Source organism: Ammospiza caudacuta, chromosome 3, assembly GCF_027887145.1.
Source record: "Ammospiza caudacuta isolate bAmmCau1 chromosome 3, bAmmCau1.pri, whole genome shotgun sequence".
Lineage (NCBI taxonomy): Eukaryota > Metazoa > Chordata > Aves > Passeriformes > Passerellidae > Ammospiza > Ammospiza caudacuta.
In genome coordinates this window covers 90874928-90947016 of record NC_080595.1, presented here as the reverse complement: position 1 = coordinate 90947016, position 72089 = coordinate 90874928, and the positions used below count along the sequence as shown (strand labels likewise).

The 72089-nt window shown below is 40.2% G+C and overlaps 1 protein-coding gene across 1 annotated transcript; it reads right to left on the bottom strand.

Annotated features, from left to right (window-relative positions):
• Positions 1 to 12298: 12298 nt before the first annotated feature.
• AGPAT5 (1-acylglycerol-3-phosphate O-acyltransferase 5) lies at positions 12299 to 65969 on the bottom strand. Its single transcript, XM_058800838.1, has 8 exons — positions 65538 to 65969; positions 50859 to 50928; positions 50535 to 50650; positions 45305 to 45394; positions 37845 to 37935; positions 30399 to 30560; positions 16466 to 16589; positions 12299 to 14808 (listed from the first exon to the last, which is right to left on the bottom strand). The coding sequence occupies exons 1-8, from the start codon at positions 65754 to 65756 to the stop codon at positions 14583 to 14585; spliced, it is 1098 nt and encodes a 365-aa protein (XP_058656821.1). The 5' UTR covers positions 65757 to 65969; the 3' UTR covers positions 12299 to 14582.
• Between the last annotated feature and the right edge of the window lie 6120 nt (positions 65970 to 72089).

Genomic DNA, 72089 nt, shown 5'->3' with positions numbered 1-72089 from the left:
TCTCCCAAATTGGATTATCCTCTTATCCATTCCAGTTCCCCTGAAATCAATGAAGTCAACATAGTATAAGTGGTGGTGAGATTGTACTAGAGATTAAAGAAATGCAACAGATTTTACATGAAAAATAAAGATCCACTCCAAGAAACAGCATGTAATTTTCAGGATACAAAAGAAACCAAAGGCAAAACATGGTGGAGAAAAGAGTACCTCAAAGTGAAGAGTGGTAAAAGACAGAGGGAAGGGCCAAGATAAAGTTGCAAACATACAAGAAAACAATACACAAAGAGATACATTGTGTGTTTGGCTGAGAGCAGTGCTCTATAAAGCACAAAGAAGGGAATAAAAAGAGGGAAGACAGCATGAAATAAGGATGATAGAAACAGGACAACTGAAGAGAGAAATAAAGTTGAAAGCTGAGAATGCGGAATGCTTTTCCATTTAAAAAACCCACAAGCACAGAGAAATGTAATGAAATTGTGTGCTGAATTCATCCTGTTCAGGCTCATTTTCCCAGCAGCAGTGATTACTGCAGCAACCAGAAATGGGAGAGCTCTCAAGGTCATCTCATCTGACTGCCTGCAGAGCAGAGCTTCTCAGAGCCAATAGTCTTTTATTTGATTCCCCTAGCTTTTAATAACAACTAAATATAACCCAAGCTCTTGGCAATGTGAGTTATGTTCTCTGTGAGCAGTAAAAGCATGTGCTTGATCTTGACCATGAGGGGTACATTGTGGAGGCGAGGGAAGCTGTAGGTTGCAGTGAGTATGTTGGCAAGGACAAAAGTTAGAATGATGGCCAGTTTAGAGAGAGGTGATGCTGGTTTGTCTGTCCTTCCACAGTTCACTCAAGAAGACAGGCCCCAAGGAGCTCTGCAAAGCTCTGCTCTCGTAGAGCCCAGTCCTCTGATGTGGGACAAGACCAATTCCTCCTTTTTCTGTTCCTTGGCTCTCATTGACTGTGGGCTGCACAGGCAGCTGCACATGGCATGTTTTTGAGCACACACCAGGATGCCTTGGACATTCTGGCTCTGCTGCAGGTATTTCATTACAGGAGTTTGAGAAACACTATTATAATGTAATAAAATACAGCCCTGCTTTAATCATGCATCATTCTGCACGGAGAGTTAAACAACAGGAATGCTTAGGAGATCATTAGCTCCACAGAGCAAGAGATCTTGCCTGAGAGGAGAAATAAAGCTTGTAACAGTCCAGTGACTATAATTCAAGTTTGTTGAAAACCAGATAGGAGTAATTTACTCTGAACCCAATGGGGATGTGTCACAGCTGAGCCCTGTGCAGAGCCCACAGCCCCAGCTGTCTCATTGTGCCATGCTTTCAGTGTGAATAATGGTGTTAAGCTTCAAGGTTTGTTTCTTATCATCCTCTAAGTGCACCACTGACTACCTTGAAATGCATTTTAGAAGTTTCTGAAGTAAGTTAGAAATAGATCTGCCCATGGCTTAGATTTTTCCTTCTAAAAGTAGGCACATAATTGCATTTTCTGGACTTCCTGTTTGCTTGAGCAATAGAAATTTCTGGATCAGAGTATGGCACTTAGCCATGTAGTTCACTAGATGCAGTACATCCAACATTGCCTAAAAAGACTGATCTTTTGTATGGGAACATTGCTAAATATAACTCGGCTTCTGTTGGTCTCCACAGGACAAAACAAGTAGCTCCATATCAGCTGGATATCAAGAAAACAAGGGGGCAGAGAAAGCAGACCTGACAAGACGGAAGATTCCTCCCGAGCCCATCCTCAAAAGGAGGGGGGTGGGATCCTCCATGAGAGGATCTCAAGACACACAAGCCAAACCACACACACCTTGCTTTGGCAGCTCAGTTTTTAACAATCCCTGGGAGGCTGGCACCCCACGCCACCCTCCGTGCCCCAGGCCAGGGGCAGAGGGTGGGAGGGGGTGACCCCTCTGCCCAGGGGTGGCTGCACTGCCTGCACTGGCTGCAGCCCTTCCCCCTGGGCTGCAGGTGCTGATGGAGGCAGAGGGACAGGGCCCAGCACCCACCTGGCTCAAGGCAGCCCACCTGCACCACGGGTTCTGTGCCTGAGCTGCTGGGGCTGGGCGTTCCACAGACACACAGTCAATATAATGAGTCAGGCTGGGCTGTCCTTACAGCCTGCAGACATATAATCAATATAATGATTCAGGCCAGGCTCTGTTTCATCTGGTCCTGGAATTGATGTCTAAAATTGTTCAGATGAAGGAAACACTGACATGCATTTGCTTCCCAAGTGATAGTATAGAGAAGTAAAAGGGTCTGGACTCCTCTGTCTCCTATAAGGCAGTCCAGATCTGCTCTAGCTGTGTATATCATGGATATCTCAAGTTATCTGAGACAAGTGTGATGCCAAATGCTTTGTCTGCACAGCTATAGCTTGGGGACCTGCTGATCACCACCCACAGATTTAAATCAAACCCTTTTTCTAGCTGGGACAGCCAAGAATTGACTAAAGGAATGTAGAGGGCTTGGCATGGGATCCAAAGACAAAACAGTCCACACTAGGGATCCCTCAAAAATGAGATGAGAAAGTCTTTTTTCTGGAGGAGGTGGAAGTTAAAGCACAGGGATCTCTCTTCTCTTTGGTTTTTGCAGCAAAGTAGGAGATATGGGGCATGGGGGGGAAGTATTTTGTTCTGTGAGATTGGCTCATTTGGTCAGAGCCAATTTGGTGCTAATATTTGGTGCTAATAATGACAAGGTTGTGGGTTCTGTTCCTGTGTGGGCCATCCTCTTAAGTGTTGGACTTGATGATTTTTGTGGATCCTTTCCAACTCAGAATGTCCTGGTTAGTCAGTGCATGGAACCTGAGGCCCAGCTCAAGAGGCTCTGCATGGGGACGCCACCTGTGACCCACCCCGTGTTTCCTGAGGCTGCTCAGTGAGCACCGCTGGGTTTGCCTGCCTTAGTCCTCAGCCCCCTTTGATCTGGCTCAGACTGCAGCTCGCTGACCACACACCACACACCTGAGGCCACTTCTGATTCATTGCAGACCAGAGAGAACCTCATATGTAGAAATTAGGCCATGGTGCATTTATGGAGTTTCCTACATAAAGCATGGGGCATTAAGGCTTGTTACTGTCACTGGTTACTAAAAGCAGCTAAACTGAAGCTCAGAACCGCTTCACATATTTTCAGTAGGAAATCATAAATCTTCTCCATCATTTTGGCATTCCTCTTCTGCCCTGCCATGAAATTCTGTTTTCTAAACTGATTTTCTTGGTTTCTGCTGTGAATCTGTCTTGCTACTGTCACTGGTTTCATTTATTTGACCATCCCACAGAAAAAGGAGCAGGCAGATCTTTTATTCCTCCCTGCAAACAGTATTTATGCCAGCATGGGAGGAGAAGCATCATCCTCTCAGAGCACCCCTCAGGACTGAGGGCTCTTTGGAAGGCAAGTTTCCAACTGAGGTTCGGGGGGCCTGCTGAGTGCAATGAGCTCAGGTCTGTCAGACAGAGCTTTTCGGGCTTGTCCTGGTTTGGGCACATATTGCACATCACCTGGGAATGATCTGTCCTGGGCTGGGCGCATCCCCTGGGAATGAACCCGCTGGGAATGAATCCGCTGCTGCTTTCCCTGGCTCTTGGTGCGCCCTGCTCAGTGAGCTCCCGGCCCCGCTCTGTGTGGGGGTCAGGGGGGCAGCACTGACTCTAAAATCCGAGGATCAGCTCCCTGCCCCTTCCCTTCGCTGTCGATGGTGAGAACGGCCCGGCGCTGGGATCTGCTGGTTCGCCACGAGATGGCGGAAGAGGCAAGCGCTGGGCTGGAGCTGCCGTCGAGCGCCCGCTTCCCTTCCCTTCCCTTCCCTTCCCTTCCCTTCCCTTCCCTTCCCTTCCCTTCCCTTCCCTTCCCTTCCCTTCCCTTCCCTTCCCTTCCCTTCCCTTCCCTTCCCTTCCCTTCCCTTCCCTTCCCTTCCCTTCCCTTCCCTTCCCTTCCCTTCCCTTCCCTTCCCTTCCCTTCCCTTCCCTTCCCTTCCCTTCCCTTCCCTTCCCTTCCCTTCCCTTCCCTTCCCTTCCCTTCCCTTCCCTTCCCTTCCCTTCCCTTCCCTTCCCTTCCCTTCCCTTCCCTTCCCTTCCCTTCCCTTCCCTTCCCTTCCCTTCCCTTCCCTTCCCTTCCCTTCCCTTCCCTTCCCTTCCCTTCCCTTCCCTTCCCTTCCCTTCCCTTCCCTTCCCTTCCCTTCCCTTCCCTTCCCTTCCCTTCCCTTCCCTTCCCTTCCCTTCCCTTCCCTTCCCTTCCCTTCCCTTCCCTTCCCTTCCCTTCCCTTCCCTTCCCTTCCCTTCCCTTCCCTTCCCTTCCCTTCCCTTCCCTTCCCTGGGCTCGTTTGGGCACAGCAGGATTTTCTGCCAAGGGCAGGAGGGAAGGGTCCGTCACAGCCCGGGCTCCCCAGCGCTCTGGCACAGGGCTCCCGAGGGAACATCTGTCCTACAGAAAGTGCCTTCTCGATATGCATTGGCTACCTTAGAGTAGCCGCTGTGTCACAAAAGCTGTGCATGCAGGGCACCTCAGGTTTGATGCTTCATTATAAACCACACAGAAAAATCTGGGATTGACTTCTTCGCTGCCGTGAAAACCAACGTGTCCCTTGTGTGTTTGCAGCTTAATGTGGGAAAACACTAGATAAGGGAAAGGAAAAGCTGCCAGTCCTCATGCCCCAGCACCCTGCATTCCCTGTGTGCCGGTGTGCTCGCAGTGTGGGCACAGTCCCGGAGTGTGCGTGGCATCAGCATGGGCGCGCTGCTGGATAATCCCTGCCCCCTGACAGCTCTAGCACCCTGGCTTACAAACTGTCATAGCTCTCTGGTCTTCCTGTGTAGCTCAATGTAAGAGCTTCTCCCGGGATAGGAATTAGGTGTGAAATGTTTCAAAAGGCTGAGCTAGCCCATGTCACTGTGGGGGCACTGGGGATGGGAAGTAGGATAAGATGGGGCATTCAGCCCCAGGCTCCTGCCTCCAACTGAGACTGAGCTTGCAGGGATGGAGTGTCACCCACTGTGACTGTGGCTTGCTGAGAGGACAGGTGAGTTTGAGTTCATTTGAGGTCATTTTCAGGGAAAAAAGTAGTTGGTACCCCAGTTCTCCAGTTTGGTGAGTGATGACAGCAGAAGTAAAAAAGGCAAAATACACAGAGGACAAAGCCTCACAGGACTGTGGTGGCCGAGTGCCTTGGAGTGGATATGAGCAAGGGGAGGCTCGTGTCAGCCAATGTGTAAGACAGCATCCACACTGCATGTGTCAGCTGGGCCCAAATTCTGGGGTTTAATCCAAGATGCTGGCTGAGCTGCTGCTGTTGTGAACAAATTATATCTTAACAAACACTGGACAAGCCCCTTGGCTCATACTTGCCTCTTCACCGAGATCTCTGCTGTTTGTCTGAAGCTGCTCCTTGGCTCTCTTCCTGTGCAAACTCAACAGAGTCACTGAGGTGGCAGGTGGTGTAAGAGGAACTCTTGGATCCAGAACAGAGAAGGATATGAGGCTTGGCAGAGTGCTAGGGTCTTACAGCTCTGCTTCTCACAACCAGCTCGCACAGCATGAGGATGCAAACTCCAGCTGCACTGGCAGGCCAGTGTGTCTGTAGGGCTAAGGAGGATACTGAAACTCCCCAGAATGAACCCCATGAGCCTGAACATCCAAGGCATGTGGCTATTGCTAACATGTAGTACTGGCATACTGTATGACTGAAGAGCTGTGTGCTGTCGGGTGCTCTTCATGACAGGAATCGCTTCTCTTTTCAATTAAAGCCTGCATTCTTTCCTTCAGCCTTAAGTCTCATGTTTCTAATGCACTTCATAATCAAATTGTCAAAATTCTTCGAGGCAGAAGTTAGTAATATCAGCCAGTTTGGTTACAGCAACACTGACCCCACCTGGGTGGCAGGACTGATTCCAAGCACTGGAGACTCATCAGTGCTAGATGATAAAGGTACACTCAGGAACAGTGTTAGAAACTGATACCCAGTGAATAAAACACAGTATTTGCTTACATGAGGAAACAAAACACTCAGATATTCTGCACATGACTTAGCTACTCTCTGCTTCAGCCCTTTGGTTTAGTTAAACCCTTGTAACCTCATTTTTATAGCCAATCTTCCTAGGCATATTACTGGGTTTGGCTCAAGTAGCCAAACTTCATTACATGGAAAGCAAATCTGAGATATGTGCAGCCATAAAATGGATTCACTGAAGACATCAAGTTAAAAACAAAGACTGATCCAAACCACAACCAATCCCACATCGATCCTTGAATCCAAATTTTCTCAGAGTTTGAGGCTGAGGGAGGGAAAGATGCAAGCTACATGGATGGCTGATAGTGCAACCCAAATTTTGGACTGCCCAATGCATCTTGCCTTTTCAATTCTGGGATTATTTATCATTTATATATATATTTATTATTTCTTACTTTTGCCCAATTAGCAAATATTTAGCCACACTTTGCTTGCCAGGTGTGTGTTGAAGGCTGGGTTTTTTCAAAGTTTCAGCCAAAATAGCTCATATTTCTGAAAGCACCTTTTTTTCTTAACCTAATCATGGCCAGATTGAAGCTAAGCAAAAAGTCACTTTCCCCTCCCAGTACTCTGGAAATCCTTGAAAAGCAGTGGTGCTTTTTTTCTTACTGGAAGAGGGACTTGGAACTGGACAAAATTTAACCTTGATGTTGAGATGGACTTTTTATACTCTCAGTGAAAATTTGGCCAATTCATAGTGCCTTGGATAAAAACCAAGCCAGCTGCAGTTCACATGTGCTTGCCAGAGGCCAGCCAGAGATTGCAGGCTTTGTTCTCTAGTGAGTTCATGAGCATGGGACATGCTCCAGGACTTGGAGTGGGACTTCCCTAAACTTGCAATTCCTAACTGCTTCAGGCCAAAGCAGCTTTAAATCCAGATCCTTGAAAGTACAGATTTTCAGGTTGTTTTTATTTTTTAACTGCTTGTTTCCAGTCTACATGAAGGACATCAGTTGAACTACATTCAGTGGAGGTAAGACATGCAAGAGGAGATAATTTGGAAAAGTAGACTTGGAACAGACAAAGGGAATTCTAGCAGAGAACTGGAGGAACCTGAAGTCTGTGAACACTGAGGTGGGAATCAGGGGATGGAGAGGAGACTAAAGCACAGCAAAGCATGGAGGCAACTGGAAAGTGGTGTGTGGGTAAAGGATGTGAAGGATTTCATTTTGGCCTCTTTGCATGTTATTCTGAGCTCATTTAAGAACACTTGAGCTCACTCAGGTGGTCTTCCCATCCATTACTGACTCCTTGGTAAATAAACCTGGCTATGAAGACAGAATCATGCATTTCTTTCTGATACTGTCATGATGAATATTATAAAAAAAGTGCCAAAACTTCACAAAATAAAGCATTTGTTGAACACCTTTAAAATGCAAGGAACAGCCCTGACATCATATTACAAACAGAAAACCAGAGTCTAGAAGTATTTCCTGATTATTCAATCCAAGAAGTATATTGTACCAGGTATAGTGATGTGTGCATGTTCATTATGTGTTGCCTTCTCCAGCAGCTGCAAATCCTAAATTCTTCTGCAAACTAGGCTTAATTTAGGTCAGGCACCTAAGGAATAAGGGAAGCTTATAACTGCATGTGGCAAGATTTGACCTGAGCTGAGAAATAAGAGAGGGATGAGAACTGCAGCCTGACAGACCTTTATTCAATTATTCTGCAGCATCATTTGATCCCAAAATTACTCCAAACTTGGAGGGTTCAGGAGTACTCCTTCCTTTCCAGGATGTCATATAATTTGGAAAGGACTTTTTTTTTTCTTAAACTTCAAATTTGTTCTACTATTAAAAAAGGAAAATGAAGTCTCTGTTTACTTCAGCTGAGCCTGGTGTGGCACGTGCAGTAAGGCCTGCGGTGCTGCCATGCCCACCCTTGTGCTGGGACTCGCTCTTCAAACGGGCACGTGCTTGTCTCACTGTGGCTGCAGCTCCGTGCTGGCCTGAGCTCCCATTCCTGGCTTCTGCAGGGCCAACTGATGGGCTGCCCAGGCTTTATTGCAGTGCCCCATCCTTGGTGATGGGACACGTCCCAGTTCACACCTCTGCTTTCATATGTGTTTGTGCTGCCAAGAAGGATTGTTAGTTTTAAACAGGCTCTGAAAGCAGGGGCCAGCATTCCAAAGGGAAACACAGGATGAGCTAGCGACAGCAGCCGCTTGGCATTTCCAACCCTGCAGTGCAAAAGGGGATGTGTTCTAAGCACTAAGACTTCTTGAATCTCTTGTGATTTTGTCAGGAATACAATTGAAAGTATCAGGATACGTACGCACAATCTCTCATTACTGTTTTAACTTAGAAAACAATACCATATCCTGTGCCAACAGAACTACTATGGGTTATGCAGAATTATTTGTCAGCTCTTTGGAATACCTTTCCTTTTCTGGACAATAAAATCACCATTTCTCCATCTTCCAGAGAACTTCTATTTCTTTGTCTTTAAACACTGTGTGGACAAGGTTATTCACCTATGACTACAACCAAGTCCTGCTACAAGTGTGGCATTCCCAAAAGAAGTATTTCTGCATTTTGATTTATCTCCCCTGGCTATAAAAACAGTGTGTGCTTTTAAAGTCTTTTTAACATCTCTCAGTATGTGACCATACTAATGCAATCCTTTGTGATAAACAGGAATTTATTAAAGCATCCTGATGTCAAACCAACTTTTTTTATACCTCGTGAGACAAAAAGTGAAGACTTCTTAGTTTATAGAAGCCAAAAAATACTCATAGATTATACAGATTAAGGTAAAATTTTTATAGCCTGTTTATCATGAAAGAGTTTAAAAGACTTGGGTGCAAACTAGCTTAAAGGCAATGCCATTTTCTGGACCTATAGTTTTTCTGCTAAAAGTGCAATAGGACACTGTAGGAGATGCAAATGCCTGCTAAACCGTGACAGCCTTAAGCAGTGACTGTAATGCATACAGCATGAAAAGCAATTTAACTTAATACCTCCAGTTCAGGTTTCAGCCTTGAGAAATCTGCATGTTCTATTTGTGCTTAATGATGTTGTACAGCATTCGATACTTTTTGGGATCATTACAGTGTCAACTCTCCCATCTTGGCCAACTGGAAATTAAATTCTGTTTTCTGATCCCAACTGGATGAAATAGTTGCCGAGCTGAATAAAGCCAGGGTCTGGTTATATCCAGAAATTCAAAACTGCTTTGACAATTTCAGCCTTTGTGAGTGCCCCTAAAGAAGACAGGGAAGGAGGGTCTTGGTGTGGAGTGTGGGACCCAACAAGTGTAGTGGTGACAAGATCTGCTGGTGCCCATGGTGTGCTGGACTTATTCCTAACATGGAAAGGCACTTCAAAAATATGGCACTTTAGGGTGGAACCCTTCTCCTGTTCCTTTCTCTGTAACCTCTGCCTGCAGACTGGTGTGAGACATGGGCCATCTCTGGCTCCACCTTGTTCCTAGGGCAGTTCAGAAATGTCCTAGGACTAAAGCTGAGTGCAGACATCCATGTACCCAGCCAATGCCTTTGGCATCAGGCAGTCATGCTGGTGCTATAAATCTTCAAATCTTTTCCAACCTAGCCAGGTGAAAAGCAGCACTGGGAACTCCTTGAGGGCATGGAATTGTGGGAAAAGTAAAATATCTCTGGTCTTTCTCAGGCCAGGAGTTGTTGAGGCTGTATCTCCTATTTCTCATCCCAGTGACTGGGCTTTGATGCCCTAAAGTAGGCATAACTCTGCAACTCGTTGCTCATCCATGCTTCAAAGCACCAATGAAGCCCAGCCCACCCTACAGGGAGAACACCACATCCTGGATACTTTGCCAACAAGCCAAGTGGGTTTTAGGACCTACCACTCTGAAACTGGTTGTACTGGCAGCCCATGGTGAGGCCTCTACGGGCTGTGATGGTGGGACTGGGATTTGAGGGGCCTATTTTCTGCAGAGGTTTTGTGGGGAGCCCAACAGTTCTGATCAGCAGCTCTGTCACTGCACAGACAGAAAACTGGCAGCAACTTCTGCCCCTGAACATCTGCATCCTCTCTAGATTCTCTGGGCCTGTCAGGCAAACAGGTTGAAATGGCTCTGGTTTGAATTAGTCACACAGGGAATACAAACAAAGACATCAAAATGTCCTTCGAAAACAGAGTTCCCACCGAAGATAAAAGGCTATGGAATAGTTTGTACAAGCCTAACTAATGGAGCTTTCACATCACAAATATGACCCAGGAACAAGTCACTGTTTTTCAGGGCATTGCCTGGCCTTTGCCTTTACTCAAAGCCATGCCAAGTGCCAGTCAGTGAAGGAGCAGGCTCTGGCACAGGCAGGAGGGAGGGAGATCCATCTCAGATGTCCAGTATAGACTTGACAGAGTAGTTTGGTTGGAAGGGACCTTAAAGACCATCTAGTCCCAAGCCACCTGTCACGGGCAGGGACATGTTCTACTAGCCCAAGCGGCTCAGAGCTCAACACGCCCTCTTTCAACAGCAACACCTCCTTCCAGCCCAACAGCAACAGACCCCTGCCTTTCCACTGGCCTCTGCCCACCACATGCCAGTCCTCTAAAGGAGAACATATTACAAGGACGTGGGTGGCAGTGGTCAGTCAGCAGTTTATCAGGCTGAAAACAAATAGGGGAATCCTTCAGTTCCAGAAGAATGAAGGAAACACAAGATTTGCATCAGTCTGAAAAGTATTGAAGGATTCATTAGAAAAAAGGGACTGCAGTCAGCCCAGAGTAAGGCTGCAGATCTGGGACTGAAACTGGACAGGTGGGAGAAATATTCACCATGCTAACAGGGAAACTGGTCCCCACACAGGAAACAAATTTTCCCTGGAATCACTCAGATGTGGTCATGCCTGACTAGAGCTGATATTTCTAATATTTGCTTCAGATTATTGTTCCTTTGCCTTCTCAGAATATGCTGTGTTTTGCTTGTGTGACTTTTGCTATTATATAAACTAAAGTAACAATTTCTTCTTTTGTCTTATGCCCAGCAAATTGGGCAGCACACTTCACTGGGACCACAGAGCTCCAAACTGATGAGACAGGCATGAAAATGACAAGAGAAACCCCACTGTGTTTGCTCCAAGCCCAGCCACCAGAGCCACTGTGCTAAAAAGTGACCTAGAATTGCAGGTTAGGACCAAACCCTGGTTCCCATATTTAGAATAGAAAAGCATTTATAAAGCAGGTGCCAAGATCTTGAACCTGTTAGCTGGTTTTCTATTGAATATTTGAAATTTCTGTCATTAAATGTTTTTTTTTTTATTTGGAGGTGGGTATGGGAAAAGTATCTTTTTCCACTTTTAACACTAAGCCAAAAATCCCAAACCTTCTCATGGTCCTCTTCATTATCCAAACACAAAATAATTACCTCTCTCCCCCTTGAAGTAAGTATAAACATTCTCTGCAAGCTAAAATGCCAAAACAATCAGGGGCCAACTTTTAAGTACTAAAGGAAGTTTTACAGGTATGCTATATTTGACTGAAAGGAGAAAAAACAAGAATTACAGCAAAATGCTTCAGAGGAGTTAGCAAAGGATTGCATCTGGGTGGAGCCCTCGTGTCCTCCTCAGCCATTTCTTCACTCCAGTATCATGCAATGTTTTGTCACTTCACTTGTTGTGCTCTCCATCACGTAGGTTAATGCTTGCTCAGCTGAATTCTTCCCCCAAAGTAAACACAAGGATTTCATTGTAGAACTAGCATTTAGTGGTCTTGCAAGTTTTACACACAGCTTGTGTATATGAACAGAGTGGTATTTGTGGGAGGGAAACAGCTCTTATCAGAGGCACTGATACAGCTGGCAAAGGCAGTTTTTGAACATAAAGGTTCTTCTGAGATTTAACACATCACTACAACTTTGGTGGCATTGCTACCAAGATATGCTTCAGGTATTTGTTTGCAATACTTCTTCCCTGCCCCTGGGTCTGTCCACCCTCTGCCAGTGCTGTCAGGCCAGGGCCTGTTGCCACTGAGGCCAATTCCTGGGCAGAAGCTGGTCCTGCACACTAATGAACATCATTAATGAGCAGCAAATGGTGCACGTGCTCAAGGGCAAAAAGCTATTGCCATTCGACTGACTTGGTGGTGTGTTGCACTGGAACAAGCACAGATCAATCCCAACACATTTCTGGCGGCATGGGAAAAAAGACAAAGTTGTTTTCTTTCAGTTGACTGCTTCTCACACAAGTCCTTCCATCGGGGACTTAAAACCACACTTGTAGCCTTTGTTTAAAGCTCCCAATTATAAACATGAAAGTGCAGAAAAAATTGAACAAGCAGACAGGACAGAAAAGTTGAATGAGCATTGGCTCCTCTTATTTTAATGAAGAAATATTTCAAGTTAATATCAGTGCATATTTAGAAATAGCATGTGATACTCCCAATGCCAAATACGTCAGCAAATTACAGTTTCAAAACTTTATAAATTAATGGCAAGGAAAAAAAAAAGATTAACATAGAGAATAAGGTTCAAAATAAACATCCTGTTTGTTTGCTGCACTGTGTCAATTATATTCCTGGTACTTAAACAGCAAGAGAGATCCAATATTTCATGTAATTAGGCTCTCCAAAATAGCAGTTATTTTCCTACAAATGAATTAAGCATTTTGCATTTATTTTTGATGTATAATTAAATGTTATTCTTAGCTGTTACAAAGAAATTTAGCCATGTCAGAATAAAATTTCATTCCATGACTGAAAAAAACACACTAACATAGGAACGTTGCCTTCTCATTATACCCACTGGTAACAGTCAGCTGAGAATAGGAAGAACTACATGTAAGCACATTTGGCTGTTACATAAAATGGCTTTTTTTTTTTTTTTGTCTCACAGCCTCATAACAATACTGTTTTTCAACATTGTTCCCAGTCATTGTTTTTAAAATGGTTCATCAACATATCCTGAATCAATCACGGATATAAATAACTCCAGTGACAAAATCCATTATGGAAGGACACAGAACTGCAAACTGAAAGTTGTACTGAATCATTTTAAGGTGGAACTGTAATTCCTCTGTAATACTCTGTTGAAAACAAAAACAAAAACAACCCCACGCAGTAAAACCTTTAATCAACTGGCAATGGTGGAATCTGAAAAACTGAGATATAATTTTAAGAGATGTTTAACTCTAACAAAGCAAGACAAATCATACTGAAGCTAGAAAAAGATACACATTTAAAGCTTGCAAGTGTGATATAAAAATATTCTCTAGTTTTTTAATTTTGATACAGGAGTCCAATTCCCTAATGGAAGAAGATAAAATACATCTTCTTTCCTACCCCATTGGTGTATATATAGACTATTCCCTAGAATCAGGAAATGGCTTTCCCCAACAATGATACCAGCCTTGGGAATCTCAGACTTTCATAGAGTGTGTTGATTTTGCTTTTTAAAGTATATTTTCAAGCAGGTGAAATACTGATAAGATATGCATTTCATTGATTATTATCTACTGTGCAAACCATATATATCAACCCCATAATTTCAACCTAAGTGCAGTCTGCAAGGCCTAGAATGACTCAAATCTTGTGGGATACTACAGCACAGAGATGACTGCTAGCCTATGGAACACCAGGCTAGATCAGGTCAGTGGGAAAGGCACACGCTCCAGATTTACCAGGAACACCTGAGGTTCCTCATTACAGTGATTCCATGCACTTCTCAAACAACAAGGTTTGCTTCCAGAAAATTGTGAGGTAACGGGAAACTTCTGCTTATGGCACATACACATGGAGGAGGAGTGTGAGCTCAGCTGAATGCTCGTGGTGAGAGGGGTAATGCAGACACAAGGGAGGCTACAGGGGTTCTGGCCAGAAACAAAAACTTCACATTTCCTTACACTGCACACATCCCTTATGCACAAACGTGAGGTGCGCAAAAGAAGCTGTTTGCTCGGTACCATTTAATGTTTTGCATATGTAAAATAATCACCTAATACTGCAATATAATCAAAAGTCACGCACTAGATAAACAGAGCTTCTTCCCCATGAACAGTAGTTCTCAGGAACATTTTATGCTGCTTCTGGTAACATCTCATGATTTGCCAGCTTACACAGTCCCTTTTAAAGAACACAGTATTTAGTGAAAACTGAAGAGTAAAATTAAGAAAAAAAAGGAAAATTTTGATTTTAGTTGCGATACAGCTGGGATAGATGCAACTGAACTGCTGTAATGCACCAAAGAGTAACAAAAATTCAACATGAATATCAGAAGAATAAATATATACCCTAAATTAATCTCTGTAAATACATTCACAGGTCCACATAAGACACCCTTATGCATAACTCATACTTTTTCAAATCTGCAGAGAGAGATAGATGTTAGCTCATGGGGAAAGCAATTTATCACATGACTCAGTTTATCTGTCATTATTCCAGCAAAAATCAGTAGCAAATTTGAAAATCTACATTTATTTTCCCCAGACCAACCACACAGAGGCTTAAGTCACAAAATCTATTATTTCCAATATTCGATCAATAAGGCTTTATTTACACTTTTTTTCTATAAAGTCAGGAAAAAATTTGGTGTAATGTGCAAGAAAAGACTGCACATTTCACTGATTGGAGACTAACATCTGCTTATGGTTTAATGCTAACCCACAGGCAGCCAATTAAAGTTCCATATATCCATGTTTTTACATATAGTTTCCTTCCTGATTCTGTCAGAAGCATACTAGCAGTCAGGCCACCTAAAAACAGCAAAGATGGCAAAGTTTTCTTGAGGCTTAGTTTGGAATGAACACTTTTCCCAGGGAACTTATTTCTTCTTTTAGAATCCTTTGCATCATAAAATTCTATTAGTAACCTATAAGCAGAGAAAAAGGAGATGGTCAGAGTCAGACAGTAACACATTTTAAGCAAACTTACTTTCATCTAGTAACTGCTTCTAACCAAACATTTTTAGTAAATGACTTCATAATATGTAGCAGCTCCTCTGTAACAAGTTCAAACAATAAGTACACCTTACAAATATGATGCATGTCAAAATACTCAACCTGAACCCTTGGAAGCATTAAGGCCATATTTTCCTTGTGGACCAACCGCGACAGTGAATATAAAAATTGACAAGAATTGATTTCATTCAGCATTTAGCAAAAAAGTCCAGAGCACTGTACAATATTATATGACAAAACAATACACTGAGCACCGAAGGAGGAGGAAGTATCTTCATAAAATAAATTAATAAATAACAAGGACACCCAATACACTGAATATATTGGAAGCTAAACATGCAAGATGCTGCATTACTGGCTTAGTAGTAACCTTTTTCCTCCTAGTTTTTAAAAACAGTAATAAAAGGGTCTGGAAATTCTGAGGTTTTGTTTTAACTATCTCTAAATTTGCCTGACAGACTATTTGGTCCCAGGCAAGATGTTCCAGTGAACAGGAGCTTACAATGACACATGGATGATTCAGTTTTGTTCCCTTTCACTAGATAACTAAAGGGACAGACATTGGACAGCCTTTTATTTTACGTATCAGCTACTTGTCTATTTAAATTAAATTCAGACTTTCTATTTTTCAAAAGTAGTGATCCTAAATGTCTAAGACATTTTAGTAACAATGTCATGTTTACAGATAGTCATATTAACTTCATGAATTCAAAGTTCTCAGGAGAAATGAATACATTTTTTATTTCCATGGAGTGTGAGACTGGCAGAACAATATCAAAGAACCAGGGAAATTTCTGTCTCACTCAAAGTATTCAAGGATTTAGAAAGTAAACAGATTCACCTCCCTTAAGCAGGACTTCAGATCTGGCAAATTAAACCATTATCTCTCAAAGAATACTTAAATCCTACATTTAGACACAAAGTCCTTCTGGAGAACAAGGCCCTCCAGGATCTGCTGCATATACTCACTAGTGACCTTATCTGGAGATGTTGGAGGAAGCCAGGCACTTAACTTCTGCCACAATTCAAAAATGGACAAATGAAACTTCTACTTCACCTTGTTTCCCCAGTGAAGGTAGGAATTTTGGGGTTAACTGTGGTTTTATTCAGTCGTAGTCTGGATGAAAGGTTTGTAAACAATATTGGCAGAAGAGATTAGATCAAGACCTGCCCCTCTATCACTCCAACTTAACACTGATTACAAGGGCAGAATCACACTGCTTTTTCTTGCTTGCCTACCACAGGCATCTTACATTCCTGCACTTGACTACAAGAAGATGAATGGGGAGTTTGATCAGATGAATGAGTCTTGCCTGGAACATGGACTCACACTTCTTCAATCTAAAGAAGGACAAAACCTGAGGAATCCCAACCTTCTCAGCAAAAGGTTTAACCACAAGGCCACATTATATTGTATTATAGTACATTAACAGGAGTACCAACATCACCCCTTTTCAGAGAGCCCTATAGCAGGCACCACTTGGAACACAGAAATCATGGGTATATTTATTAGTATAAAAGCAATAAGACAGAGTCTTGAAATAGAAAGTTCTCTGTATTTCTACTCACTTATCCTTTATTTCAAAACGCTCATGAAGCCACCTCCTCATATACATCTGCTCTTCTGGAATGTCCTTCAGATCAATTCGGTCAATGAAAATATGAACTCTTGGGCATTCCTTACAAAGAAACTCTAAGAAGAGAGCAAAACAACATGACTGAGTTACAAAAACACTGAGTTATAAATACACAAAAAAAAATCTGACTATAAGTGCCTTGGAAGCCCAAATTCAGTGCTCAAAAACCTTCCCTCCTTATGTTTGGATCCTGAGCACTTCACTGAACTTAGAAACCATCTGGCCTCACACTTGAAATGGTGGACCACTATCATGCACAGCATGGAAGAACTGTCCAAATATGCACCTTGTTAACTGTAAAAGGCTGTGCTTGAAAATATTACCCTCTACTTAGCAGCAATCTACTCACTCAATAGTGTCAGATACAGTAACTTTGATGTCATAAATCCTGCAATTTTGTTTAAAGTTAGTAATCCTCCTTGCTTGTCCTTTTTAAAATCTAAATTTAGTTTACTGCTGAATGACAAAATTGGAATTATAGTGATTTCCCAAAGCATCTCCAAGAGAAAGTATTCTTCAGTTTAAGCAATAATCTGTAATTAAAAAGTGGAATAGAATAAAAGACTTAGAACAAAATGCTGCTTTCTATATTGTATCCCTTCCTTTTTTTTTTTTCTGTCTCACAAAGCCTGAGACAGCCCTATTGCCTCCCCCCTGCCCCCCAAATGCCATCAATTTATCCCTAGACAAACTTACCAAGCAAGCATTAAGGACAAACAAAACTCCATTACTCAAATGGCCTTGTGGGATTTCTTACAACTAACAAGTGGTAAAAATACTGGGCATGATTACTGTAATATACTGCATGTTGTAAATGTGAAATCCTGCACAGTGTGTATTGGTAACCATTCACATTTATCAGTAGCAAGGGGTATGGCAGTAACCACAGTAGCCCCGGACAGAGATTTGCATGATGTGAGGATAGAAGTCCTCAGAAATTTGGATAGGAATCCTATTTTGAAAAGACACCAGAAGTGCCTTCCTACAATACATGCAGGCAACAAATGTAACACAGACTGGGTGGTCCCTTTAGGTTGTTGACATTTTTCGGACAGCAGTGCAGATGCACAGAAGACTTTGACCCGTAACTGTAAGGGGTATCTGGAGGAATGAATCTGCAAATAAATTGTTACAGCATGTACATCTTTATTGTTGTCTGCCAAAGCAGATATTCCCCATTTGTTTTTCATCTTTACAGGATTATTGATTTGTAAGGACTCTGCTGTAAAAACAGTCCTTATCACATACTAGAAATTGCCTTAAGGAATTTTAAAAGCCTGTTCATGCAAATGTGTGTGTGTACTTGCACAGGGGGAGGAAAGGAGAAGAGATAAAGAGATCCCTAAGGTCTAGAGGCGCTTGGATGCAGAAATCTGTAAGGTGCTGAGTGGCTGTGTCCGGACGTCGTGCACAGAGCCCACAGCATAAAGGGAGAACACGGCCCCACAGCATCAGCTGGGGAGCTGGATGAGGGCTCCATCCAGGCACGAGTCTACCTCTTGGCCATGGAGCAGCAAGCAGCTCTTGCCAAGAGGCTTCTGGTAGAACCTTCTCCCAGCTATTAGATGGCAATTAAGTATATAAGATGGCAGGTTAAGGACCTGGAGTCTGGAATGATGGTACATGTAGACATTTCCTTCAGATTTATGTGCAGTGCTTTTACTAACCACAAAGAAATCTATATTATCTGAAAGAAATTTTTTTTCTCTTGCTTTAATGTGAAGAAGGGATTTTGCAGGGCTGTTTCTCTAAAGATACTATCCAGGCCACTACATGAAGGTCAGTGACTATATGGGCACCTAAAAGCGTTCTATTAATATCTTAAAGTGACAGATGTATTATCCATGTCTTAAATGCTTATAATGTTCATGATGTACAAATCCTCTTTTGAGTGGCATTACCTATTAAGTGGAACATTCTAATCATATGCAAAACTATCTAGAAAACAAATGCTTGGAAGCCAGATGATCTGGTCTTTTCAGAAAAAGTAATAAGCTCCTATATAAAGCATCTATGGTATGCATATTCAGTTAGAGCTGAAGATTGAGCTTCAAAAGATACTTAAAAAATTCTGTGCATTGTATAGTGTATGTTTCTTTTGCTTCATAGCACATGGGCTGTTCTGCATAGGAACAAATAGGTCCTTATTGATGTTACTTATAACTCTGTTATAAATTTTTAAGGAAAATTATAAACCAATCAAAACTCAAGACATAAGTATTTAAAAAGAAATGCTTTCCCCCACCAAAGCTGAAGTGTAGCAATTCTATAATTCTACTTAGAGAACAAAATCCCCTCCTCAAATACGTGAGTGCTGCTGCTGGCTTTCACCTCCGGCCCAAGTTCCAATGCAAGCTGATTCTTACCAGTTCCCACCCTGGTCTTCTTCAACTACTCTAAATTGAATCCCCATATGTGAAGGTCCTAAATTTTGTCATTATTTCCCACCTTTTATGAATCCCACTGCTTTTTCCAACAACCTCACCCTCCCTTTTGAGTTTGACTTAGTTCAGCCTCACTCAGGGCTGTGTGATCTGCTACTTCAGGTACTACCCTGGGGAAGGTCATGATTCCCACACATTGATTCAAAGTCCTTTTATCCAAAGTCTGGATATTCAGGGCATCTGCAGATGACTGTAATGCATGCAGTCAGCCAAGTCAGTCAAATATTGACTAGTATTTAATTATCCAATTCATGTCAGTGTTTAATGCAACTAACCAATCTACAGTGTTACAGCAATCACATAAGAACACCATTGGATAAGGACAACATATTGGAGGTTGATTGTGAGAAGAAACAGCTGGATTTTATCACCATAACCTCCAAAAGTTTGTGGTGGTCCCATGACCCTTAATTTCACATTAGCTTAACTCCCAAAAGACTTATGTAATTAAGCTAAGAAACAAAATCTTATTGAAGCAATTTATTATGCACAAATTACATCCAACTTCAGGGACACTAGCCCTTAAGGCCAACATCTGACAAGCTTTTCAGATTCCTAAATTTGCCAGAATTTGTTATAATTAACAGCAGGAACAAGCAAGCCTGAACTTTCCTTCAAGAGACAAAACAGAAATGCACACCATACATTACAAGCAAACATTATGTTGGGGATAGCATTAGTCAAGAACCCTGTACAATTTGGGTTAAATGAACACTAACAACTTTTGTGTGGGAGCCAAATGGACTGGCTTTCGTGTGGGACATAATTTCCTAATAAAACCTTCTATCCGGCTAAATAACAGATACAAGAACAAAATGTTTATAATGCTTCTAGTGACCAAGCACAGCAGAAAGAAGGAATTGAAAATTGTAATAAAGTGGATTAAACATTTTTTGTTATTGAACTGTGACACTGAACTGTATCCCTCCTTTGGTGAGACAGGATTCACACTAACACAAGGCTTCAGAGGGGGGACCAATGCAGCACTGGAATTAACAAATGAAGTGCAACAGACTCCAGGAAAGAAATTGAATCCAAGGAATTTTTAATTGCAAGCCAATATTTGGGGCTCCTACAAAATTCTACCAGTTCTCAACTGCTCACCTTCAAATGCCAATTTATTCTCTTTGGAATTACTAGCATTACCAGGGAAACTGGGGGAGGAGAGAAGCTCCGAAACACAGATTTTCTGTAAATGAGAAGGGACAAACAACAGACTACTTTCCCCTTCTGAACCACATAAATTCATTCCATCACTCCAAATTATTTGCCTTGTCCCTTAAGAAAGTTGTGACAGCAGTGTTACACTTAAACAGATATTCCAGTTTTCAGTTACTAATGAAGTCTATTTTTATATGCACTTTAAATATGACAGCAATAAAGTAGCTCAGGTTTCAACCTCCTACACCGACTCTTCCACTGCAATGTAATTGTTGCCAAAGTCCTTCAAAATTAAGAACGGACAAACTGAGGCCTTCTGTCTACTTTGAGAGCCCTCAAGTCTATTTTAATAATTTCAGTAACGTTTGTGATAAACTGATAGTGATATCATGGGAAAAAAAAATCTGAATAATGTATATTTATTCTAAATAACTAGCATTTCAAATGTATAAAAATACATCTCTTCAGTAAGAGAACATGGTATATTGTGATTTGTATAGTTTTACAGGCAAAGCCAGCAGAGTCACTCCTCTAAACTGTAGATTCTTTCCCCACTTCTTAAACTGTAGTCTGGACTTCAGCATTCAGCTACCAAAGCAGTTTGTAAACTACATCCTCTTCAAAGAAAGAAATCCCATCTCTCCACTTCCATTTACTTTGTACACGAAATTAACAATCAAACAGCAAAACAAACATAAATTGAAGTGCTATGTTGTTTCTCAGCTTCATGCTTTCCATCATCCCAAGCTGAGCTGACAGTAAACTATTTCACGACTTGCTCTAACAAAATAAAGCAGCAGTAGAGCAAAGCAGCACTAGACAGGAAAGCAAACATCCCGGGCCAGTGGAGCTTGGTCACAGGAATGGCCCCAGGCAGCAGCGGAGGAGCAGCACCTGCGAGTACCTGTGAATAGTGAGGATGCAGCAAGTGTGGAGGGGAAGCTGTGCAGCCCAGAATGAAGCTCACAGCCAGGAAACAAGCCTGCACTTGAGGAATAGAGCTCTCAGGAATGCTGCCAGTACCTTGTGCAAGGACTTACATGCACACAGAGATCAGTGCGCGCCTCCGTGCACAAGGGGCACAGTGTAAGGAGGGTACAGCTCAGGAGATGGGGGATGTTTTGAAGTGAGAAATGGGATGCACTTGCATCATTATTAGGCCAAGGTGCTGACCATGAAAACTGAAAAATCAGAGACAGTTTCTACTGGCAGTTGGGCAAGACTGAAAGTCAGAAAAAGCAACTTGTTCAGGTGGATGTAACACGAGGTGGATGTAGCTAAATTCGCTGTGGGGGCAGATTCAGAAGTGCCTCTGTACCAACATGAGAAGCCTAAATATGAGGTCATTACAAGAATTACTGGCACCTAGAAATCACTTCTTCCTGTAACACAGGCATCCTGGTGGGCTTGCAGGAGTGGGCAATGTTAGGAGACTACCAGGAATGACAGAAGAAGCTGTAAAAGTGAGGGTAGGGTGCTGTGCATGAAAGATTATATGAAGTATAATAGCTTTATATAATAAGGGGACAAAAGCACAATAAAGTCCTTGTGGATAGAAAATCCAGATTCTTCTAGAATATATATAAGATAAATAATAAAATTACTTCCAATAAGCTTAATAACAGTGAGCAGAAACTGTGAAACCAGACTGAGACCTGCAAGTTCAGGAATGATAGCAGGAGGCTGAGATTCTAGCTACCTTTATTGAACTGCATTGATACTTCAGCAGGATAAGCAGGGAAAAAAAATCCCTAATAAACCCAAACCAAGATGACCCAAACAATTGGACAAAAACATCAGAGAAGAAAAAACAATATTTCCTGAAAGAACTAGTAAGTTAGAAAACCCACAAGAAAAGATGCTCTTGCTGGTGTGGTCTTGCTCTGCAACCACAATACAATTAATTTCAGAGCTGTAGAGAAAGAATCCAGCACAGAAATGCAGAATTCTTTGGGGTTGGCCTCTTCTCCCAGGCAACTAGTGACAGGGCAAGGGAAATGGCCCCAAGGCACAACACAGGAAATTCAGGCTGGATGGATATTAGGAAAACCTTCTTCACTGAAAGAGTGGTCACGCATTGGAACAGGCTTGCCCAGGGAAGTGGTGAGTTTGTAATCCCTGGAAGTGTTCAAAAAATAAGCAGATATGGCACTTTGTGATAAGGTTTGGAGGGTGTGGGTGGTGTTTGGTTGAAGTTGAACTTCATGATCTTAGAAGTTTTTTCCAACTTTAATGATTCTATGAATTAAAGGAAGTACACAATGGGAGGTAAGGCAAAGTGTCAAAACACCCTATAATATACAGTCCAAAAGAAGGCAACCTAGAAGCTATTAGAAAACTCACCAAATACCAAACCCCAGAAAAACTTGTAATAGAAGCTTGCATAAAAGATGTGTAACACTGCAAAAGGAAAAGTCTGTGTGGGTCTGAAAACAAGCTGTATGACTTTAATGGGAAAGTCAAGGAGGCTACCATGATACTCATACCTTCTTCTCCCCTCTGAGGAATGGAAAGCTCATCCAAATAAGGAAAAACCACAAAACTACTCAGGCCAAATGTAAACATAAACTTAAGAGGACTGAAAATGAACTTGAAAAATGGAAATTTTAACTTTTTTCAGTATATTAAAAGCAATAAATTTGATAAGCCACTGGTAGGACTGCTGAATGACAAAAGTGTGAAGAGCAGCGCTCATAGTCAAGTATAAGCCCATGCAAGAGAAGCTCATATATCTGCTTGCATAATTCTTTTTTGTTGAAAATGTTTGATTCCTACACCCACAGCATTCTTTGTACCAGATCATTCAAAGGAACTAGATCAATAAGTAAACAGACAGAAAATATTAGACTAAATATAAATAAACAAGTCAGATGTCAGGAAGTCACCAAGACCAGACAGCATTCATCCAGAAGCTCTCAAATGTGGAATTTAAAAACAAAGATGTGTAACCTATCATCACAGCCATTGTGCCAGAAAAATTGAGAGTTTCCCTTTATTACCGCGCTTGAGTGGGCGCTGGCTGGTGATAGAGAGATGGTGAATTTTGTTTCTTGAATTAGAAGGTTGAATTTATTAATATAAGATATAATATATTATAGTTATATTAGAAAGAATAAGAAGAGAGGTTTTGTAGAGCAGCTAGGCTAGCTAGCAAGAGAGAGAAAAGAATTTACAACAAAGCTGTGGCCAAGGACTCAGTCTCTTGGCTTGTACTGGTGATTGGCTTTCAATTATAAACATAAAACATGAATCAATCACTAATTAAAATAGGTGCCCCTGTTGCATTCCCCAGCAGCTGATAATAATTGTTTACTTTGTCTTCGGAGGCTTCTGGCCTCCAAAGACACAGAAATCCGAAAGAAAGGATTTCTGTGGAGAAATGTCTGCGACATCCCTTCTACAAATGAGGACTTTAGAGATGATGCTGGGAAGTACAAAAATACAGACCAGAGTCTTACATCACTGGGTAAGATAATAGGTCTGTAACAAAATCACGCAGATAATCACAGTCTGTTGAAAAAGATTTGGTGGGGATTCTGTAAAGGGAAATCCTGTCCCATCAACTTGCTGGATTTCTACAACAGTGTCAAGGACCAGGTGGATAAAGGGGATTCACTGGACATGATATTTTTGAATTTTCATAAAGCTTCTGACAGGGTTCCACATTGAAGGCTATTAAAAAAATTAAGCTGCCATAGGATTAGAGGAAATGATGTTTTAAAGACTGAAAGCTGCTTAAAGGAGAGGAAGCAAATGGAAGGCCTTAGGGATGGAGAGGACTTGGCCACTGGGGTCCTCCAGGATCGATGCCAGGACTGGTTTTACTCTGTCTCATAACTGATGAGTTGAAGAAGGGAGAAAACTGTGAATGCTCCAGTTTTTCACATTTCTTTCAGAAGACTCTGAGCTCTTTTGGGTAGTCAAATGTTGGCTGAACTTCAAAAAGCCCTCAAAGCTGAACAAACAGGGTAAAAATGTGGCAGCCAAGCTTCAGTGTAAACAAACATGGGGAAAAAAAATAACTGAAACCCTGATTACATGACGCTTAACTTGGAATTGGTGGTTACAATCCGGGAGTTGCTGACCCTTCCCTAAAATCATCCTCTCAGCAGCAACCCCAAATCCCCCAAATACTGGGCAGCTTGAGGAAGGACATCAAAAACAAGGCAAAGAGAGCCACTCTACAGATAAAGAATATGAATCCCCATTTTAAATATGGTGTGTAGTTCTGGTCTCTGCATCCGAAGGAGGATGTAGTGGACTCAGAGAAGGCCACAGAAAAGACCAACTAAAACATTTAAGGAGGAAAAGTACCTCCATTACAAAAAAGGAGACATGAAAAAGGCAAATTTTCAGTTTGGAGAAGGGAAGAAGAACAAAGGATATGACAGCTTTAAAAAATTATATATATATATATAAAATAAATCCTGAAGATGGCAGATAAGAACTATAGATCCACAAATCCTGAAAATTCAAGGGCAAATAATCATTTGCCTGTATCTTCCTGAAGATGCTGAGATCTAAAAAACCCTAGAAAATGGTATCTATAGTTTGCTACACTGATATTAACAATGGAGAGCAGCACAGTGTCATTGTAAGTTGTCTTGCTCTTCCAAGATGGCCTCTGATGAAGACCCACAGAACTTGCACATTATAGCTCACTGAAACAATCTTTGAGTGGCTTTAATGTGTTATTCTAACAGATGCAGTCTGGCCTTTGTACTGCTCTGTAACAATATGTGAATATTGTATGTTGGCTGAGTTAGCAGGAGGTTTCCTACAAAAGTGTAACAGTTTTGATCAACAGGCTGTCAGGAACAGAACCTGGATCAGATTAGGTCTCTGGATTACATCAAAAGGGTATCCCATCACTGGTAACTAAAAGTGAGCAAATTCAGGAGATATCTGTGTCTTTCCTGGAATATTTTTAAAGTGTCAGAAGCGAAAAAAAGGCAACAAAAAATACAAGGAGTGGACCAGTTCAAAACTATGCTCTCTATAGCAAAAAAAACAGGATCTGTTAGGAACTATGCCAGTGCTGCTAGCATTGATGTTTTTGCCTTCCTTTCAGTCTGTTTTGATAACAGGGAACAGCACCACAGAGTAGAAGGAAAGGATTGTGATGCATAAAACCCCCAAAAATAAACACAGACTCTCAAAGCAGCAACATATTTTTGGCCAAATCTGACGGTGTGAAGAAGTTAAAGTTGTTTTTGTTATCCTCAGGGTTTAGATACACTTTTGCATAAAGATCAGGAGTTTCTTGAGCCTTTGTAAATAAATGGCTGCTTGGGGAGTGGAATGCTTCCTCTCACATGTGCACGAGGTCCAGGGTGCAGGGTAATTTTATGAATCTCCAGTGTAAATACTTTCAAGAGCCTCTTGTGTAGCAGAGGTTTCCTAATGACCATTTGTTTTCAAATAGAAAATTCCCAAAGGGAAGCTCCAGATGCTTACCTTCAGTAAAAGCTGCTTGGGAATAACTGAGATACACAATAATCTGGTTTATAATCAGAAAACACATGCCTGGGGCTCAGAAGGAGTTGCAAAGGGTCATTACCCCCACCAAGGGGGTGTGAGCACACAGACACAGTGCCCACAGGTGTCTGTAATTTGGGAAAAGTTAGACACATTTAGGATCACCTGAATCTTACATTCTTCCTTAGGCATCCAAGATTGTCTGATGGTGGAGACAAGAAACTGAGTTACAGGAATTCCAAACACAGCTGACATCTTTGTGTCCTTGTTTTCAGATGGATAAAAAAGCAGAGGTGCTACTATGCTCAGACTGACCTTCATTTTCTCTGATGAACTACATCAAGGCTTTCATACACTCCCATAAACTGATGCTGCTCTTCAGTGACATGTTGTTTTTGACCAGAAGTACAATGTTCAATTCTTACAGTATGAAAGGTCTAATCTACATCTTTTCTCTGGTTACTCTAAAACAAATGACATTTACTCTTCAATATTCTTCCATGCAGTAGAAAATGACAGCTAGCACAGATCTGAAAAGATTATTAGTAATTTCATAACTATAAAACTTCCTTTGGACTGTTTCATACTTCTGTTAATATTTATCAGCTTAATAATTTAGCTTTTTAATTCTTTCCTAGATGGTTACATCTGTATCCATGTGCTTGTTATCCTTCTTTGGACCTGGAGAGACAATAGATGTTAACAAATTTGGGCCACAGTCCAGACAAAGAATGTTTTCTATCTCTCCAGTTTATTTTCTATAGTCTTGTCTTTTCTATAGTCCCTGTCTAACTGGGTCCTAACCAAAGTACAAGCTTTTGGAAAAGTGTACTTTCCCTGAGGGAAGTTAGGCCAGTCTGACCTCCTCAAATTATACTGATCAAAGTGATGTACAGATTTTCAGAAATGCTCACATACACAGGCTTTCAAAGTGTTTGTTCTGGAACTGATATACAGCAGAGTCAATAACTCTCAAGAATTCCTCTGACTTCTTTAAGACAGAGTCTATATATACTTGCTATTTTTATTCAGTGTTTATCATTGTCACATGCTGCTATTTCACACACTCTTTCATCTACAATGGCCAGATAAATACCATCTGGTTACACTAAAGCCTTCAGGCAGAATAATAAAGATGTAGATGTGTACATAATGCTCTTTCAGGTGCAAGAATGATAACAGTTCCCACATCCCACGAGACCTGCCTTTTAACACCAGACAAAGCTGGATGAACGTTTAGCACATTTATTCAGAAGGGGGTAAACCACATTCTCATCCTTTCTTCCCAAAATTATTTCTGCTTTTCACTTGATGACAGCGTAGTAAAACAGTATCAACAAATTCAAAAGTTTCTTGTCCTCCTTTTCCCTTCTAAATAGTTCTTCCAGACTTCTTCCAGACTAGGATGTCCTTCAGCTGTGCTGCAGTGCCCATATGATTATTAGCATCTTATTCTAATGACCACAAATAAATAGTGCCTAGCAGCCTGGTCCTCCCCAGGCAGGACCATGGTGTTCTGGCACTAATGATCTGGACAAGCCATCTTCAGGAGTAGAGAGAGGGGAGAAATCTGTGGGAAATTGCTATTCTTTGGAAAGGCTGCCAGGTGCCAGATTAACTTCCACCAGAAATGTACCAAGATCCAAACTTGTAATAAAGGGAATGAACAAATGGTAGGAAAAAAAAATCCATCCATTGGTTACAACTGGATGTGAAGCAACAGCAGAAAGCAACATCCCTGTGTAAAGCTAATCTAGTCTTAGTCACTGTTGAGGACTAATCAAATCTGATGTCTTCTAAAACAAACTTGCCACTGAAAAGTGCCAAAAAAATATCAACATGTGTAAGTAGTGACAAAAAGCTCAACACATTTGGAAGTATATACTACAACAATTTGCCTGCTCTAAAATGGCACCATGTTATATCAGGTATGTTTGGCATATGTTTGGCAATGTTCTTATGGTGAAACCTATACTAGCTGTGTTTTAATCCTATTGAGCAAGTCAACAGTATATTTTAAATTGCTGGACTTAAAAAAATTTTCAAAAATTGAATTTTGCTAAGAAAGACTACTTAGACTAAAAGCTGCATACTACGAAATTTAAAAAGCAATTCACCCTTTCTTCAGATTTTTTCCCCATTCACATTTTCCTAACAATTTCTCAGGCAAAGTGTGATGGTACTCCTCACACTAAAGTCACTAAAAAGTTCTTTTTAATCCGTTTTGTTTACTACTGAACACAACAGCCAAGAGCTGATGATGTCCCAGGTAAGTATGGGTTTTTCCTAAAATGGCATAGGCTCTTCTGAGGAATTGAGATTTATAGAACTGAAAGCAAAATGCATTTCAAGAAACACTGTATCTGTGTGGAATTCAGATTTCATTCACATGGGAAATGTCATAGTATGGGAAATAAAGTCCTCAAGTAAAGTTGTGTTTATCAGAAGTTTGTTTTCCATGCAATAAATTTCCATCAGTGTTGCTGGATTGAAAAAGACATGTCAACCTTATCTTTTAAAAATTACCAGGATTGCACTGCCATTTTATTCCGATGAGAATGAAAAACAAAATTCTCAACCAGCCCTGACACAAATATGAAATGTTCATATGAAATAAGATGTACTTTTCATGTGTGCATAACTCAATTTAGCACTGTGAAAGAGAAATAATGCTAAAAATTGTCACATGCATAAGTATGCCTAATTCATTTCTTGTTATGTTCCTGACAGACCAGTTGCTGGACTTCTGCATAACGAATAGTGAAATGATCTTGATCTCATACAACAGAAATTGTTTTTCTGTCACTTTGAGTCTGGAGAGCCCAAAAGAATGACAACTATGTTCCACCCTGTAATTCATAAAGTGTTCTTAATCTACATAATTTATATTATATGAAATACATGTGACTGTCACAATAGCATGGAATGTGATGTTGATCTATCACGGATCTATCATTTATCTGCTCTGTAAGGGGTAACAGCTGGTTGGCTGCACTTCATTCTGTATTACTGCCTTATTTTTACCCCATGGCTGAGCCACTAATTACCCCAGCCCTAACAGTAAGCCTGGCTGAAAGATATGCCTGGACTGCTGCCATGGAGGCTCCAAAAGGCTGGAAGTGGAGTGGCCACCCAAAGCATCCGATTCCTGCCTGACACCAGGGAAATTCAGCTTGTTGGTTCCCCTTCCATAATTATATCATGCTTCATGCAAACCATAAGGTTCAATAGGTGAAGAGGTCTTGTAAGGAATTTGAACATTTGCCATCTTATCATTAGGTAATGACATTTTAATAGTTTAATTAACCATTAGGCAGTGAGAAGTTCAGCATGAGAATGGCTGAAACTGCCTAGTAATTAAGTCATGAAACAAGATATGCTGCAGGGAAGGAGAAACAATCCTATTTGTTTTGAAGGGGGTCTTAGGGTTGGGTGATGGGACAAGAGGGAGGCTGCTCAGTCTAGAAAGGTACAATAAAAGGGTCAGAAGGCATTTAAAAAAACCAAAAAACTGTAAATAATAAAAAGAACTTTTGATATTAAAAATGCCCGTTAGGAACAAGATGTACATAAAATAAAACCATCCTAAGATATGACAGTAAAATACAAGTGTTGAGCTAATATACAGTGTTGACAGTTTTGTTTCTCACCTATCCTGAAGAATTTTAAACAGGGTGAAGATGTAAAAATAGACAACTGCAGAACTTCTAATCAACTAGCACCTGAGAAGCAGTGCATGTGACACAAGGAGTTACACCTGCTAATGAAGTGACATGGAAACAACTGCACTACAAACTATTTTTAGCAGCAGAAGGAACAAGTCCCAGTGACACTGGGTGAGCTGAGGAGCAGAGAGTTAGGTAAGTTCCCTGCAGGTCTCTCAGTCTACACCGATCCCTCAGCCAAAAACTCTGGAGAGCTCTGTGGAACTACTGTAGCTGTTTTTTCAACTTGGTATTCGTAGTGCCAAAGACTCAAAAGTGCCACTTTGAGCCAACCAGCAACAGTCAGGCACAGATACAGCTGAGTAACACAGCAACTGCAAATGGAAAGAAAGATGATACCTGGCACTCCAGTAACAGCACAGGCAAATTATTTACTTAGGAATAAATTATCAGTCCACCACCAAGCATAATAAACAGCAAACCCTGAAGCTCTTTGTCCCTGAGTTTTCCCCAGCAGAAACTCCAGAACATGTTTTCTGGTTAGAATACTCAAGGAATGTAAAATCAATCTGATTTTCTTAAGGTCCTTACAGGTAGGTAGTTTAAAGTACTAAAGCAAGTGAAGCCCACTTGCATAAAATGCTGTTGAGTGTTTGTAAGATTATTGGCTGTGCGCAGCAATTTGAAAATTTGTCAGTACAATACTATTGCTATGCATTTTACCTTTAAAATATGTGCACTTCAGCAATTAGATGTACATGTGTACATGTATACATATGTAGCACAGCAGAGGAAGCGAGAGAGAATTTTAGATTATGCCAAATCCCAGTGCTAGAAGAAACATGAAGGTAAATGGACTCTGCTGCCTATGTCTCCAAGTTCCTTTTGATTGCAAAGGGCACTTGTATGTAGAACTAAAATAGGGAAGCAGAGGGCAGAGGTGTCAAAGGTAACTCCTGTAAAAGCCCAGTGATTAAAACAATGCCCTGCCAGGAGGCTATAGGATGGCTGAAGTGCTGTGGAGATTATCTTCAGAGCATTTCAAAGCACCTGAAGTTGGTTCTGTATATAAACAAGCATACAACAGCTACAGCATGTCTCATAAACCTCAACTCACCTGTCATAGATGGTGCCAGTTTTCTTTGCCCTTTGTGGTCCACAGTACCTTCATAAGCCACAGTCACATCATACACTGCATCCAGATATTCTTTCATGGAGTCAATAGCTACATGAGTCGCCTTCACCCGTGGAGTCAGCACATGCTTTAATATAGCAAGTCCTAGAGGGAAAAAATAAAAAATAACTACAGTGTTTGAAATTAAACTGGACTATATCCACAAAAGGCACATCACACCAAGGAATGTCAGCATCTCCATTCAAAATCACAAGAGCTTTATTTTCAATCTCAATTCTCAGTTGAGAGAGTGTGCATGTGTACTCACTGCTTATGCTCTACTGAACATATGTAGAAGATGAAACAGAAATCCTAAAGGACATTAACAATAGGAAGGCTGCTCAGTAAGAGGGACCTTTTTTACAACTCCTCACTAGAAGTAGTGATGGTTTCAATGTGGCTCATGAGTGATGACACAGCACTTCTCTTTACTGTTTATGTGTGTCCAGCTGAGGTGGAAAAAAAGAGCAAATCATCTGAGAAATAATAAACATACATAGCACCACCTCCTGAAATTCTGTATCAGAAAAAGATTTCACAGATAATCACAGAGAATTTTAAGCACACCTAATGCTCATCCAGCATTTTATTTCCCAAGGACAAAACAATTTAGTGAACATACTGAATCCTAACCTACTCACTATCCCAGCAGAATCTTAGCAGCAGTGGGGCAAAATACAGCACTGAGAACCAAAACCAAGGAGGAAATCTTCTGTGCTTCTCTGCAAACAATCTGTTACAATTGCCTTGGCTACTGACAAACTCTTAGCGACAGAAATCAACTTTTAACTTTTCCAGGCCAAGCCACAGAGATTGGTATGTCAAGGACACATGAATATCAAGTTTAACATCACACCACACATCTTAACAACAGTATTTCATATCCATGTTTACTTCAGTTGACCACTTCCACTTAGACCATACTTAAGAACATTAATACACATTGACCTCAAGAGTAAAAACCTGGTTCTTTTTCCAGAATTTTAATACACAATGACTTTGCAAAATTAAAACCAGCAAGCAAATAACCCCAAACCCAAAACCTTTTCTTCACCTGAACACAGCTCTTCCACATTTACTTGAAAGGGATTCTAGGGAAAAAAAAGCATGCTATGTAAAATTTTTTAGTATTTTTCTATGTGTATCTTTCTCAAACAGAAGTATCAGAATAAAATTGTGGCTTTTCATTTCTAGTCTATTTTTCATTGGTGTACTCTTCAGTCCATTTTTAAAGAACCATCCATCGGTGAATCTACTGGTTCCTGGTGGGTGAACAGGAAATTTTTCTGAACCAAAGTATTGTGCTATTGCTTTTGATACTTTTCTTCTTGCTAAATCAATTCAAAACATTCTATATTATGTCCTGATTTTGTACTGAACTCCCTTGCTGGATAAAACATACTTTGATCTAACTTTATGAAAATATCTAGTGAACATTGTAAGATAATACTCATCTCTACACCACTCCTCACATTCTTAAGAGTTGATCATTTCAATATAAATCACTATCTTGATTTTTTAATCTTTGCTAAGAATCTCCTTGTCTAAATGCAAAGATAAAAGACTTTTTATTAGCACTCCTTCTGAAGCCATTGTTCCATGCCTTACCGGCAATAGTGATAACTGTCTATAAAAAATGTTATATGGATCATGTAAATATTTTGAAGCATAACATAGTGGTAGTGTTTTCTTAGCTTGTGAACTGTTACATCAAACAGCTAATTATGTTATGTTTCAAAATATTTACTCTGTAAATGAAGCACTGAGTATTCTTGTGCTGTGTCAGCAATGATATTAGTGTGGACATGACACTCAACACAACTCTTGCTGAGCCAAATTCCCAAACATATTCTAAAAACACTGTCATTCCTTTCCTTCCCAACTCATCTTCCCCTTCACCAAACTATTACTGTGAGGAAGAAAAAGGGAAAATTGTGAGAACTGAATCATCTAGACAAATTATTGTTAGGTATCTATGGCTATTAACTGCTAATTATTTTTTCATCCATGTCCAGTTCTGATGATGAAGATGGTCAGTGACAATCTGTGAAGTGCAAATGAGCCACTCCTATTCCACATGCTCTCAGTGTGCTCTTGAGAGTTTAAGTACAACATGAGTATGTATCTAAATCAATAAAGTCCATAATCCATTATTCAGAAACACTACAGTGCATGCAGAAACACCAGTTCAGCACATCCTTTTAAAGAATCTGTTCTATAAAAACATTATCACATATTCTTGCACTTACTTATGATCTTTGCTAAAATCAACATAACAGAATTTAAATCCAAGTAGTTAGAGTATAGTTACCTTGGCAAGCTGCCTGCATCCAATTCACAAAACACACTGTGATTAAACTGTTTTTAATGTTGTGCAATACAGTTAGGACCCTCTGTCAAAGTATTTAAGGTCATGAGATTTTATTTTAAATGCCAAAGAAAATGAACTAGATACTAGTAATATTGTAATGTTCTACCTTAAAAAGCCATAGCTTTGCTCTTCTAACTTTTGAATGATAGACAGTAAAAAAAGGAAATCTGAAGAAATATGATGAACAGTGATACTTCAAAAATCATCCATTTACTACATTATTGTAAGATGCAGAATTAAATCAGAAAGTCTGAAAGAAAACTGAATGAAATAAAATAATTACTTTGGCAAGTACAAAGGCCCAAATCATTAACATCTATAGAACTGATTTTTTCACCTAAACACAAAATAACAAAAAAGACACTAAACAAAACATCATTTATCTAACTTCATCAGGATGAAGTTACACATAATAGCAACTAAGTACAACTCTGTGTAGAAGATTGCCATTCTCTTGATCCAGGCCAGAAACTCAAAGAGCTGTTCAGTACAGGTAGGCCATCCACATTTTCAGAGTTGGACTTTGTTAGTTATATTTCTACCCTTGATGTGTACACACCACATTTGAAAAAGTAAACATTGTCAGCTCTAATTTAAGAATACTCTATGTGTATTACATCAGCATTACCACATTTCATCAACAAAAGTTCATTATTCACTGAAAGTGGATGTCAGAATTAGTTTGAGGTCTCCACACCTCTCTCCCCTCCCCATGAAACTATGTACTGAAACTCAACTTTCATGTACACAAAAAGTAAAACCAGGGTGAAAACCAATGAATTGATTTCAAGAACAATTAGATCTTTCCTTTTCCATGTGAATGTGGGTGAAGTGATTAGACAGAAATACTAATTAGACAGAAAAACTGCAGCTCTGCAGTTATGTGCAGTGTCCCAAGTACTCACCCAACTCTTGAGCTCCCACCAGCTTTCTGGAATGCCTCCAGTGATTCAAAGCTTTACATATTGAAACCAGAGTCCATAATTTGACTTAAAAAATAACAAATGGTGCGAGAGCTCATCCATTTGTATGCTAGTATTCCATCAACTTACAGAAACAGGACTCAGATGATAGCAGTATAAAAAACTGCATGCACTAGTAAAACTGTTTTTCTGTTACAAAAGTATACAGGAAATGCAACTAATCTCCACGGGAAGAGCATGACCAGCCCACAGCAAGACATGGGAGACAGCACACATTGGTACACTTTCTTCCAAGATGGGTACTTACAGAAATACAATGTAGCTTCTTGTTTTCCTATCTTAATTTCCTATGGATGGCTTTTAATAACACAGACCCTTACTTCATTCTAATGCTTGGTCTCAAATGCTACTCAAGGTCCATAACCTACTAGTTTTTAAAACTATATTCTCTGTTCACATCTCACTAAGCACTTTTAGACCAAGCCTGCTTTCATGAAAGTGTAGAATAAATACCACCAAAAGCTATTTTCTTTAGAGACAATTCCAAATAACTTTTAAAGATACTGAATACTTTGAATTACTTTAGAATACAATCGAAAACTAATGCCAAGATCTAGAAGGGAAACATTTTCAATTCCCTCCATTGAAACACCTCTTTTTTATATGACCTGTAAAACAATTTTGAGATAAGCATATCCTGCATACACAAACATCTTAGCAGAAAGCATATTTGTCAAGCTAAGCTTAGCATTAAAAAATATTTACATTAGCAACTTTTCTGTATAAAACCAAAGAAGATAATAAATGCATACCTTAAATATTTGCTTGATGAAATGACCTTTTAAGAAATTGAATGTTAATACAAAATTCCAAAAACGCCTTTCACCAGGGAAGATTGTTTTGTCTTCAATCAGCAAAAACAAGCCAAGTTAAACTTAAGAAGCTTCTCATCCCTTTGGCTTTGACTTTTCAGAGTTAGTAGCATTAGTAGTAGGAGGGCTTTGGATTATTTCTATTTATTTTCAAATTTTTTAAATGCCATTTGTTAACATGATAGAATTAATATTCTACTAAACCAAAGAAATTTGGGGTGTTTGGGATATTCTGTGCAGGGCCACAATTCAGACCCAACGATCCTGATAGGTAACTTCCAACACAGCATATTCTGTGATTCTATGACTGACTACTACAAAATGATAAGAAATCCACACATAGATATTTTGGCTACATACAAATTAAAGAAATTTTATACCAGAAGTTCGCAAAAAAAAAAAAAAACCATCATGTATCACGGGGTTTATAAACATTTTCTCTATAGTCCAATATCATTATAAAGACCCAGGCTTAAAAGATTTACAGTTTGAATTAAATAGATCCAATAAAAATTACCACTTATATTATTATAACAAACTTAGTTAAATCCCTATGAAAATGAGTCCCACCTATATATTAAGACTGGACTCAGCAACTCAAGCTCACTGACTAGTGGGGAAGAAGTCCTGCACTTTTAAGATTTCTAAATCCATTGAACAGAGCCTGAAAGGCTTTACCAGTATGTAAGCTGAGTGACGGCATCAGACTTTGAAGACAGGAACCATGTTGGCTGACCACTCCCACACAGTGGAAAACAAAAGCAAACTTGACTACTGACTATATACTTAAATACTGGAAATTGGAATGCAAAAGCTCAGAAGACAAGGGGCAAAACCCATGCCATCATATTCTTAGCTCTTTGAGAGAGGAGAGGAAGAAATATTTTTATACTTCCTCTCTGCAAAACTACTAAAACACATAAACACACTAACGTCAAAACCAGTATTTCAGACAGCATCATAAAAATTGAGTTATGCTTGTGCTCTAGGAATAGCTTTGTTATCTTTGGGGGTAATAGCTCTGGTTCTAACATTGGTTTCTAGTTTAATTCTTCTTAATTAAATCACTTTTCCCAATATTAGACTTGCAGTACTTTGTCAACATAAAATTGAGAAAAAATGTAGGGAAAAAAATCATTTCAAAGTAAAAAAAAAAGGAAACAAATTCCCCTATGTGTCGGTCAGGCCCACACTGAAGCACCATGCTCTGTAACAAATACACTAAGATGACAAGACTAAATTATTAGCCTTCATTATGTCCCCACAAAGAATGATGTGCAATTTTATTTAAACTGTAAGTTACAAGATGTCCTCCTCATTCCTCTGGCTGGCAGAACTGCTGTGTGTTACTACCCTTCCTACAAGTGCAGAAGTGAGAAGTCTCTGGGATCTCTCGGGCAAGCGTGGCAAGGTGTGCTGGCTGGAGCTCAGCAGTTCAGTAGGAGCGCTCCCGGGGACGCGGCCGTGGCTCAGCCTGCCCGTGGCCATGGCACTCCCACGCTGCAGCCCCAGCACCCAGCCAGCACCGCGGGGACACCGGGGCTGCTCAGGGCAAGCCCCAGGGCAGGGCCAGCAGCACTGCCCAGCAGCAGGGTGGGACCCTGGGGAGCTAGGCTCACATGCTGCCAGCAGCCACGTGGAGCTCCCCATCCCCACAGCTCCCAGTGTATGGGGATGTGCCCTGGACTGGCACATGCTCGAGGCTCAGCCCTCAGAACAGCCTGGTTCTGCTCTCAGTGTTGGCCCCTCCTTCTCAACACATGTGCACGAGGGATGCTCCAGTTCCCCTGAGTATCTGTATCTGTGTGGACATGCAGGTGAGCAGAACCCCAGGGGAGCACAGACTGCCTCCCATCCTCCCCACCTAAAAAGTGGAAACAGAGGCCAACAACAAAATAATTTAGCAGTGGAGAGAAGGAGATCAAGAGGATTCTGCAACAGAATTGGAGATACTTCTTGTTTAATAATTATTTGTTGTGAGAGTTTTTAAAAGAAGTAATTGTTGCAAAATAAAAATAGATCAGTACTGGAGAGAAAACCATTACAATAAACAAACAGGTGCTCTGAAAGCACAAAAGCAGCGTTTTACTGTTTTGCAGACTGCAGAGATAATAATTAAAAGGTGAAATAAAATAATAGTAAAACAGTAAGAGCCTGTTCCCTGAAGAAGAAGGTGAGGAAAAAAAACCTACCAAACAGCCCCCTCCCTCTGAATTCTCAAAGAAACACCAACCTAAATGAAATATTTGACTTTCATTTCCGACAGGAAACTGAAGCGATGAACAAATACTTTATGACTTCAGCTCTCCTGCTCATACACGCAAACAAATTCCATTCTTCCCAAGGAGAAGAAAAGCATATATCCTTTTGGACAAGAGCTAACAATACTTAGTAGCTTGATTATATCAACAAGCTGATTCACAGACTTGTGAATTCATTTCAGTGTGTCACAGAGATGAATTTACCAGACCTATTTGTTATTCTTTGTTTACTTTTAGAGTGAATTATTTCACTTTTGGTCAACAGGAAAAAACAAAATCAGGAAACGTGCTCACTGAAGTGTTGGATTTAAAGTTTACGTGCATACGATGTGAGAAAGTATGAAAAATCTTGGGACTCTTGGATTTTCTGCAAGCCTTTCTGAAGATGAAGTAATTCCATCTGTGTTATAGAGACAATGCCAACAATCAAAGCAACTCCAGAATAAAGTTCGACCATGGAACAGTGAGACTGGAAGGTGAGAGAGGAAGAAAACCAAAATGTCATAGGAGTACTAACACTAATTAAAAGTGAAATGATGGAAGACTCTTTCTTTTAAGGTACAACAAGCTTTATGCGAAATATTCTTTATATTGACTAACAACTGTAATTGGAGCTACAATATCAACTTAGATGGACCAGTGCCCTGATTCAGTGTCGGCAATTCCTACAACCTTAAGGAGCAAGAAGATAAGTAAATATACAGCTATAGGTAGAAAGTGCAGCGAGCCTTCTGGAGTACTGCTACTATTGTACATTGTAAAATGTGTGAAATGTCTGTATATGAACTACCTTAATCTTACTCTGTAAACAAAACAGTAGTTTATACTATTCTAAAGCTTTAAATACCAAGCAGGTTTAAAAGTCCAGTTAAGGTGAGACGATCTTCATATTATGTAACAATTTTATATAATATATGTTAGCACAGTAACAAAAGAATTCTTTCAAAATTTCTTTTGCTTACCTTCCTTTTCAGCAAATGATTGACTATCTGCAATGACTTTTGGTATTTCTGGATTGTAACGAGTCCCCTCTGGAAAAATCACTAAATACATCTGTAGAATTAAAAAAGAAATAAAACAGACAAGTTCTTATAATCAGTGTAAACTGACTGCTTTTACAGAAATTATCAACACTTTATAGGTCCATATTGTATTTAGCTCACACCATTGACTACTGTAAGGATCAAAAGAAAATCAGAATACTTGAGCTAAAATTTCTTAGCTCTAAGAAACTTACTGCTCAAGGTTCATAATAATTTCCTTTGAAAATACACCATAGAATATACTCCATTTGATTTAGGAAGGGAGACAGCATGTGTCAACAGAAGTCAGCAAGTCAGGAGCAGCTGATATCAACAAGAATACCAGTTTTAAGAGATTTTGAAAAGACAGACAAATAAATCACAAAGTGACCAATTTATTTTAGTAGTGATCTTGCCTCTAGTCTTTCCTTATACTGAAATATACAATAACTCATTCATTATTAGAAATACTATAAATTGAAATTATAGGTCTGTTGGGCCTTTTATGTCTCTCATTGAATTGGATATTAAATATATTAGGAACTCAAACTTATAGTTTAGCGTAATTTGAACTTTAAAGTCACATTCCTTTAAGCATGAGTTTGTGCAAGGTTAGATTTCCCCAGTAAATTAATTTCCTTGCCTGTTCAGCACCAGATCTATGGGTTCTCAAACGACTACAGGTAAAGGTTGCCTAAGTATCTGCATACCTGACTGTAAAATTATGTATCCAAATAGGAGGAGTCAAATTTGACAATTTTCCATTTTCTTTTGAAACAGAACAGAGGGGTTTCAGGATTTTTGTGTGTGTGTGCATCATGCATAATCTCCTACAAACAAAGCTGATGCAAAACATCACTTAAACAGTGAAAATTCCATATTGGGGGCTCATCTGCAGAAGCAACTATGGTCATAAATGATTACTGCTATGGAGTTAAACACGACACATTCATAGTAAAATGCCTACTGTAAATACTTAATAAATTAGCTTTGAAGAAAGCAGTCTCAAGAAACATATGAAAGAAAATAAGATAATGGATTTACAAAACAGTCCAAGGAATATTATCAGTGATTAGACAGAGACTTTGATAATTGGAGGGCACATCACAACTCAAAAAGAGACACATAGGAATGCAACTTTGTGCTTCTGGCCCACAAAACATCAGAGCGTGCTGGTATTTGCACTTAATGATTGTGGAACAGCTACAGATAGGGCTGAATGCCAAAAGACAGGCCCCAGCAAATGACCTCTCTAGAATCACCCCACAGTGAGGAAGGTTGAAAGATGCACTAAAATGCAGAGGTGGGAAGAAATCTAGGAAATGTGCCAACCAGAGAAGCCAGCTGGAGATCAAGAAAAAGGAGAGCTGAGTACATAGCCTAGAATCTGACAGGGAAAAAAAAAGGAAACAAACATCAAAAATAGCAAAACCAGTGTCAGCAGAGTAAAGAGAATTGGGAGAAAGACTGTACAGTATGTTTGGGGGAAACTGGCAGACTGCAGAGGCAGGTGAAGTCCAAGAATGTTCAAGGACCCACAGAAATCCAAGATGTGTATAGATCTGGTGGTGAGGGAACAAAAGAAAATGGGTTTAAGAGTCAAGGTGCTTACTTTTTCATACATAACTATAGCATAAGTATAGGGACAAGCACAGGAATCCTTAGACCCAGATGTAGTCTGCACATCCCCAGTGATCTATACATTTCATATAAGAAGTATAATGTTGAAATATTTAAGTGACTAAGTAAAACTTTTCAGAGGTAGCTGGAAAGGACATTAACATTCAAATCCAGATGCATTTTTCTTTCTTTTCATATATGTGCTTATGTGCAAAACTTGTAATTTGGATGCTTAAAATGGTACCTCAAGATGAGCTGTTCTAGTTCCACCCCCATTAAAGACTGCATTGCTCAGCTCTAAAGGGTAATACAGAGACTGTAACAGGTTATAGAGCAAAGGAAATGAAGCACACAGGACAGGAATACCAGTCTAGGTACATAGCTCAGCACTTACAAGCAGGTAACATTGTTACTGGTCTTCAAAGCAGATAATCACCCCCAAAAGCTGGTTGCACAACAGGGAACAGTATCTACTTACTGCAGACCTATGTGTAACACAAACCAGGGACTGAAATTGTATTTTACTTACTAGTAAACCTCTACAACACAAGCAGCCAAACAGGTTTGTTGACCAGAATCTGAATATCTCCGAGTTAAAAGCATACTAACAAGACAGAGAACTGGCCTTTGCATTAAATTCAGCATATAATAACCTACTATATAGCTCATTAGGACTGCTTTAACAGTAGAATTCATGAATGTAAATAGATGACCTACTTATACTCACATACAGTCCTGCACAAGACAAAGATATCCTGCCAGTGCCAGAACCACTTGTACAACTGGCTTTTCTCCCACCGTGGGCAGCAGAAGTTAAATCCTTAAGCACTATTTCCAAATACTGTAAGAACTACAAATCTCTAAGATTTTAATAACTAAATAAGCTCCCCTGAACTTGAAATAAGAACTTGTAGGAACATTTTAATTGCCTAGAAATACTAGCTGCAGTTTAGGCCATTTTTAATACAGATTTTTCAGTTAGGGCAATTAGCTACATAAAAGTTACACACTTTATTGCTGCAAAATACAGTGCTCATGTTCAAAACAGCAGTGACAGTTTTGGATTACCACAGTCCCTGATTCACTGAGACACCAAATTTAACCCAAGCAATAGGTCCCTATGCTCAGGTATGCATTTCATTCCATCTGTGGAACAGGTGGGTGTCAATAAACTTGGTATATCTCATCAATTTGAAAGTTTCAAGGAGTGGATCAGGATTCATTTAGTAGAACCCTACTGATTCTTGTTGGAGCCAGAAAATCAAAAAAGATGTAAGTCTTTTGCATTTGGCCAATCAGGGGCTACCTGAAGAGTCCCCAGTGCCACAAGCCACAAATGTAATGAATGGAAGATGGTAGCTGCATTCTCCCAAACAGCAATACTTCATTTCCCCAGCACTGTCAGGGTCTCACAGGCAAACAGAAATGGCAATGGCATTAAGGGGGGGTCGTGCTCCCAGAGAGGGGACAAGGCAGCTGAGGGAGTCCCTGAGATAGATCAGAGCGCCACAAATTGAGTTGGTGTGGGTGGAGCATGGGAAAGCAGCAAAGTGACACACAAGTCCCTGGAATACAGAACAACCACAAACATACAGCAAGAAAAGGTGGCCAAGGGCTTTGGAGAATGTCCTGGAGTGAGTATATGCTACTCTGTAGAAGAAAATAGGGCATGAAGAAGTGGTAACTACTGAATAAAGGTATCTTGCATTCACTGTGCTGCTCTCATGTGAAAAAGGGAAAACAAATGTTTTAATTTATAAAATTCAAAATTGTCTTACACAATGCATGCACTTGCTTAATTTTAATATTCTTATTACTGCTATTGTATCCTGACAGCTAAACAGATTCATATCTGCATCCCTTTAGACCACTGCCTAGAAAGTATGCTTCTGGTGAATTGGATGAGAAACACTACTACTCAGACCAGTAACTGAAAAGCAGATGGTATGAGAAAGCCTATCTGGTATAATTGGATCAAAATACAAAAGGTGATGTGGAAGAAGCAGGCAAGGACATCCGTGATTTATATAGTTGTCGGGGATTTGCAAATTAGTAATCATATCACAAAATTATTACATTAAGCCTCATAAGAGTTGTATTAATTAAACCTCTATGTTTTTATTGTTTGATTACCATTTCTTCATATGACAATGATTACTCTAGGACTGAATGAATGACAAAACCAAACCACATAGTAATCAGCTAAATATTGGTTGTACAGGGTTAAATCCCACATCTCAGAACACAGATTTCCTACTCTGGATGCATGATGAATAAAATAGAAGTGACATTTTCAGTCACCAAATTGAATAGTTTGCTGTTCAGAAGAGTTAACTTTTTTTTATAAATCAAGTAGATTAAGCATATCAAGTAACAGCTGGATACCCATTCATTGGGCTTACATTCATCTATGGCTTACATTAAAACAACATTAACACAAAAGAGTTCTTTAAACACTGTGACAGTCTCTGCTCTCACAAGACATATGATTGCAATTTGTTAGCAATCAGTCAAATTTTATGGAATTTTAAACCAAATCACATCTTGAGTGAATTTTATCAACAAAAGTCCTAACAATGCACCATTTAAGCATATAATTCAATGAGAGTTTGAAAAGCAAAGTGACTTCCAGAAACAACTAAGAAAATATATTAGTTCAAGACGCCCACTAAGAAAACACAGGTGCAGCAATGTTTCAGTCTGCTATCAGCTTTGTGCCTGTCTGACACTGCTGGGCTGCATCTGGGAAGAGGCATGGACCAGCTGCAGAGCTGAGGGCAGGAGAAGGGGCTGCTTATAGCAGACAGGTGGGTGCAAGTCACAAGACAAGGCGAGCAAGGAGAATCATGCAGTCCACTGCTGTCTACACAAAAGGAGGCATATCAGAGCACTGAGCAAGTTATACTGTGCATGTAAGAGGCCAAGAGGCAGCCTTAGTTTGCCTGTCAGTTTTAACTCAAATGTATTTGTCATACCTTTAAAAAAAAAAAAAGATACACAGAGAAGCAGTAAAGAACTTGCTATGCTAAGGAGAACAGAAGACTGGTTCTGTTTTCCTACACATCTTCAATTTCTTAATGGGAAAAGGGATGGCTCCAGACAGACTGAACATTAATCATCTGGATTCTCTTGTTTAAATTGCATGTGGAGAGAAACTGTAAATAACAACGTGACCCTTAACACAGATTCCCGTCCATCTCTTCTTTATTGGTATATAAATCTTTCCTGAGCAGCTAAAAGGCCAGCTCATCTCTAGCACCACATTAAAGAAAGAACTCCACCACGTACACTCAGAATGACTAAGCTACACCAGCTGCCCACTACAGTGAGGAAAGTCCACCCTGAGCTGAACCATACAGTGCATGAAAATTCCAGAGTCACAGATTAGTTATTTTTGCATGAAGCTGATGAGTTCAGGGCATACTTGATCAAAATGTCTTCATTTTAAAAGCAATATGGTTGCTTGCAAATGTCATGCTAAGTTTCAGATCTGCATGAATAATGCAATAAGGACACAGGTTATCATGTTCTTCTCACAGTAGTAACTGTAGGTCAAAGGCCATTTAAGAGCATCTACATTTAAATTCTCAGATAAAGTCAGCTAAAAGAAGTTTAGTCTTCCCTCAAATGACAGCTCAATGGTCTGTGTCTTTTACCTCTGCAGATGCAAACATTTGCCTCAGTAAACAGGCTTTTAACAACTTTGGTTTTGTAAATTTAAGTGTCACTCCCTATACATTTGACTGATTTTGAAAGATTTTAAACAATTAATTTCTGCAATACTTATTTCTCTTCTATACTGCAATGCCTGATAACATGAGACAAATGGCAACAGCTGCCTGCTACCCAGGTCCAGGTTCTGTGCTCATTTCCAACAGCACCAAACTCCCAGAGAGCTAAACAGCAGCAAAAAGTAAGCATACCCAAGTGGTCTCATATTTATTAGGCATTAACTTTGATAGGTTAGGTATAGGCTTTCAATCTACACACAACTCAGGAGGGAGAAGAAAGACGATTCCACAAAGACTTCTGGATTTATTTCACTTACTAACCACATGGAAAGCAGAACCCACATCAGTTCTTATCTTTAAAGGAAAGCATTATGCTTAAACCTCTCCTTACATTCCAACTATGCTAAAATGACACACTGCAGCAAGGATGAACACCATTTACAGGTTTCCAAGGACATAATGATAGAGTTTCTAGGCACATCTTCCCAAGATTGTATTAAAAGAAAAATACACATTTTTCGAAAGGAGATTAATTCAACACAGACTTCGAATTAAGACTCTTACCACAATGTAAACCTTATAATAACAACAAACTCCTGCTTTTTAGGGGATGCAGAGGGAAGGCAGAAAGCCAGACTCAAGCAGAACCTGTCTTTTTAGCTAGCAAGAAAGCCATGGGCCTATGCAGGAAAACACCTTGCTGGCTTATTTCATCCAGACTAACTAAAATGAACTTAACCAGCACTCTTCAGGGGAAAAAATTGCTTAGGGGGATGACTACAAGCATGTTTCATACATCCTGCAAGCAACCTTCACTTATTCCATTACACTCCAAGTTTTACAGCAAGTAGAATCTTTACCACTGACATATGGCAAATAATGAGGCAACACAAGCTCTTTACATCCCAGAACCCTCCCTGCTAATGAGGGTGCAGGTTGCCACCACTGAACATGACCATCTTCTCCATGGACATCATTGATTAGATACTGTTTAGTTGTTGTAATGTATTTCTGGCCTAACTTATATGCTAACAATTGGAACTTTCTTTTCTTAATTATAACACAAAAAGATAATATCAAATCTTAACTGAAGACAAAATGAGTTTGAGCACTGTCTGAAATAGGGACACTACTCATTTAAGCCCCTCAGTAAGCACAAGGTCAATTTACTTTTTCAACAGAGGCACATGCACAAACATAAACTCACCGTCTCCAAATAAGAAAAAAAAATACTATTATGAATGTCAAAACAGCCCATGAATTCTTTTTACCCAAGTCTCAGGATATAAAAGTTTTGACAATATGGGGAGTCTAAGTCCTAATAACACAATTTTAAATAAAATGGAAGTTTAACTGTTCTATATCAAGGCTTGCTTAAGTTGTTTTCTTTTAGCTTGCCAAAAAGGAAGAAAAAAATCTAATGCACAGCAAGTAATGGAAGCAAAGTACAGCAATTCTAACCACTGAGCCACAAACCATACAGGGAGTCATGAGAAAAGTCACTTGGCAGTAACAGTCATTCTTCAAATAGAAAATTATCAAGAGTTTGTTTTCGGTATTTTTCCCTCCTCCAGGCATAGCAGACAAAGTTATTGAATTCTAAGATGTCATTGCCATTAAAAATGATTGATCATTGTGATGACTAATTAACATTTGGTAGGAAAGGTTCTTGACTTTTAGAAGTCGAGTGTATCAGTCTCTGACAAGCACACAGTAGTCAAAATATTGTCTTTTGAAACAGAGGGTTTCTCCTTTGAAATAGAGGTTTCTCAAGGAAGGTACTATAGTTCATGTCCTAAGTCCAGACCCCCCTTGTCCTCTACAGAGAGGACCACAAAGCTGCTGTCAATCATAAGGAACCAGTCAAACTTTCCTCAGTTTAATTAGAGGTATCACTCTAATCACAGAAAGTAACTGTAAAAACACAGAAAGAAAACAAATCCATGATTACCATCTTAGTAGTTTGTGGATATCGAGCATGGCTCTTTTCTCCAACAAGCCTTTGCCATTAAAAAAGTCAAAGAAATGAGAAGGAAGGTATAAGCTTACTGGAGTCTCAGCTTTCATCTGGGCCTGCAACTTCTCTCTCATTTCCTTCTCATTGAATTTGGCACTTCTTTTTACATAGACTCCTCCATGCTATCAGAGAGAAAAAAAAAAGGGAAAAGCATTAAATATTTAAGTAGTTTAATGTAGAATAGCTGACAGAAGAACAAACAAGAGACAATGACAAGTCATCTTTATGACTCACGCTGCAAATTGCCTACAAGAGTTTCTCTTATCGCAAAAACATGTGGAACTAATTTTACATTTGCATATACTTCAGCTCACAAAATCCATTTAAATAAAAATCAGATATAAACCCCCTCCCCAATGCATTAGACACTTGAAGTGTCTTGTTTAAAGGTGCTAAGTAATGAATTAGAAGATGGCATTAGAAGTGACCCCAGGGTGTTTATTCCTGGCAACGCTGACATGCAGCTTCCTTTTGTATATCAAGGGAAAATCACAGAACTGAAGTTACTCACATGTAAGTACTTACAGGTCAATGCTTTCAATTCTATGTGCCCTCTCTTAAATAGTAACTAATGCAAATACTGGGAATGCAAGTATCATACTTCTACATACAAAATTTATCAATAGCATAAAAGTAACCAGCGTAGTTTTTGAAAACCTCCATGCACTTTACTAGAGAACCAGACTTTTAATAAAGAAGTTATATACCAAGAGAATAATTAAATAAGTAAACCAAAGTCTTCACAAAGCAAAGAATTCTGTAGAAGTATTTTTACTGAAAATTATTATAAAAAGTAAAACTATGTCCTGGAAGAGATTAATTTTATAACTTGTTGCACACAATTTATCACAGAATTTCAGTAAAAGTACACACAAAAAGAAATTTGCCCTATCATTTCCCTCTTCCACCACGTTGTTTTATCTACACAGAAAGAGTATGTAAACAAACATGCACCAGCTATGAACTACTGATACAATGAAGTCTGGAAAAAACATGATTAGCTTCCAAATAACAGAATTTCAGGTTTAAGGTACATTGTTTTCATGGTGACTCCGTAACTTGGTAATACTCTTTTCTGTTCATCATAACAATTGGTATTGGGATTTGTCAGACAACTTCTGTTCATTTATGGTTTTGCATGCTCTTAACAGAAAGATGACAGCAAGATTAAAACTACTAAGAGCTGAGCCTCACTCAAATACCTGATCTCATGAAAAGATACAGTACATGGTAGAAACAGGGCTGGTGGCTGTGTGCAGAGCTGTGTCCCTGGCATGGACAGGAATAAAATTGGAGGGGTTAGAAGGAGGCGGGCAGAAGAGATGGTCATGCAAAGTGCTTTCAGCATTTGCTTTTCATGGTGTGGAGAGATGGCTGCTTAGCTAGTGGTGTTTGATGTGACTTTTGAGTTGTTCTTCAAAGACTGCAGTGACAGGGAACAGAAAGCTAATGACCCATTAACTCCATACCAAATATTCTGTCTTAACTTTATCATGTGTGGTTCCCTCCCAAGGTGAATTAGCCAGCTCTAACACTCAGCTCTGCTGCTGTGACTGGCAGGGGACCAAAGCCATGAACAGAATTCCCCAGCTTGGCTGTGGCATGGTGTTGGGACCATCTCACAAGCAGTTTAACAGTTTCAGACAGAAAGCACCATGAACAGAAAAACATTTCTGCAGCTGTGTAGTAAACAGAACCTCATGTTATCTCCACACTCCACATGTAAGACCCTTTTCAAGATCTGACACAATTAAAGGGAAACAGAAGCTGAAGCAGACTTAAGTACAGCTGTATTCTGACACCAAACACAGCCATCCCTTCCAAAGGGACAAATTCAGTTCGGTATGAGAAAAAATTCATTTACTATATAAGACTTCCATGTAATGGGTAGGTCATCATTCTCTGCGAGCTCAGCTAGGTCAAGCCTTGATAAATAAGTGAAACCTGGAATTGAGGCATTCCCCTACCATCAAATTACTAATCAGCTGCAGTAAACTGGAAAAATACTGAACCAACTTTTCCTTGTTTGATTTGTCAACTTGGACAAATGAAGTTACTATTGGACTTTTTGGTCACAGACACACACCATGGCACCAAAGATAGATCTGGTGTTGCATGTCAGACATTTTAATGCTCAGAAATAGATTTGCACTTCTCAAGTAAATGAGCACAGAGTCATGTAACATAAGAACAGACAAAGTATCACAAGATCAGCGTTCCCTGCATTCACTCCAACTCCACCACTATGGCAGGTCCCCATGGCTCAGGGGTACAAAGCTAAAGAGAGGCAGGATATGTGGCTAAAACTCAGGAACAGCCAAAAGGGTGGACAAGCTGATGCTGGATAACAGTAAAGATAAAGATATATTCTCTATGTTAGAAAGTCAAGCAAATTGTGGGGTATCAAAAATACTTTTCAAAATTACATCCCAGCCTCATCAAGGGCATAAGATAAATGGGAATGAATTGGATAGTATAAGCAAATAGGAGCGATGGGATGCATTGGTAGCAAATGATAGGAGCAAAAAAATATTTCAGATCCACCCAAAAATAATAAAGACAGCTTTAGGAAAAGAAAACAGTTCTACTTAATAAATCAGACTTGGAACATAATAGGTTAATTTAAGTGTTTCTTTTCTTTCCTTGCTATTAGATAGCTGCCTCAAAAAAGAATGCTAGTTATGTGATTGTATATAGCTCAAATTCCCCAACTTGTATTGTATTTCCTTTTCAGTAAGAGATCAAATATATGAACGCTCTTCAAAACAGATTTCTGGAAGTACTGTTTTTTAAGGTTATAATTTTTTTCCGTTGTACTTTAAAAGCCCCTCTCTCAGTCAACAATGGACTGTGTTTACAAATATACTTCCTTTGTGCCTGAATTTTGCTCTTCTGGACATCCAGACCACGTTTATTTCCAAACAGGATGTTTACCTGAGGAAGGGAATATGAATTCCGTAAGCATGGCGTAATTATGTGGCTCTGGAAACTTTTAGTGGAGTGTAAGTGACATCACCGACAGAACATCAACAGGAAGGGCAGGAAGTGTTTTATGTTTTTGCACTGTTTGGTGTGATAAAAACAATAAAAATACCTATTAGCTTGCACTGCAGGCCTTCTGCATCCCGTCTCGGTCATTTAGCCATATATGCATCACCACTGCCTGTCAATTGTGTCACTGATTTAAATATATATATATAAATGTATACATAGTCACCCCCCACTAAATCTTGCAGAAGTTTTCTTTTTTGAGGAGTTCAAATATATATTTAATATATACATGTTTTGATTAAAAATGTAGGTGACATTCAGATTAATTTCCACAGGAACCTCCTTTTAACAGTCAATATACAGCTCAGGAAACTGAGCACCGGATATTCCACATAGCAAAAGTAATTTTCCAAAATCTTGAAAAAAATAATTTCCGGAAATCTAGTGATAGTGAATGGAATATATATCCTGTTTGTATTTTAATTAAAGCAGACTTAAATCACCACCAGTGTAATGACTAAAGGCAAGGACAAAGACCAAAATATTTCCACGCAGCACATCAGTCACTTTGGTGGACAAAAATTGTAACAAAGCATTAAGGGCAAGCATTAGACAATTGAGAATTCCATTTTCTCCTTATGCATACCCTTAGTGAGGTATGACAGGGTCTGACAGTTTGTAGTTATTCAGGGGACAGGGACAGCAGACCTACCAAAAAAGAAATTGTGAACAGTTTTCTCATTTTCTCTGCAGCATACACTTCTCAAAACATACCTATTTTACCAGAAACTATGGCAATCACCCATGCTCCAGCCTAGATCTATAGCCTACTCACTAAAGTGCTCATTCAAAAGACAACAAAGATTTTCAACCATCAAGCTGAAGACATTGGATGTGCTGCAAAGATGAGGGAAAGAGTAAATCCTCCTATTTGGACATACACCTGTAGTTGCCTACTCTTCATACACTCCATTACAAATTAATATAGTTCCAAACATACCTAACATAATATTTTTCTCAACCTTCTCCACCTTCTTGGCCTGTTGGACAGGGCTGGCAGTCAATTCAATCAAACTGTCTAATTCTATTAGAAATATTTTCCTAAGCATGTGGGGGGTTTTGTTTTGGTTGAGATTTTGTGTTTTTGTTTGCTTGTTTTGTTGTTTTGTTTTGGTTGGTTTGGTTTTTTTTCTTAATTTTTTTTTGCCTGGGCAATGGGGTGAGGGACAGAAAGCAGATTAATATTCAGAGAACACATGAAGAGAAAATGCAAAAGACAAAGGAGAGAAGTCTTATTGAACAAGCACTTTGGAACCACTACCCAAAACTCTATCCATTTCTATTCTAATAGCTAAGCACCCATCTAAACCCTGAGATAAGTACCATAAAGCCATTTCTGCTCACCTAGAAAAAGGACAGTACTTCCAAACCCATCCATCTCTACATTTTATTTTGTTTCACATAGAAATAGTTCTGCTTTCAGAAAAAGCAAAGAACAGACATGACAAATTCACAGGGGATTTTAGAGAAGTAAGCCATCTACACTGGTCTTCACCATTTTAGACTGCATATCATATCCACTCAGTATGTTGGCTGCTTAGTGACCATGACCCACTGTTTCTCAGTATTTGTATAAAACTGAGTCACATCAGGTTGAGCTCTCAGACTAGAAGGAACAAAAGGAATATTATGCAGAAAGAGAAGAAAGAAAAAGGTAGGAATACTGTTAGACTCAGGTTTTTGCTTAACTGAAGTCCAAAATAACTATCAACATTTTCATGGACGTGGGATCTGTCTTTCCTCCACACTACATTAAAATCCAAATTTTCTCTTTTATATAGTGCTAAAACCTAAACAACTGAAAAATAAAGAAGTACATCAAACAGTAATGCCAATTTCCTTCCAATTTGTAGCATGATACACAGAAAAATGAGTCTGTTTACACCTGCTAACCTTCTGAGAGCATGACTACAAACTGGAGTTTTAGATTGTAAAAAGAACAAAGTTTTAGAATATTCTGAAATATTTAGAATATTCTGAAATACTCCTAATAGACTCCACAGTTTCAATTCTATTATAAGTATTCATTTAGAAAAATAAGCTGAATTTTTAGTAACTGTTTCTCAACTTTGATGCACATCTAACTACACTGAGTGAAGCCAGTTGCTTTCATGTTCAAATAATGTCAACTCAGCATGCATGGAAAATAGGGACAAAGTACATCTTGCATGTTTGACTCACAAACAGCAAGGAAAGAGTGAAGTGGCTCACCTGTGAAAAGTACCACCCGTAGAGTGGAAGCCATTTTAAGCCATCCTTCAGGACATAGCGGACGTGCCCGAGCGCGTTCTGCCTGATTGCCAGCATGTCCGCGATAATCCAGTCAACTGCAATGACAAAATCCCAAAGCAATCAGCTAAATTACCTCCTAATTGCCACTGATGAAACAAAAAGTACATGTTGTATGTATAAATGTCATTAAAGGTTTCTGAACTAGAAGTTCTTGCTTGTTAGGGCAAGCCTGGAAAGAGACACAGTAAACAGACAAGCAGATTTTAAAAATCTATAAAAGTGTTAAGCAAAAGAAATACAAACCTGTACACTGATGATTTGATAAATATATTACATTTTCTTTAGTTTTTGGCAAATCCCCGTAGATAATTACCTAAAAAAAATTAAAAAATATGCAGTATTACTTTATAATTTATTTTCATTGCATTAGGCAGTGATGAGATCCAATGCAGTAATAGGCTTTTTACTACAAAAACTGTCAGCAAGTTAGCATCATTAACAGACAAACACCCTATCACTACATCATTACCCACCACACAGATAACTGTCTTATCAACAAAGCTATAAATATCAATTAAGGATGGCTTAAGAAACTTATTCTGTTCTTGTGCCATAGCCCCAGAACTGGATCCATGGAATGTGACCTTCAGCCACAAGCTCCCTACATGAATATAATTGAAGTTCATTTAATTTACACATCTAATGAAAAAGACATGCTTTATCCAGACACCTGCCATCATTCAACCTAAAATGGTAAATTTTCCTGGATTACATCAAGAACAAAATCTCAACCATTTGCCATTATTTTAACCATCAAGAGTGAACAAAAAAAGCATGAGGTTAAGGAGTGCCTTTAAATTAGTCTATGGCTTCCAAGTAGCAGGTTTTTTAATATGTTTTTCCTCTGCTACATTAAAGACACACTTCAACCTTGTAGTGTCTCACCCCTGAAAGGTACTGGTCTACTAGAGAAATAATCTTCTGAGAGCATGACTACAAAACAAGATTCTGATGCTAGAATCTAGGTCACCCTTTTAAAATGGGTTCATTCAATTAATTAATTTCTCATTTTATATTTGAAAATAATTTAAATTCTGAACTGAAGAACTAATTCACCTATTCAATTACCTTTAATAAACATTTTCATTACTAAATGAAGCATAGTTTTTCTCACCAGTACATTCTAGGTAGGCTTTCACCCTTGTTCTGCCAGTGGACACACTCCTTGTCTCTAGAAGTTGGTTGTATCAGACATACATGCTACTTTGAAATTATTCCATTTACCAAAAAAGCAAAGTGCTATATGGAAGGTTTACCCACTTATTTTTATCACTTCCCTAGTCTGGGCACTAACGTTGATCTCTTAAATGGCATAACTTAGTATGCCAAGTCTCATATTGATCCTTACAGGAGGTCTCTACCAATATCTCTGGAAACTCTGTGCATCTCTCAGGTAGCCTGTGATATTGCAGGGCTAATGTCTCATATTGTTAACTCTAGGCAAAAACCCCACAAAAACACTATATGTTTCACATTCCTGCTGTTTCTTCTTTGAAAATACAACCACACTGTTGATCAAGTTATGTTTTGAAGGCCAAAATCAGATATTGGCAAACTGCGATACTCAGTTAATATGTGAACAAGAGATCATTCAACATAGAGTAAAAGAGGATATAACTTGAGATATTTTTTTCCAAAAATGAAAAAGGCATGCACAATAAATTCTAACTGAACAATACCTGTAACAAGTTAGTTGACAAGTATATTCTGAACAGTATCTGAGAAATTTGAACAAGATTTGAAATTTGAACAAGATTCTGCTATAGGAGTAGCCTTCTCATTGAAGTACCAGAATTTATAACTTTACTGCTGACACTAGGTACCACTCACAGTTTAGAGCAAGGTAGCAGTCTAAGGGTTGACCTTACAGTTCAGGTGCACAAATTCCTCTGAAATAAATCTTCCTACTCTCACTTATAGAGTTAAAACTTCATTTTACAAGTGTACGCTTTCCTAGCACTGTTATGCACAATGTCCATAAATTCTGTTTTCTTTAATTTCAAGTTAAGACTCCACTATGCAGTTTCTGGCAAAGAGAATTTTAGAGTAAGAGAGAAGGCCCAATACAACAAATCATTAAACCAGAAGGTCTTGAATGTTATTTGAGCTTTTCTAAAATGTAGAGAAAAAATAAGAACAAGAATAAAACAAAACTTAACCCCAAGAGCTGCCCCACACAAGAAAAAGGATTTGAAATACACAATTTATAACTTCAACTTGTAAATATTTCCATTTTAATGTACCAAGTCAAAATCTCAGTGCAATCAGACCCACAATTTAAAGCACTAGCTTTGGATTATTGCATGGGTAAAAACAAATATAAAGGATCATTCCCATAAAAAAATATATATTTGCTGGTGTCTGCCAAATATAACAGTTAATCTGCGTAATTTTTTATTTCAGTAAGATTGGATCTAGTTCACTTTTTAACCTCAGAGGAACACCCACTCACTGTTCCTGTAAACAACTCCTATGCACAACATTATGGCTTACCCTAAGGGTTAGATGTGTTTACATGTAATGGACCAAAATCTTTTACTCATGATAAAACACACAGCCAAACTGTTGTACAGAACTAAAAAAGAAAAATAAAAAGTCTCATTTATATTAGTTCTCATTAAATGCACGAAAACTGGATGTTTCATTTCAAAGCAAAGGTAAGAATGAGAAAATCTGAAAGCTCTATGTTGCTTGCTCAGATGGCTCAGCCTAAGAGGATGCACCAGCTTTATCTGCAGCATCATCCACTTCGGCACCGCCCATCTCACAGATCTCCAGGGAAGGCTTACACAGTTCATCAAAGGCCAGCAAACAGCCATTCACCTTAGACACTCTCAGTTAAAGAACTGAGAAACAAACTTACAACTGTTACTACAAGTAGCTAAGAATGGCAGCTTCCAGCCTGCAGTCCCAGGAGACACCTACTCTGGGCACCCACGCAGCTCTCCCTCTGAGACCATAGCATTTTTGCTTTATCAGGCTTCTGAAAATATTCACCATACACAACTGAATGGCAACAGTTAAGAGCTTTGAATCCTACAGAATGTCCTTTTCCCTTTGAGATGGTGTCTGAGGAATTAACCTGCCTGTGTATAAGCAGAATAATCTACTCAGGACAAGACTCCAATTTCTGGCCCTCTGATGTGTTCAGGTAAACCAGAGCACCTCATGTATATTATAGATGCAGAAGGAAACAATACAGTACTCTTCTTCATGGCCTCCAGACAACCTTGGACTCCCTGCTGTTTTTCTTAGCTAACTTTGCAGAATTCCTTGCTGTAAAGGCTGTGCAGCCTCCTAACTCTTTCTCATTTTGCTGGTGCAGATGTTTGGGGGCCACAGTGAATTACAAAATCAGGATATTCTGAGTTGGAAGGGACCCACAGGGATCCTCGAGTCCACCTCTTTAGTGAATGTCCATATGGGGATCAAACCCATACCTTGGTGCCTCAAGCACTGTGCTCTAAGGCAGCACTTGAGTGACTCACCCGGGACAGCAGGGCAGAAACAGGAATCCACAGTGCCCACCTTTATTCAAGCCCCTTTGGATGTAACCTGAAGACATCTGAGTGGCATAAAGACTCCCAGCCCTCCTCAGAGGAGCAGCGCTGCTCCCAGGATGCGCACAGCATCAGCAGGGCTGGTCTTGCCCCTGCAGCCAGTGCCAGGGAAACAGCACAGGACAGGCAGGGCATGCTTGGGAGGCAATTTGAATTTTAGTATAGTGTTTCACATATTTCATGCATGGCTGTCCAGACACTACAGTATACATATATTCTACCTATCTATCAGCTTAATGAAATGAAAAGTGCCCTGCCAGCCACAATGAAGCAAGTGAGGAACCTGTTCATTTAGAATAGAATCTGCTGTTAAAAAAAAAAAAAGGCACAATGAAGTCAAGCAAAGAAAACAAGTCAATAGGGAGAGCAACACAGCAAGCCAAAGTAAGTAGAAATTTAAGGGAAAGTGTTTAAAATGCAGATGTACAGTCTAACACTGCAAACATTACTTGTGTACACAACACTGAAATGTGTGCTTTTAGCCAGGTTTTGGTTGCTTAGCAGTGCAGTCTGCAGTAATGGGTAATATAGTTAATGTGGGCCTTTCACCTCTGTTTACACAGTAGCACTGTCAAACTCAATACAGTGAGGTCTCAAACACAGGAAACTGGATGCTATTGGATCCCTTCTGTGGGAAGGCTGGTAACCAGCTTCCATGGATGCCACACACCAAGCTGTTCACAGGCTCAGCAGCCACAAGACACACCTCAGGGTGTCCTGTCCAGGTGAAGCTTTGATGAATTAGCAGGAAATGACAAGTAGTTCTGCTGGGAGAATGTACTGATTCAGTGATAGGCTGATCTAGGCATGCAAATGGGAGCTCCTGGGGGATCTGGTGACACCAGGTTCAGCTTCCCTACCAGACTGCTTTTTCCAGTGCAACATACTTAACTATGGCTGTGCTAATTGTGGTAGCTCATGTAGCAATATGGAACAGTCCTGCATGGCAGCCACACCCGAATAACCCATAATATGCACACGTTTTCACTGAAACAAAGTGGACACTCCTAATTTAGAGTTAAGAATTTTATTTCTTGCTTATGAAATCTTGACATACCAAAGAAAATTAAATAGATGATTTCATCACATGTTAGCAGTATTAGCTCAGTAAACACTGTCATGGCAAAAATAACTGTAGGTAAAAGTAATCATACTATCAGAAGATCTGCTGGTCAATTTGTGATCACATCAAAGTCCTAGCAAAGAGATTAACTTAATATTGTAATTGGATGTGGCTCATAATGGGAGCAGTTAGAGGCTGATCTGCAAGCAGATCTTCTGATAGTGTGACTTCTGCTTCAGCAACATTAAGGCAATACAACTGGTTATTGCTGGTAAAAACTTGGGCCAACTCATCTGGTGTCTATCAGTCCACCAGCACACTCAGTCTTGGTTCCCCAGACTTCTTAATCCTCCTCCCTTCTCTATTCAAAGATACCAGATGTGAATTAAAGAATGATGTCCCCATCTTTGCTGCTACTTCAACAAAACTTACGTTCACTGGAGCACTTTGTGAAAGCAAAGCACTGTGTTAAGGAAAAACATCAGCTTCAAGCACAGGCAAGAGAAACTGGGAAGAGGGATAAAAGCAGGATATCAGGGGAAGAATATTCCACCCCTCTTCTGGAGAACGAGTTAAGACATCAACACTTAAAAAGGACCACACAGACTTCCTACTCTGCTGTACTATCCTCACAAAATGCACCTCTCTCCACTTCACTATTTCTTCACAATTACTAATGGGGACTGCATGGGCCGAGAGCATCTCTGTTAGCTGGGCACTATACAACACATCTACTAAAATAAATAGTATCCTAAAACATATTTCTCATCTGTTTCTTACAAACTCTGGATACAATTTTCTGGCGAAAGGGTGGAGCTTGCATGACAAACCACCAAACCAACTAGCACGTACCTGTGCAAGCTGACCTCTGCAGCCATCAAAAACCTGTCTCGTGTCTCAAGTCCTTTGAGCTCCCAGAGAAAGCACCTCACACCATAGAATCTATTTACACTGTTTGACTAGAAGCAGGCTCAAGACAGGACACAGATAGGGAATCTCTACTTGGGGCTGACACATTTCTTAAGTTTTCAGATGTCTTACTATAAGAATTTTAAATGCTTATATTTCTTCACGGAAGACAAAGGAGCACTTTTATTCACATTTAACAGATACAGGTTTCACTTGCCTACAGCATAAGGAATACGAATAGAACAGAAGAGGAAGGACTTTGATGTTATTAGTTGCATTTTTTCTAGATCTGAAAAAAAAAGTTTATAAATTTTCTAAAAAAACCTTTAGGACACATAGCTCTAAGGTAACGATCATACTATTGTTACATGTCATAACCTCTTTAGGGACTATCTGCTCAACACAGAATTGCACAAGTCTGAAGTCTGCTGCTCAGACAGCTCTAGCAAGCTCAGCAGCAAGCCATAAAATCACAAAGCAATCCATTTTATTGAAGCAGAGTTCATTCAAACATTCTGCAGCTATGTATTTTGCTGGGGTTCAGTGGGAAAAAACCTTACTAAGAGATTAATCTCTGGAGAATATTGAAAAGATTCCTATATGTAATGTAATTCAATTTTTTAAAAATACATTTGTGATTTGATTCAATCAGAGAGCACAGAACTTTCGAAAATACACTTCTTGTCATTTAATTTCCTTTTTGTAAGAAAACTATAATAACAACCTATTTAGATGAAATAGAACTATATTATATATGAAGCCTGTACATTCTTATTTTCATACTAGTTTTTAGCCTTATGGTATAAATGGACAAACTTCTATGAGTGTTTGGTTATACTTCATTCCATGTACTAGATACATGCATAAAAGTCACTTTGTTCTGATGCTGACTGTAAAGGCTTTACAGATTATGAGCTCAATTAAAGATAATTGTCCTCTGTACTCCTTAGCTCTCAGATGAATCCTTAACAAAATTTTTAAAAAGCATCTGTGTATCTTAAATGTTCCAGTCTTGATAACAGTTCCAGTCTTGATAATGCCCCAAGATTTGCTATGATTTTAAGATTCTGACATCTAAAGTCTGAAAAAATCCTATTTTCAGTGCCCAAATAATTTACAGTTCTTTCTCCAAATTACTTGCTTTTGATTACAGTGCAGTTCAATGGCACAAATCCACCATTACAATCAGTGACCATCTGGGAAAAATCAAAATTAGAGTACCTAAATTTCATCATAAATCACCAGTAATGAAATTTTAAAAATAATAACTGCATATACTTCAGACATATCTGAAAGGTAATTATTTGCATGATGAGATTTCAACAGGAGTGTTTTTCCGAACATTTGGCATTTCGGCATTATATAAAACCTGAACATGGCTTCTAGTACAAGAGTGGAAGTAAGTATTGCACCTGTTTCAATAAGAGAAAGTCTCCTTTAAAAGCTTTTTGCATCTCTGGAGACTTCCTCACGCACATTTCAGTAATTTCCTTAAAAGAAGGGCAAAAGCAACTCACATACATGTAGCCATTGTTTACTTTATTACCTTCTGTAGTGGAAAATATGTAACATCCCTTTAAGCTCACTCTGGAAATACCCTTTGCCCACCACACAAGAGCAGGAAACCTTGTAGCAGTTTGCAGTGTTTCCTCCTGCCACAGCTCTTTGTAACAGGAACTTGGCTTTTAAATGCCTTGGATTTCACGGAGAAGTTGTTTGCATCTCTATTTGTAATATTGTTACAAGTGTTTGTAGCAAGTAGAGACTGAAAGCTGCTGGGAAGCTCTCAGCGAGTCGATATGAATGAGGATGATTGATGAAACCTCTCTAGCCTCTGCTTGTGATTGTGAAATAGGATTTCTGAAAGCTTCTCCACACATCATCAGCAGGTATTTAGAATTTAAGCACTCTGGACTTTCACAGTAAGGCAAAGAGATCACTACAGAGCATAAGAAGATGTAGGGAGATATCTGCAACAATTCTGCCTCCAGAACTGAACACAGCGAACTGATCAGCCTCAAAAATCGTCACATTAAAATCACTCTCATCTATCTGCTCACCAGCACAGTGTGCGAATGAGCCGGTTCACCTGCAGCTTGCTCAGAACTATGCACTGTTTGCTTACTCAAAAAAAACATGCATGCCCCCAGATTCCCATGCAGCCCTATGAAATGGAACAAAGTAATTCTTCTAGTCAATCTGTAAATTTGCCAGGTAAAATTATTTCAACTACCACAATCAGTTCAAAGCAATCCAAACTCGTATTTTTTTATATCTAGTCATGAACTAAAATACAAAATTTTACCAAATCATGTATAGTTTATTTTACATTTAAAAAAATCAAACTAGCATAAACGCTATTTCCTACTCCCACAGAAGATCTAGTTGTAACAGAGAAGATGACAAGTAGTATGTGACAGAAAAGAAATGAACAAAAGAAAATAATTTCCCTGGCTTTTTATACCAAATCCCTTCATAGGGTTCAAACTGACAGAAAAGAGATTAAAGAGTATTTTCCCCCTGAGAAGATCTGCTTCCTCATAACTGTAATGTCAAAATCCCTGACATCTGAGCCAACTTTATCTAACACAACTAAAACTGAAAAAAGAATACCCCACCTGCAAGCCTACGGCAAAAAATTTGAAAGAAGTGCACACAAATGTTTAACAATGAACAGAATCTTCTGTTGGCAAGAACAGGGTCTGATGGTAGAGTACCAGGAGAAAAACCATCTAAATTAACAATCATCCTTACATAAAGTACCTGGCCATATTATGTAAGCAGAAGAAAAGGGCATGGAAGAGCACTGTAAAACTCCACAGCCCAGCATCTACCAGAACAGAGTTAAACACAAAAAGAGTATAGTGTATAAAACTAATGCTGGCTAAAAAATTAGCAATAAATATCTCTTTTATTTATTAATGTAAAAAATTACACTAAGCACAAATTGTAATGAAAAATCCACATACCAAAAATCTTAAGATATTTTAAAAAAGTATATTTAAATGGAAAATTTTAAAACCAAACCATAAGATTGCAAAATTTACTGGTCAAATACTTGGAATCTGAATTTGTAAGAGCATTCAAACTTGTCCATGGACTCCTTAGCTTTTCCTACCTGACACATACTCTCCAATATTTTCATAAGTACATGCAGCTAACTTAAAATGTAAACACCTATATTTTAAGTTGTGGACTGAGACAGATAAGGCTCTATAAAATTCAGATTCAGTTGTGACTTGCCATTTATGAAACACATGCTAGGCAAATCTCTACACAAAGCTACTAGTTTATGAACCCAAACAGCAGTTTTGGTTCAGGTAGCTGATACTTGATTTCTAAAAATGCTAACTAGACCTCAGATTTTATTTATTTTATTTTCATATATCAGGCAGTAAGTGGAGGATGATCAGGACCAGCACTGAATGCAGAGCCTCTCCATACTAAATTCTTTCCAGATTGCCCCAAAGCCAGATCTGCAACAGACTGGAACTCTCGATGGTATATTGTTGAACAAGAGTCCTGAAGGACACCACTTTCACCTTCAGATCTATAGTCAAAGGCACAGGATAAAAATGAAGATATATGCAAATATTTGGTTTGCAATATCTAAAACAGAAAGAGCACAAAGTTAACACACCTAATCTATTTTTGCTACCTCATACCACAGTTGAATGTAAGAGTCTAAAATTAGGCATGCATCTCAATTTGAAAGCTGCATCCCTCAGGCTTAGCAGGTATCACTTAATTTTTGTTCTAATAACACAGAGAACTTAGCTGCGTACTACAAAAGACATATATGCCTGGAGACAGCTGTACACTGAAATCTCTAATGAAATGAAGCAGGGTAAACCTTCTCAATGGAGCCAGAAAAATTTCATCACAGCAGAAAAATTTCACTGGGCTTCTTTCAAAAATTTATCACACAAACATGATACGCTTCCCTACCTTCTCCTAACTTCTTTCCAGTCTTTGCATTGCACAAGTCCCCACATTTCTATCACTTCCCCAAGACCTTTACTTCACTATTTCCACCATCGCAATTAAGTTACAAGCATGATTATTTTAATCTCTCAACACACCTCACAAGAGCTAACACTGTTTCACAAAGCAGCAATGTAACCAGGTACTAACTGGGGTTACTGTCACAAGCTACATGAACGAGGAAAGCTCGAGCCATCAGAGGCTGCTCAGCTCCAACCTGAGCTTAGAGGTTTGCCTTGATGGCAGCTCTGCACATTCCTGCTCAGCTCCCACACCATTCCAGAATCCTCCCACTCCTGAGCTGCCACACAGGCAGGAGAGCTCAGGAAACTCAAGAGCAGGCTCGTATACCCAGGCCCATGCCAAAATGCAACTGCCAGCACTTTCCTTCCAAACACAACTGAAGAAGGGTGAAAAGTTCTGTTTCCTTTGGACTTTCTGGTTATGGCATTTGCCTGGGAAATGGGTCCTCATCTAAAGAGGAGCCAAACCCTGTCACTCACATCTACTGACAGGAAGCAGTCAGAAACCAAACCTTCACCCTGCTATGATGAACCTGGTTGTGATGTCTCCCCCAGTGCAGAAAGGGAAGAACCAGGTTCCTGAGAAAAGACAAACTACCCCACCAACAGCAACCAAAGCACCTCCTTGTATGCTGCAACTTGGCTGTCAAACTTGCACTACCTCTTGCCTTCCCACTTCTACCTTGGGCCCTCAAGAATTACCTGCTGGGCAGCTGAACAGCTTCAAAAGGAAAAGCAAGAAGTAAGTAAAGATTATCTTGCCTGGGAAGGTCACTGTCCTGGGAACAGAGATGGGCACAGACACTCACTTGCACTGCAAACTGGTCAACAGCTTCAAGACTAAGCATGCATCCCAATCTCAGACACCAAGCTCTCCTCACATATTTCCTAGGAAGCCAAGATATGAAAAATATCCCAGGCTCTACTCCACTGGAAAGTACTGTCAAGAGTTCTGCAGTACATTTGCTCTACAAAGTTTTAGTTTGCTCTGAACCTAAGTAGTTTTCAACCCTATTGAAACACAGCAAGTCCAAGCTTCAATATCAATCCAGGAAGCACTTCACACTGTTAAACAAGCATCTCTTGTATTTTATAAAATAATTGTTTAGCTCTACTAAACAACACTAAGGTATTATCTGATTCTTACAGCCTTTCCAGAGCCCTGTAAAGACAATGAAGACCAGAATTTCATTATGTCTTTATAAAGACACCGCTTCCAAAAACTTCTATTAATCGGGAAGTGGGGGTAGGGAACACAGCTGACACAAGTACTGAACAAAATCCTTGAGCATTAATTCAATTATGGATTTCATTCAATTGTCAAAACCTTTCAGATGAAAATGATCCTTTAGGAAGCAGTCTGAGTGATTATTTCTTCACCAGCATTCAGTACAAAATATCAAACACAATTACAACAAAAAAAGTTGAAGAACATTTAGTTCTCATCTGATCTGAAACATGTTCACAAACACAATAGGCATTAATTTCATTACCCTGACAGCAATTGGGATAAGATGCTCAGGGTCAGAGAGAGATGAGAGCATTCATCATATTCAATTACCAGTCCTTTCAGCCTTTCAACCATTCTAATCACACACACATATGCAGCATCCTGGTTTTCACATTCTATGGCAAGACTCAACTGTTTATAGTCTGTTTGAAATGGAAGAGACCAGACTTCCCTGACACAGTAAAGAGAAAAGTAGTACAAAAACCACAGTTCATCAGCTACTTGATGATTCAGAAACCTGGGGCCAAACCAACTAGCACTTGCAGATGGAAGTCCTTCAAAGTGCATGAATTGTACCTGCTTGTACCAGGAACTGCTCTAACCCATCACTGATAAAATTAACATCCTTTGCTCTCTGAGACTCTCTTAACATGGAATCCTTTTCACTTTATACAATATTCCTCCTAGAAAACAGTACTGTAGGGCACCTGCATCTTACAGCAGGACAGGTGAGAAGTAACACAGGGCCAAAGCAGGGACGTGCTCTCCGTGCCACTTTCCAATACCACTTCTATACATTTCATTACTCTGAGTATATAATCCAAGAGATTGTTGAGGAGCACTGTCACAATGCCACAATTAATTAATTAAAAATATTTACAGCTGCTTAATAGAATTCATGGATGCCCGCTAAACTGCAATTGCACTGACAAATTTACACAGCATTATAGGGTTTCACTTTATAGTCACACTGGCTTTGTCAAGTTTACCTCACAGCACTGGGATGTTGTTGTTGCTTTTTGTACTCTCAGTACTGGTTCTTCAGTCTTCTGCTGCCAACTCTTGCATGACAGTCAGCAAAAAGGACTATTTTTGGCAATTCGTTAATGAATTCTAATATTATTGGAAAACCTAAACTGATGCCAAGGAAGCTTGAGTTCTCTCAAGCTTTGTAAAACAAAATTGTTTCAATAGAAAAAAAGAGTCTAACCAAAATTTAAAAAGAGAAAGTATTTACAACTAAATACTTTTTTACTTACCAAGTAAAAAACTTTTACAGTCACTTCATAAGCCACTCTCTAGGACCTAGAGCTCACAGCAATTATAGCTCTGGAATTATTTTATATCTCAAGTCAAATACTTAAGAAAAAGAGAAAGACTAATATTTCAAGATTTTCTATTATGCAGATCAGGTTATCACCTTACTTAGTCACATTTCAAAACAGAAGAGCTTGCTATAAAGATAAAAAGCCTTCCTAGCATGAACTACAGTTTTTGTTTTTAAAGAATTGGCTAAGAACTTTCAAGTCAAGAACAAAGAAAAGAAGAAAAATACACTTGTGCATGCAGCTGTGAGACAGATTTAGAAGCTTAATTGATTAACAGCAAATGATAGAGAGAAACATCACCTTTTGACAATAAATAAATAGAAAGAAATATCACAATAGACTAGTATTTGAATCAAAAATATAGTCAGCCATGTTTATGTTCATAACCAACTCTACCTTATTAATACCCACTCACATTACTGGGAATTTTGGAAAATTATTTTAAGATCAGACACTTCAAATATCCACAACTGGTTTAGCATGTTCTTGTATTGAAAAACCACAAATACCTTAAGTGTAAAACCAAAGAATGCTAAACAGTACATAACATTAAAGGCATTTTAAAGCAACAGTGTTAACAAAAAGTCACTTAAGCATCTGTAGAATCCTAATGACTTGAGTGAGACTACAAGTTCCAGTATTCTGATGGATGAGGTTGTCTCCTATTTATTCAGGTACAAAAATAAACATCCCAACACTCTTCAATTGATTGAATAAATTAATAGATTTGAAAGAGATGCAGAATTCCTCCCTCCCATGGCTCTTATGGCGCCTTAGTGCTGGTAGAGCCCTACAGCTGCCTTTATGAAGCTACTATTTTTTGCTGGTTTACTGGAATTAAGTTTAATGATGCCATACTTCTGCATCTAATTACATGCCTGAAGACAGCCCATCCACAGTAGGTCTCAGGTTACCATCCCAATCTCACACACTCAGGCACATGGTTAACTTTCCACTGTGAGTTTCAAGTTAAAACACGTGCAGCATTCACTAAAGTTGGTCTAAAAGGACACCCTGTTTCTCTCCCTTAAACAAGTGGGGACTATCTTCCAGTTAAATGACACATGGATTTTAAAGGTTATAGCTCTTACCTCTCTACACATGTATTGTATTTTCCAAGCTTTTATTTGCCTTCCAGTCATGGTTACTATTTTATTTATCATATGACACATGTCTCCTCCTCCACAGTTTCTTATCATTATTTGTTGCTTACTGTGACAAAGCATCTCTGTTTCAATATTCTCCTAATCGATCTCCTGTTAGTGGCCTATAATCGATCATCACCATTTTTCTGTTTGTATGAAGTTTATCAGTGCAATAAAACAGGCCAACAGATGATGGCTGCCTTGCTGTTTCTTTTGGTTAGCATTTTCCTTTCTTTAATATCACAGGCATTTTTTGGATAATCGTTCCTTTTAAAAATTCTAAGCATTTGGTACTGTCTGCACAGCAGTTGTAAGCAGCTTGAGCAGCTTTTCCATTACAATTTGTACACTGATTTTTGGCTCTCATTCTTGGAATAGGTCAAGTTAAACTTCTGTACTACTACTTTCAGCACTTAATGACCAAAGTGTGTTACTACACATTAAAGTATCTGCACTAGAGACACTACATAAAAGAGAAGGCAGCTAAAACTGTAAGTACCTGTGAACTACTGCTCCTTCTCCTTTTTTTTTTTTTTTAGTATATCAAACACAACACAAATTAGCTTATTTGGACAAGAGGTAAGGTGAAGCTACATAAATTACAAGCTGAATCAAAAATTACCACCAAAAGAAGATCTTGTTTAATTTTGTATCCGCTCTATTTACTCTGATGTCAAACTGCAACTCTTGTATCTTTAGCTGGCTTAGAGGGTTTCCCAAGAGTCAGTATGAAAGCAAGGCCTACAACTGCACTCAAGAGGGGAAACTAGGGGAGATCCAGCCTGATTCCGAAAGAAATGCTTCATTACAGAGTGGAAAAAGGCCTTAGCCACGAATATGAGAAGTCCTTATTTGTACGAGCTCTGTCTGTCAACATATATTGCTATTCCTTGCTCTCAAGCACCTAAACCTGACACTATCCTCAAACAGCCTTCTGTATATAAAAAAAATTTTGAAGGTCATGTTTAGACACAGGAAGTGCCTGTCATTTATTACTTTTTAACATGTAGAATTAAAAATCTCCTTGCCTAATTTCCAAATTACAGACAAATTACAAAAAACCTCTCAAACACTGAGCACTTTGTGAGGTATTATCATCTGAATGCAAATACCCCTCTGATCATACAAGAGAGGCCTCCAATTTCAACTTATTAACCTGAAACTTAGATTCTGAATAATCACAATCCATGACTGATCCAAAATTTAAGGGCCAAAGAGTGACATGAGGCAGACTGCACGAAAACTAAAAATCTGTACTAACGGAGAGATTAAGTGATCTATTTATTAAAACCTTGTACTTGTATTATGTACAATTATAGCTGACGACAGCTTTCTCATCTGCTGCCAATTTAATGCTACAGATGTGCAGCACAGGCCACAGGGGTTCAAAGTGTGCAAAGGCGGCTGCCATTCAAGTGCTGGTAGAGCACGACCGGTGTCGCATCTCTTCCGTTTCCCGACCTGCAAAACGAACACAACACCAACACTCCGTGAAAAGCATCACCAGAGGAGCAGCGGCGGCTGCGGAACGAGGCGGATCCTCTGCGGTGCCGGGCCCAGGCCACGGCCGCACCTGCCCGCGGGCCCCACGGCGGCCGGCCCGAGGGACGAGCCCAGAGCCGGCACCACGGCCGGCCGCTCCCCGGACCGCCGGAGCCCCCCTGCCCTGCCCGGCTCACCTGCACGCCCGTGTAGTTCTCGAAGAAGAAGAGAACCATGCTCTGGTAGATGGTGTACAGCCGGTCATCCACCTCGCGGTAGAAGCGGGCGGGCAGCACGGCGGAGAGCAAGCGCCAGGCGCCCCAGGCCAGCATGTAGGTGGGCGCCGTGCCCATCATGACGGCGGCGGGCAGCACGTAGCGCATGGAGTAGGTGTGCAGCACCAGCGACAGCAGCATCTTCCCGCTGCCCCCGGCCTCACCGGGACACCCACATGGGCGGCGCGCTCACACACAGCCCCGCAGCCCCGCCGCCCGCATCGCCCGCCGCGCCGGGCACACCCGCTAGGCGCCCGCGAAGCAGCAGCGGCGGCGGCGACCGCGGCCGGGAGGGACGGGGAGAGAGCGCGGCGTGAGGGGCACCGGCTCACGGCTCCCGCAGCGCCGCTGCCGCCACCATCTTGCCCGGCGGAGGCGGAGCCGCGCCGCAGGAAGGCGGCCCCGGGCCCGGCGCTTCCGGGCGCGCGGGAGGGGCCGCGCTGGCGCCGGGCCGGGCCCGGGCCGGGCCCCACGACCAGCCCCCGGTCTGGGACACCCGCTCTGTGGCACCGGCCCTATGTGCGTCCCCCGCCCCGTCCCGGCCGCATCCCCATCGCTCCTCATGCAGAACCGGCAGCAGTGGGGGCGGGCTGCTCGGCTCCGTGCAAAACGAGACACACGTGTTTATAACTGATGAGCTTAGTTTGTATCAATTATATCTTAGCATAGGTTAGAAGAAAATTTAGTCCTTTCCCCTGGCCGTCCCCCGCCCCCTCCCCACCCTCGCACTTTCGGCCTGTGAGCCCAAAGTGGAGCAGAGCAGCGCAGCTCTGCCTTTGCCAGCTCCAGGCAGCGATGCTCGGGTTTAGGAGGCATTTCACGTGCCCCGCACTAGCAGGCAGCTGCCGGCCTCGCCTCTCTTCTCGCACCCTCGGCCTCTGCCCCCCAGTACCCTGTTGGCAGCAGAAGCCGGAGGCACCATCTGCTTTTGAAGAAAATGCAAGAAGTCTTGCTGAAAACAGTCTAATAACCTTCCCAGAAGAAATTGCTTATTGAGCTCTAGTCTGTGGTGAAGTGCTTATTCCTTGTCTCTAAAAAATAAGTTCTATCCTGAAGCTTGTGGAGCTCTCACTGTTTTGAAAGGAGTGGGTGCGCAATACGTTCTGCTGAGATCTGCTTCCTTTGCCAGGTTTTAACTGGGACAAGCTTTGTCCTTTGCTGTTGTTGACCTCCTGCTAGCTGGTTTTTAGTGTGCATTGAAAATGGCATCCTTCAGTTCATTAGTCTTAGGTACAAAAGTTGTCTTTACCAGTTTTAAAATGTTTCATTTTTATTCCTTTGTATGTTTTTCATCATATTACAAAGATGGCCTGTATTTTCCTTGGTGCATTTTACATTACAAGTTTTCATTTTTTGTTACTGTTTGAATTTGTTTTTTCCTTCCACTTTATGCTTTTTCAGAACTCTTAATCTTTTACCATGCCATACCACACACACATGCCCATGTTCACACAATTTTTTTCTGCTTTTCTTAAATAGATATTTTCTACAGGATCTTTTAATGTATTTTCTCTCTTTGTGAAGTATATATTATCTGACATATAGATACCATCTTAGTTACATAAAAGGTACAGAGTCCACGTACTTGGGCTTAGGGCTTGATTTACTAGTGTAATTATATCAGTATGGTGTTGTAATATAGGGTTGTAATGTCTGCAACTGAATGAAACTCAAACTTTTCCATTCAAAAAACAAATATACCACCGTGATGAGATCTGGGACACTGCCACCAAGTCCTTGCTTTTCTTGATTCACAGTTGCTTTTTATTGCAGATCCCTCTGAATTGTGCCATGGGAATTTCAGTACCAGTCTTTCACCTTATAGACTTCAGAGGAAAATAAGAAGAATGTTATGATATTTGCTATAATTTGTAATTTCTAAGTCCTATGAAAGCTTAGGCCCCAATTACACCTCCTTTGACCAAAATGCTCTCTGAGCATTTTACTTTCAGGTGGAACAAGAAAAATCACCCAATTTAGAGCAATTAGTACTCCTCAGTTCAGATATTAAGACTTCAAACCTGTTTTTATTTTCTTAGATGTAACAAACTCGATATTTAAAAGAATAAACAATGTTTCCCCTCTGAAATTTTGGGGGAAAAGCATTAGTGAGCCATCTATAAGGTGCTCAGTCTATTTTTTTGTGAACATAATTATTTGGTATGAACCTGATTATTCTAGTGTCAGGTTGTTCTGCTGGCGGTTGCCACACCTAAAGTGGCCAAGCTCACCAAGCTCTGGGAAAAAAACCAGACGTTAATCTGATAGTGAAAAATATCTGTAACTGCCTCTAGAAGGAACCACAAACTGCGTCGATAAGTGCCAGCTCTGAACGTTAAGGGAGTTTCCCCTTTTGCTACTCACAAACCCATGTTTCACAATTCCATCACCTACTCACTGCAATTGTCAACAGACTAAGCAAAGCCAGATAACATCAGATACATCAGATACAAATCAGTCTCCCTTGAGCTTTAAAATTTAAACCTTTACAGATGGTCTTATCTTCAATATCCTGGAAGATGATGTACTGGTATCAGTTCTGTTGTTAAATGAGATAATGTTGATAAAAGAGACACAGATATTAAGGCCAAAGATCTAGATCCAAATAATTCCTGAATTCCTAGAGTCAGGGACTTTGGCTGGGAGCTTGGGCTTGCTATGAAGTGCATGTCATGTGGGGAGCTAAGCAGTGCATAATAGGATCCACGGCCATCATCAGTCTGTGCAGAAAGCTGATTGCGGTTAGCAGACTCAATATGTGTTTGTGTAGGGTCAGGTAAACCCAAACAGTGAGCACAGTGGCCTGAGTATGGTCTTACAAGTTCTCATTCTGTGTTTCAGAAGCACATGTGTCCACTTGAGACACACAACGTTTTACAAAGTTTGGTAACACACTTTTTAAAATGTGGCTAGAGAAGATACAAATAGACTTCAAGGGACTGGATTAGACGTGGGTTCAGTTTGTTGAGGGTATCAAACTCACACCTCACATCAGTGAGGTGGGTGCCCTGCAGGGTCAGAGTGATGAACATCTCTCATGTTGAAGGTGCATTTTTGTAGTGATTGCTTAATGTAACATAAAAAATAATTATCCTAGGTTACAATTAGACTAGTTTAGACAAGTAGACCTGTTTAGATTACAGGTCCTCTAGATGCGTGCCTTTTTCTAACAATGGCCACAACCTTCTGCATCTGTCTGCATTTGCTCATGGAAATGAAGGCTTCCTTGAATCCTGCAGTCCTCTCCAACCTCAGGTGAGAAATGTAGTAGTTCCTCTCCATCCCTGACTCTGTCCTTGCAGGGCTCCTTCTGGTTCCTCTGCCCCACTGGACGCTCTGGCTCCCTTCACACAGAACATAATCTGACACAATATCTGACTGGTCCTCTGTAAATTTTTCGGCGTTCTTCTTTTCTCTTTGCTGGGCTGATTTATTACCGGAGATAGTTAGCTCAGGGAATGCCATTTTTGCTCTGTTTCTCGGCTGTTTAGGCTGTTTAGGTTTTCTGCTGTTTTAGGTGTGCTGGAATTCTCAAGGATGTCCTTGGAGAGCTGACGCTTCAAAGGACGAGGAGAGACTTCTGATCTTGTCTCGGTCTTGGTGTTTATTAATTGTTTATCTAAAAGATTTTCTTTCAGCCCGACAGAGGTCTGCACAGCAAGTCAGCCATGGGCACACTCCCGAAGCCCCCGGGCGGTCACTTATCTTTATACCCTAAGTTACGTGTACAATATTTATCATTTTTCTCCAATACTTTCTACTCTTATTAACCTGTGCACTTCTAGTAATGACCAATCCCAAAGTGCCACCACCACCACAGAAGATGGAGGCCAAGAAGAAGGACAGGACACGCCCCAATTCCTCCATCTTACTTCTCTAGACCCCCCTGTACCAAAATCCTAAACCCTGTGTTTTACACTTTAACTAACTTATCCCTTCACCATTCACCCAGTGGAATCCTCCCAGTCCTCATACAGGTCTCATCTCCTGTGTAGGATCAAAGTCCAGCCACCAGACACTTCTGGCAACATTCCAGGATTCCCGAGCCCCCCAAGGGTGGTCTCAGCCTCTCTGCACCTCCATCCTGAGGTGCTGAGATCCCACAGTCCTCCTCAACAACGTGTCTACATGCCTGTGTTCCACTTGCTCCATTCTTTACCTTCAGGTTCTGCCCAGAAGGGACGTCTCTTACCACCAGAAAAGGAGGAATCACACTGGACCAACTAGTATTCTGAGCTAGTTCTTGAGGATGTTTTCTGGGTGGTGCTGGGCAGGGATGTGTTTATGGTGGGATTTACACAGTCTTACGCTTGCAGTGGTAGGGGAACAAGTTCAGCTTTACCCTGACTGAGGCAGGTTTCAGCTCTTCCTGTCTTCCAGGAGATTCCTTCTTGTGGATTTGGTTATACTTTTTGCCTCTACAAATAGTAAAAATGGCAGATACAGACAAAGTAAGGATGTGGCAATCTTCTTCCAAGCTCTCCCAGCCTTCTCCAAATCCCCTTTTGTGGTTCAGGGTCTGGAGCCAGGTCTAATTCACGAACAGATTTATTTTACGTATGTCTACCCATTTTTCCCTTTACCTGTATTTGCTTTTAGCCACACTGCAATCTGTGTGACAAGCACTAGAATCTCCTTTTGTTTTGAACCTGCCTGTGGTGGTTTCACCAGGAAGAAGTGGGAATTCTGGGATGTTCTGGTCAAACCAATGGGTGCTTGGATTTTGATATTGGCACCTGGTGTAGCCAGTGGGATTTTGGACACACCTCCGAGAACACACAGGGGTTAAAACCAGAGCTTCGGCACTGCGAGGCTCTCTTGGGACTTCGAGGGACGGAGGTCGGATCTCCTTTCCCCCGTCCAGCCACTGCTGCTGGGCAGGGGAGGGGCAGCCATGTGGTAGGCCTGGGCCTGGACAGAGATGGGAGATGAGTGATAAGAGTGGAGGAGGACGAAGGAAATGAACGAGTGATGGACGTCTGGACCAGAGAGAGAGAGAGAGAGTGAGAGATGTTGAAAGAATGGAGAAGATGGAGTGGCATTTTATGCTGGACTCTTTTGTGTAGCCATGGACAGAGCCATGTTTCCGTGTGATACAGAGACTGAGTCCAGGGGGAGAAATGTCCCAGTGCCAAAGAAGATTCAGTGTGGGTACCCCTCGGCCCCAGGGGGTATATAAAATATGGGGGGGACAGATGTCCCAAAGGTGAGAAGGTGAGATACTGTGCTTTTCTGGAACTGGACAAAGCATCCTTAAAAAGACAACCCTGGAAGCAGTCCTGATCCCTGTTTGGTGGTGAGAGCACCGGAACAAGGACGGAAAAGGCCACCACGACACACGGAAGGACTCCCTCTCCTCTTGAGGAACTGAAAGGTTGAGCATTCTAAAGGGTGGTGTTGGACCCAGAACTGGTGATTTTGGAGGATGTATTGTATTGGGAATTTAGGGGGGAGGAGGGGGTGAGTGTTTTTTGTGAGGTTTTCATTTTCCTCGTGTTTTCTTTTTTTTCTTTTATGTGTAGTTTAGTAATTGTTTGTGTGTAGTTGGGTTAATAAACTTTTCTTTATGTTTAAGCTGGAGCCTGCTTTGTTTATTCCTGGTCACATCTCACAGCAGACACCGGGGAGAAGGTGTACTCATGGGGGCTCTGGCTTTGCCAGGCCAAAACCATAACACTGCCTCATCATAATTTCATTTTATGTACCTTAGAGCTTATATTGAAAGACACAGAAACCCCCTTTCCACTCTCTTTTCAAAGAGATGATTCCACTCATGATTTTTAAAGACCTGTGTAACACCCCCTTTAGGTGATCTGTTTTCTTCATGAGAGATATTATGTTCACTCATAAGATTTATCCATCAAAATTACTTGCAGAATCTCTGATATGTGTCTAGTATAATATGTCACCATTTAATAAACCAAACTAGTAAATGAGGAGAAGCACATTTTTTCCAATGGTTATAAAACACATCAGCTGACACCAGAGATATGGTGACTTTCAAGACTCTGCAGATTGTGGAGGAAACAGAGTTTTAAGGAGTGCACACTCTTTTGCATCAAGCTGCATCACTATCATCTTTCATCTGCCTCCAAGCCTCTGTTTCCAGTCTTCACCCATCAAACTCTCAGTCTCCCTTCTGAAATACATCCTCTGCTTCTCAGTTCTTCTCTACATATTTTTTTCCAATCTTCTTCCCAGGCAAGCCTAGCTAATTCTACTCCCATGACTCTGTGCATCCCATTCACATTTCTCACACAATGTCCATCTCTTTTTTTTCCTAGTGAATCCTGGTTTGCTCTTAATTTCCCCTGAGAGCTCCTAATCCTGTTATCCACTCTTCTTTATGTCAAATTCTCTTTGCCAGAGCAATTCTAATTTTTACTTCCTGCCTACTTGGTCACAGTCCAGTCTTTCCTCAACAATTCTCAGCCACAACTTCATCCTAGACCAGCAGTTCTGGCTTGGCCTTTT

What these genes read in the sequence shown, in the direction of transcription:
- AGPAT5 (XM_058800838.1), bottom strand. Translation starts at nt 65,756, where the DNA reads ATGCTGCTGTCGCTGGTGCTGCACACCTACTCCATGCGCTACGTGCTG. An exon ending in ATCAAATCATCAGTGTACAG is followed by an intron (nt 50,651 to 50,858) that starts GTTTGTATTTCT and finishes TTGTCATTGCAG; the next exon opens with TTGACTGGATTATCGCGGAC. An exon ending in ACGGGTGGTACTTTTCACAG is followed by an intron (nt 45,395 to 50,534) that starts GTGAGCCACTTC and finishes TCTCTCTGATAG; the next exon opens with CATGGAGGAGTCTATGTAAA.